General features: G+C 49.1%; 1 protein-coding gene across 1 annotated transcript; it reads left to right on the forward strand.

The window, feature by feature from the left end:
• The first annotated feature begins 14,182 nt into the window (after nt 1–14,182).
• On the forward strand, nt 14,183–55,645 carry LOC146202533 (uncharacterized). Its single transcript, XM_084588201.1, has 4 exons — nt 14,183–14,274; nt 30,708–30,939; nt 35,844–36,190; nt 53,042–55,645. Exons 1-4 carry the CDS (start codon nt 14,201–14,203, stop codon nt 53,295–53,297), a joined length of 909 nt encoding a protein of 302 aa, XP_084444327.1. The 5' UTR covers nt 14,183–14,200; the 3' UTR covers nt 53,298–55,645.
• The last annotated feature ends 16,077 nt before the right edge of the window (nt 55,646–71,722 follow it).

A 71,722-nucleotide genomic window follows, 5' to 3' on the forward strand; every position in this document is an offset into this window, starting at 1 on the left:
TTAGTGATGAGGCAATCGCATCCCATCCCGCACCTAACTGTAACAAACGCTTTGCGGAGGAAAAAAAAAAAAGAGGGGGGGGGGGGGGGGAAAGGAAAACGAACGACGTCGGGCTTCGTGTGCAATTGCTGCGCGTCCACTAGACGCGATGCCAACAAGGAGATAGCACGCTAGGAAAGAGTAAGACAGCGAGCAGCGAGGAAGAGTGGAGAAAAAAAAAAAAAATCGTGAAGGAAAGGAATGAGACCTCAGCCCTCTTTACCAATTCGAGGGTTGAGAACGCTGAGGCAGAAAACAAGAGCGCGCGTTTCCGCGCTATAAAAGGTTGTCGTCACCGTTCCGTTCCGCTTCTTCTCTTCAGCTCGCTTAGTGCAGGAGTATTTCTTTTCAGCGTTTCTCTGTGTGTATACCTTTTTATTTTTTCATTCTCTCTTTCTCAGCCCGGTACGGATGAATGCTTCGCATAGCGCGAATCGTCGATGAGTGTGTGCGTACCCAACAGCCGTCGTCTGACTCGTTTCTGTCGTCGTCTGCTTGTGCTGGCCTGCTGCGTCTATTACCACCACCCCCTCTCCCCCTCATCCTATAACTTCCCCCCTACCCCTCCAGTCTTTTTTCCCACCATCGGGTCTGGTGTTTGTCTCATTCTCTCCTAGCTGTGTTTCGTTTTCTTTCTTTTTTTTCTTCACCTGCTGTTTCGTTCTGTATATTCTTTCTTACTTGTCACAGTTTTGCTTTTGTTTTCTATTTTTTCCTTCCGAATTTTCGTTTTGCACCAGGCAGAGCCCAGAACAAAAAAAGCAAAAGCGTAAAGAAGTCAATTCGCTCCTCTCCCCGCCACTAGAGGGGGAATTGAACAAAGCAGAGGGGAACCATAGCGGGATGGATAAAAATCTTGTTAAAAAGAACATCATGAACAAGGACGAAAATTGACGAAGGGATGGAAGGAGGGAGGGCGAATATATATATATATATAGCTGGGAAAGGAGCAGCCAGCAGCGAGGAAGAAAGGAGCAGATACATGGAAGGAGCGTAACCTAAGCAAGGACGAGCTATATAGTGCCCATCTCTCTCCCCGCGTCTTTTTTTTTTCCTCTCCTGCATCTCTCCCCATCCCTGGGATGCCGAGAGAAGGGAATGAACAAGTTCGGTTCGTTTCCCTTGGAAGACGTCATTTTCTCTCCTCCCCGTTTCCGTTTCTTTGTTTCGCGCTTTTGCTTTGCCTTTCTCTCTCGACTTCTTGGGCGATTTGTTGTTCTTGCTTGATTCTTATAGCGCTTTGGTGTCCCTTCTTATTCTTGCCTAGGGTGTGCTGCTGCTTCTTTCGCGAGGTCTGTCGTTTGCTTTCTGTCGTCGTCTTGTTTGCAGAGAGAGCAGCGATGGTGGGAGACCCCATTTCGCCTCCTCTTCTTCCATCCCTTGGGTCTGTCCCCCTCCCCTCAAGTGGTCGTGCTAGAATGTGTATTTCATTTCGTACGGCTCTCGTTTCATTTATTATTTTCTTGCGTTAGCGTGTTCTCTGTGTAGTGCTTCTATTATGCTCACCCCCCACCTCCTTTCCTTTTAGTCTTCGCGATGAACGGTTTGTCTTTTCCTTGGTAGTTTTCTCCTTTTCGGCCTTCGCGCATTACTTGTTCGCTGGTTATTATATTGTGCGCGTGTACGCGCGCTTCACGCAGTGCCTTCGTGGTTGGCCGGCAAGTTCCGTCGGCACGTCATAATAAGGATGCCATTGAAAAAACAGGGCGAGGAGGGAGAAGAGGCCGCCGAGGAGGAGATTGGGGCGCCGCGAAAAAACAGACAAAATATTCATCTGCTCCGATGGGGAGGGGAAGTGCGGGGCGAAACCAGTGTGTACTGCTAGGGCGAAAATAACGCGTTCACGGTGTCGAGAATAATAACTGTACGATAGGAGAGACGGAAAAAAAAAAAGAAGGCAAAGTGTTTGGCGAAGCAAAAAATGACTGGTGGCACTGGCTTTAGTGAAGGACGCGGATATATGAACAAAAAATGGATGTCTTATCATTCTCTTTCTCTCTCTTTTTCGTGTCTATCTTTCGATTGATCCTGCGGGGAGATTTTGTGTGAATGGCTCTCTGATTGCGCAAACATAGTTCACGCCTGTCCGCAGATGAAGATCATTCCTCGCCGGTGTTTTCTTGTTTCTTGTTTTCCCTTTCTTTTTTTTTTTTTTCCCCACTTAGTGTTTTTGTTTCTCTGTGTCCCTGTCTCTCCCTGTTTTGATGGCGTGTCGTTTCCTGAAGTCTTTCATTTATCGTTGCATCTTGGTGATGTCGGCTTTGTGCCGTCTCAGGTGCTGGTAATCAAAGTTGTTGAGCAGGAAACACGGTGAGGTCGCCACGGCCTCTTCCCAGGTCACGATTCTAAATGTCTCATGTTCTGGTAGTTGCTTGTTGTCTACCTTTATGTGTACAGATCGCAGTTGTAGAGTGTTAGTATTCACAAAATATTGCCCGCAATACCCGTTTTCTGCCTATCCTTAAAAAGATTGACTGCGTAAGTGATTCTTTATGCGTGTCGCATACATTTCCTGGTGGGCCCGGTAGTGCATTTAGCCTCCGGCTTGTGGCACCTAGACGGCGGACTTTTTGTCTTGCGGGGAAAGAAGAATCTGTGACGGTGTATTTAACCGGACGTGTGCTGACGAGGTTGCTTAGGTATTAAGTCTAGCCGTGGCTGCGCAGGCAAGCCTTCTTCACTGTGCTCAGCGGAGCGTGTCTGCCACTGTGGAGCCCTTTCAATTGTCGCCCAACTTGGAGCGTTGTCAGGGGCCCACGTACTCGTGAGCCGCCCTGCTGTTCGGTTCCTTTTGCCTGAGTGGCCGCTTGTTACGAGGGCGTAGTGACAACCGCAACCTAAACGCACCGTGAAAACGCTAATGGAGACTTTTAGCCTAGCGGAAAGGTAGTCACGCGCAATGGCCTTCCCTTACCCGTGTCAATGCGCGTGCGTAACGGGCGTCTGGTAAAATGTTTACATAAGCGCTAATACGTGTCCGCTATGGTAAAAGTCTCGAATATTCGAGAGCTGTAGCTTACGAAGTCGAAAGGATAACACTCGCCGCCACGCAGTCGAACTTGTCAGGGTTAATTTCCTTTAGTTGCCACAAATCTACCCCCCCCCCCCCCACTCCCTCCCTTGAAAATAATAATAAAGGAGGAATAAAAAAAAAAGGAGGGCCAGCTTGAACAATTCGTTCTCGCGTCCGTGAACTTTTATGCATTCTGGTGCTGCAATCCAGGAAAACAGACGCGCCTTGTCAGTCTTCGAAATATCCGAATCGATAAAGAATCGCAAATGCGTGGGGAGGTTGACACGTTTACTTTGTGATTTCAGCCGGACCGCAGAACGCGAGAGCCTGAGGCATAATTGTTCGCTACTGAATGCACCTTTGTTGCGCTGAAAGCATGGTGCACTCACTCTGGAACGGGGGGCACTCGCTTTAGTGGATATCCCCATTTTGTCATCGCGGAATCGCTTTGCGTACGTACTCTGAAGGTGTACTGTTAGATCGGGATTTTTTTTTTTACTCAAATGACGATGGCTCAAGGCACTCCTGCATACGTACAGAGCGCGTATATGTTGAGCTGGGACTCTCAGTGAGGCTTTTGTTCAGCTGCAGTCTGCGTGGTAGTGATGTCGCCTGAGGTTTAATTTCGGATAATTCCCGTGAAGCCCGTTGTCGTCGTGAGGAGGTGGAGGTCGCGAGTTAAACTAGCGTGCCATCTAGCAGGAACATAAAGAGTGCCTGCATTCACCTTACAGGGAAGCAGACAGGAGGCGCTCTTTAACTATAAGTTTTCATAGCGCGCTAAAGTTGTTGCTTGCCCAGCGGGAGTGCGTTACGCGGCACTACAGCACTGCGGTCACTTCCACAAAAGCTCCCGAAGGTGACGGAGATGCTGCGAGTCGGTACAGCAGTCGTAGCAGCGTGTAAAGCCGAAAGCCGACAGCCGGAGAACCGGGACACCAAGCGGCACCAAGAGCGCGTAAAGCGTTCCATTGCTTGGCTGAGAAAAGTTTTCTGTAGATAGTTGGTGGCAGTAATGGCCGCATTAGCAGGCTTGTTTGTTTTCGGTTCAGGAAAAAAAAAAGAAGAAAAAAAAAAGAGAGTAAGAATATATACGACAGTAAGAATGTTTAAGCCGAAAGTTGTCGGAGTGTTTCCCGGTGTCGTTGCTGGAAGATCGGGGCTGTACATAAAAAAATGACCAGTTGTCACCCATACTTCCAGACGTACGAGTGAGAACGCAGAAATTGAAAGGGAAATGAAACTGTCGCGTTAAGGAATGCATCGGCTGTGCTGTATTTGTTTTGAAACGGTATATGGTCCGTAACCAATCGTGTCTACTGTTCAGGCAACCACGGTAAGGCCTCAACGCAAGCAGTGGGATAGTTCGCGTTTTGCGCGTGCGCACTACTGTCCTCGCAAGCGCGTCGAGTACAACGAAAGCCGTGTAATGGTGAGAGCGGGGTAAACGTTAGTCGCCGTTAGTAGCATGCGATTCAGGTCTTGGAATAGTCAGAGAGGGAGAGAGAGAGTACTTAGTCGGATACAGCTCAAGAGCGCACCGGCAAACGCCTGCCGATGGTTAGGATGTGTGACGATCTGGAAAATCTGGAATTGTCAGGGAAAATTTGCGTACCGGGAAAAAAAGGAATCATCACAGAATAGCGTCAAGAAGTTGACCAAGTCAGGGAAAACCGTTGACTGATATCGACGTAACGATTTGATATAAATCGGGATGATATAGCGAGTGCAAAGAACGATGTTTCTGCTGCATTCAATAAACAAGTTGCGACATCGTGTCCGCCTAGCTTGATTTTGTCGGTCTTTTTCTCATTGCCCGCGGAGAGAGTACTGGGCATGCCGGTTTGTTCAACCTCGGTTGCCGCACTCCTCACTATTCTGGCCTGATGCCGATCAGGAAACTAAGTTATATTCGCAAGTATTTTCCCCATCGAGGAGCCATAGCCAGCAATAGCAGGGTTAATATTTTCCTCTTTTACACCCTTACCCCTGAGAAGTAAAATAAGATAACCTCCATTACTAAAGGGGCGCACTGGGAGTAGGTTCAGGCAAATCCTGTTTTCACTGAAAATTTATTTTATAGCCTTCTGGGTATGGTGATGCTTTTTTCAGGCCGCTGAACATTAATTTATTGTTGACAAAACTACATTTTAAGATGAGTAATTTTTTTTTTCCTCCCCTTAGTTCAGGCTCGTGGCGTCAAGACCGAAGACTCCATGGATGCTCACTCCTTGGGAGTGAGTGAATGGCGGTGCCTTAAATTTAGGTCATCATGCTAAAACATAAATAAACAAAAATGCACTCGGCAAAGGGACTCGTAGCTACGATCCGTGTAATTAATACACGGCATTTCATCGCGATACAGGTCAACGTGAATTAGTTCTGTGGGCTTTTCAAACAGCGGGAAAAGAGCGAGCAGCCTTTTTTTTTTATATACATATAAGTGGTAGCTTCAAGCTGGTCCGCCTAGTTTTCTTGCTGTGATTTGCTTATGTACACTGCTCATTGCCATCAGTCGCTAAGTGTTTCTGCCTCTTCAGTGGTTGGATAATTTCGCTTAGAAATATCCAAGGAAAACATGGAAAAGTCAGGAATCTCGGAAAGAGCAAATCGCAAGACACATTGCAAAAGGAGGCACGTCACTCCAGCCAGTGAATTCGCGGTTTATCCTGTCAGTCCGCGGTTAACCCCTCCGGTGCTCACTGACACCCCTCGATGCGACACTAGCAGCTGCAAAGGAATTAAACGCTATGTCATCAGAATAGGTCGACGCCATTAGCTGGGAGGTGGTCCCCCTTTGACGGGCATCTAACGCTGCGCTCTTCCGGCCATAGCGTAAAATTGCGGCTGGACTATACTGAACTTGGCCCCCTGCGAAATTATTGGCTCGAAGAAGCGCATGTTTCACTTTTTTGACGTATGGACTGCTTGACGTCCATCCTGTCTGCTTCGCAAGACGTGCGCTGTCTGTTCTTCAATTTCATGCCGCAGCATTTTGAATAGCCAGCAGACGATACATCCCCCTGAGCAATGGAGCCTTCTTCGCGACGTCGTCGTCGTCATCATCATCATCATCATCATCATCATCATCAGCCTGACTATACCCACTGCAGGGCGAAGGCCTCTCTCATATATCTCGAATTAACCCGGTTCTGTGCTAGCTGCATCCACTTGACCTCTGCGAACTTCTTAACCTCATCCGCCCACCTAACTTTCTGCCGCCCCCTGCTACGCTTTCCTTCTCTTGGAATCCAGTTTGTTACCCTCAGCGACCATCGGTTATCCTCTCTTCTCATTACATGTCCCGCCCATGCCCATTTCTTCTTCTTAATTTCCACTAGAATGTCGGTAACTTGAGTTATTTCTCTGACCCACTCTGCACGCTTCCTATCTCTTAATATTACCCCTACCATTTTTCGTTCCATAGCCCTCTGTGCTGTCTTCAACTTAAGTAGAACCCTTTTCTTTTTAGCCTCCACGTTTCAGCCCCATAGATGAGCACTGCTCGTTATTCCAGAAATCTTCAGCTGGTCGAAAGAGATGGAGGTGGCTTGGACTGAGGCCGCTGCTTTCCACCCACTCGCGCAGCCTTGAAGACATCTCTTGTCAGAGAAAAGTCTGCCTCATTTTCTAACACATAACTGCCATCTGCGGATGCCATATCGGCCACTCTCTTCGTTTATCCAATCACCAAATTGTACTCATCTCTGTACAGCGGTGGAGAGACTAAGAGAGGCAGAGCACGTAGTTCCCCTTACGATCCCCTTGGCTTCTTCTCCTGAGTGGGGCCTTCGCCGGTGCTGGTTGTGTGTGGTTGTTGCTAGGACTGTGCAAGAGAGAACGCGCATCCGACAGGGCCCGTCTGTCGGCGGACGAGCGCTTCCTTCTTCGCGCAGTACAGTGCGGCGGAATGGCCTTTTCGTGTTCTCCAAAAGCCCGCGGACTCCGGAAGAAATTATCCACGCCAGCGCGCGCTCGCTCTCCTTTCGAGCCCCACCGTCGGTTTCCCGAACATCTGCGCAGCCCCACTTTCCCCACACTGCCTCTACGTCGTAGCCGACGCCGCTTATCACCCCTGTACCCTCCCTCCCTTATAACTGGCTCTCGCATACCTCTTGTCGGCGCATTTTATTACCCAGCCGCCTTTTCCTGTATGCATTTTTTTTTTTATTTCTCGCCCACCACTCCTTCGTTACCCGTGGCCGCTGTTGCGCGAGCTTAGTTTCTTTGTTTTTAACGCCGTCCGTTTTCATAACGGCGCATTCTCTCCCCAATCCAGCAGCTGCCGGCGTGCGCGCGAGCGCTAGGAATGGGTGCCGGCCCGTGCGACACGTATTTATAGGGAGCGCGAGCGAGCACTATTTCTGCGTCGAGGCCTTTCCTGCTCACTGGTGTTTTTTCTAACTTTCTTTTTTTGTCCCGTTCCTTCGTTCTTTTCGAAGACGTTTCAGCTTACGGTTGCAAGATTATATTTATTTCCGTCGATATGAATGCATATAAATATACTGGCCGCTAATGCGAGTCCAGAGATATTCCCCAAGTCTCTCTCGAGAGAGCGTGTACCGCTCGCCCGCCCATCCTTATTTCGGGTCCTCCCGCGCGTTTGCTTGCTTGATGGCTGCCCCAACGAGTGCCGCACGAGCGCCTCGGCGCGGAAAACTCACGGGACGGCTATGCTCGTTTCCGAACTGTTTTCATATATTTAGCGAACGCGCCGCCTCTAGCCGACGTGCGCTAATTGAGACGCATTACCGTCCGACGCTATATGCTGCCGTGTGCGCAAATGGCGCTGCTCGGATCTATATGTATGCATATTTGTGTGTATGCGTAGCGGGCGCCCAGTTATAAGAGTAACGCGCTTTACGCAGATGATTAGCGTTATGCTAATGTGCCAGAGCATTGCGGTCCCCGTTTGCGCGGCTCGTAATGCCCGCTTGCCGTTCTGTCACCTTCCGGTGATGCGATAAACGTGCACTTTTCCGGGCACTTGGGTGCTGATATGTGTTGTCTTTCGACGCTCGAAGATCAGGCTTTTGATGCGCACTCGACGGTTAGATTGGTGTCGGTGCGTGAGTAGGTTTGGCCGCTAGCCCGTCCTTCAGAATCGCAAGGTATGAAGAGCGCTAGGATGGGTTTCGTTATATTCTGGCACCGATATTTTGCACTCACATCGCAGCCATTTAGCATTCTCCTCCCCCTCCCCATTTTCCTTATCGTAAGCCTACTTTAAGATGTCGTGCTTGTTTCCTTCGGCGACTTGTTTCTCGGCTCGGGCCGGGAGTAACTGTATATCGCGCGACAGCAGTTTACTAAACACCTGCTGGGTGATATGAGGCAGAGTCACTCGAGCGTTAACGTTCGTATACCTGTTTCGGAGACCAAGGTTGAAGGAACGCGGTGACGTCTGACCTCCGGCAAGGGTCGTTGCTGGCAACTTGCAAGTCCGTGGTCATAGATAGGAGCTGTCTCGAGATCCGCGCTCGAACCCCGCCGGTGAAGTGCACCGGTTACGGCGCTCGAATTCTTTGGTTTGGTAAAACTTTATTTCCAACAGTAGGGGGTCCTGGAGGACACTCGGCTAGGCGCCAGGTGTAGAGGGCAGCTCCCACGACGGCACAGAGAGCCCGAAGCTCTCCGCCGCCCCGCGGGCCTCCTGGACAGCCCGAAGCTGATCATGTAGTGAAGCACTTTTTAAAACTTTGTCACAACGTTCCTTGTTCTTGGCGTAGGCGTCGCTCGATGCACAACCACACAGCATATGGTTTAAGTCTACACGGTCACTGCACCGTTCACACACATGTTGTCCGTCGTAGTCTGGGTCGATGTGCTTCATGCGCCAGGGGTTGGGGTATGAGTTCGTTTGGAACAAGCGTAACGTGACTGATTCGCTGCGGGTTAATTTCTTATCCGGGAGGGGAGATGCTCGTCTGCCTATATAAAAGTGCTTAGTGAGCTCGTTGTACGTGAATAATTGATCTCTGTACTCGATATGTGGAGTAGCAGGGGAAACCGGAGGGACGCGGTCGATGAGTCCTCGCGCCGCCTCGTGTCCGATCTCATTGAGATTCCGCAGGCCGCCCCCTAAGCTGTCCATGTGTGCCGGGAACCTTACGATGGAGTGATCGGTGATGTTACTTCCGCCTAAGATCCGTAGCGTCGTCTTGTCTATCCCGCCCTTGGCGAAAGCTCGAGTGGCTGCTCTCGCTCGACTTCTGTGCCCAAGGATGCGAGATCGAAGCCCGGCCGCGGCGGCCGTTTTTCGATGAAGGCGGAAAGTCAGGCGCCCGTGTGCTGTGCGATGTCAGTGCGCGTTAAGGAACTGCAGATGGTCGAACTTTTCGTCGAAGCCCTCCGTCGCTTATAGCCTGAGTCGAACCAAACCTAAACCAAATCAGCGTTCGAATCCGCGTCGCGGTCTCCATTTTCGCCCCCATGTTGGCAGCGGTCTTCATGAATGAGCCTGGGCATGGCCGTGCGGCTGCGTGTTTTTACCAGCTTTGTGTGGTGGGTATAACGCTTGTTGACACGAGCCCGTGTCGCCGCGACTCTAGGCTGTTCGCCGACTCATTCGTCGGGTCGAACGCGAGGGACGTTTCGACGGTGCATGGAGGAGGAATAATAACACGGCGCTCAGGGTGGGCGAGGGGGGAGACAGGAGAACCAGGCTTGCGCCGCTCGACTCCGGCGCCAGGAGGGCAAAGAAAGCAAATAAAATGTGACGACTAAAAAAGAATGAACAAAACGGGAGACACGCTAGAGCGAGCAACCGCGGCTCCCCAGCGCGGAGGGCTGAGGCTCGAGAGAGACCCCCTCCACACACACACACTCCGTGCTTGGTCAGGTCCTGAGCATGCCCGCATTTGCATAAGCGAACACGTGTTCCTCCCATTTGCTCGGACATTTGGCGCTGTCGGTGGGGCGAGCGGCCCCGCGTATAAAACACGCCTGCTTGTTCGCGATTGCCCGCTTTCTTTTCTCGTTTCTATCGATCCTTGCAGGCCGCCCTCTCCGCTCGCCTTCCGGCGTTGTTGTTGTTCGCCGCGGAGCCCCGCGTCGTAATTCTTCCGGCCGTCTTTCACCTCGTTGTCGCCTCTGCGCTGCTCGTGGCTCGGGCGCTCTTGCGAGCTCCAACGACGTCGGCCTCGACTTTGCCCACCCATGGTGTGGGAATGTGCGCGCCAACCTGTTGTCACGGATTGCCTTCCGATTTCTTTCTGCGGCATTTTTCCTCCAGTTCTGGCCCATTTCGGCAGCAAATAACTGATCTCGTAACTTCTCTTTGCTTGTATACGCAAAGCTTTTGCACCTTTCAGGTTCAGTAAGTATATCGCGTCCTAGCAGAGAATGTCTTGCTCGCCCTATTTATTCAATGCAAAGGCCCTGCTGTAATAACTGTACGGGTGGCATTCCTCAAATTAAGGCTACATGCGGCCTCAGGTCGAGTGCTCGGGCATCAACGAACCGGCCACGAGCGCAGGATGGCGGAAGCGTGGCTAGTCACGATACCATTGTGTTTGAGACACTAAAACAAAGACCACATCCACTACGAAATTCTGCCCGCGGGCAGTTTTCACCTTGAGCTCACATCGACAGCGATCGTTGGATCGATGGAGCCGGATTCGTAGCCCGTCTTTGAATGTAACTTCATTTGCAACAGGGACAGAATAGTCACTGGCGTTTTTCAGAGAAGATCAAGGTTTTTCAGTCTATGCATCAGACTTGGAAGAATTTGCTCAGAGCTTTGCGCCTCGAAATGGCGTTGCGCCCACGTAAGCCCTTCCCACTGTGGCAGAGATTGTCGACAAGTTTTGAGCACTCGCGTCGTACTGAGCACCTGAGGCCAGTTCGCGGTGCGCCGTGTCCGGACAGCTCCCCTCAGAGGCCGCCGCAAGGGCTTCCGTCCCGGACTCTTGACGCCAATACTTTTGCTGTCTCTCATCGCGGCAAGCGGAAGCGTCGCTCTCGCGGAGCGGATTAGGAGCGGCGCGGAAAGCGGAGGGAAAATTACGCTCGGGTGGGTCCTTGTTTGAACTGCGGAATGAGTGAGGAAAGGCCGTGGGCGAGCTGCTGAGCTGTGAGGGGAAGGAGTGTGAGGGAGAATAAGAAAGGGGTGCAAATGTTGGGCAAATGTGTGGGAAACGAGCAGCCTGGGGACGAAGAGGGGTAGACGCTCTTTTGCCGAAGCGCGGGTTGCGAAGGAAGGAGAGAGTAAAAGGACGAGGCGTGCACCCTCCTCTCGCCCGCTGAACCACTGCCGTCCTTCTGCCTCCTTCGCGAAACGATGCCCCATTGTTCGGGGCGCGCCGGCTTTGGCTAACGAACCTCCTTGCTGCGCTGTCGAGCGCCGATGCGGCCGAACAAACACACACCTATAAATCAACGCCGGGCCAAAAATGAAACCCGGAGGGAAGAAAAAAGACGACGAAAATAAAAGGGGGTGAGGACGAAGTGGTGGAAAGCGGTTGGAAAGAGGGGTGTAAATGGGCGAGAGGGATGCGGGCCAGCGTGGCCGCCGTAGTCGCCAATAAGGAGGCTGCGGAGGAGAAAGGGAGGGGGGAAGGGGATTCGCAGCGGCGGCGTCGAGGGGGCTACACCAAGTTCGTTAGCTTGAATGCGTCCAATCAATAATAATAACGCGCCAGCGCGTGGCATTCGCGGCGCTGGGAAAGCGGGCTGGTAGGCCTTGGGAAATTGGAAGGACATTGAGGGCGCACCTGACGCGTCTGCCCCCTCCTCGCTCTTATTCCCCCGCTACACTTTCATCTGCCTTCTTTCTTGCGCAGTTTGCCATGTCCCGTCCTCTTGTTATTCGACGTCTCGTTTTTCTGCGTGCGTGCGCGTCTCCACTTGCTTGTTTAGCCAGGTTTTGGCGTCCTTTCTTGAAGCCCGTCCGATAATAGCGTTCGTTATGTAGCATACGGTGCCGAGTACGGCGTCGTCGCGTCCGCTCCCCCTCCCCCTCCTTCTGCTTGCTGTGCGTGGCATTCCACTAGCTCTCTCTCTCGTCATGCTGCGGCGGCGCTCAATTTTTGGCCAATGGGATTTATTTTGGAAGAAGGAGCGCTGAATATTGGCCTGATTACGATCCCCTGCGCGTTGGGTGATCGGCGCAGCCAGGCCAAGGGAAGGGTTCGTTAGCGCGCGCCTGCGAAAGGCCCTCTCGCGGGAAAGGCAGGGATGATAAAGGCGTATTAGCGAACCCGGTGCGTGGCGCCTTTCCGTGCCGCTCGTTTCCATGTCGTCGCAGCCCGAGTCACTTGCACGCACTTAACGTCAGCAGCTTTTCAGCCATTTATTTGGCTGAAAGCGGTTCGATATGCGCGCGAAGGCGCTATCGAAACCTTCGAGCGAGCGTCTGCGAAGCTGGCCGTTTTTCGAAAATGCAGCTCGCACATTCCTGCTCGCGGAGTGCTACGCTGCTACCGGCAAAGTTTAGCTGATCGAAATGGGGCTGGTCTCCTACCTTACGCTCGGCTCTGCTGTTCATTCTTCCGTTTTTAGAAGCCCCCCCACTAGGCGAGCCAACACGGCTCGGTACCTATTTGTTACCCATAGGCTTTCTTGCGTCATCTTTATTTCCTTCGTGCTGCACACAGTTTGTCAAATTCATGTGATGAAAAAGGCCTGCAAATGGTTTCTTGGGCATCCTGCCGTCCTCTTATTTGTGACATTTTTTTTTTTTTTTTTTAAGCTGTTCCCTCTGAGGTGTCTCGTTTCGTCTTGGCGGTCGCTTCTTAAAAATTGCGTTACTAAATCTTAGCCGGATTGAGCTTCGGCCGCAATGCGCGCGAGTGAGAGCCGGCTTGTGCCGCACTCGCATGGTTGATCAATAACGTCGTTCAGGTGCACCCTCGGAGAACGTACGTCGCGACTTTCTCTTTTTATTACTATAGCTTTCGTACCATCTGCGTCGACGCTGGATGCCAGGCCGCCGTCGCCAGCCAGCTGCGTGGTGTGTGTGTGACGTCACGTTCGACCTTGGGAGCGCGCATGACCCCGTCAGCGGCCCATGTGTGCCTGCGCAGACTAAGCGGATTGTGCGTGTAATAATAATTCTAAATGTTAGTTATTTCGACTCGTTTCCGCGATAGCAGCGAGGGACGCGCGTGCGAGCAACGTCGTGCAGACAAGATGGCCGCTTTTCGCTGGGAAAGAATTACTTCCGGTCGCGGACGTGCAGATTTGCGGATCATACTGCCGCGGCACATTTTAAGCACCCACCAATTCACCACACTGTCCCCCGTACAGGCGTCGCGGCTGTAACGCCTGAAATACGCCGTTCCAGGCGCACTGTGAGTTTACGGCTACTGGAGAAGGATACACTGGGAACAAACTTTTTCCTCTTACAACTCCGCTTGTTATGCTCTGTCGAATTGGGAGACCCTGCATCGTCTGTGGAGGCTAGAAGCATATAGCGCCAGGTAACAAGGGGCCGAGTTCACGAAGCTATTCTCGCGCTGTAGCTCGTGTATTCACCGACCGGCTACATATCTATCGGTGCCATCGCGGACTATTGCTGTCCAGGCGCTGGCCTGGACCGGTATGATACATTGGTTCGTTTCATTCCATCCAGCTGTTGCGCCCATATTCATACGCCTCGTCGAGAGGCCACCCTATCCCGGTGTGGGTTTAACTCGGTAAGTGACGAGGGGTGAGAATACTACTGATAGAGTTTACACTATGCTGGCGCCGTGCCTGATACAAATGTTTACTAGCAGGTTCATTCTTGCGTCCTTTTATTGTTGGTTGCTTGCGCTTGTGACGACAGAACTGATGGCTGGCGTGAAGTTCGAGTCGGCGGATCAAATACCTGGCTCACCAGTGCCACAAGCGAAAAAAGAATGGAAGGAAGAAAATTAGTTGTTGAATAATATCTCTCTCAGTCCCAAGTATGAATCGCTTTTCTGCACGCATACCTGTCGCGAATTCAAAGCCCTGGTCCCTCTTACCTAACGCCTGGCGCGCTGTCTGCCTTCAGCGGCCGTGGCTACGGTGCGTGGTTTCATTAGAATGGCAATTATGAAGTCGAGGGGAAGCTGCCGACAAGCCCCTCAGCGGGGGCGCTGCGTCGCCTTTGTCATCGTTGACGCAGCTGTGTTGAGAGCGCGTGATAAGTAGACGCGCGCAGCTTTTCCTGGCGCCTATGTGATGCCCCAGCGTGGCATGGCGTCGTGTCAGCTCGAGCCAGCTGTGTACTGGTCTGACGCACCGAACTTCCACTGGTGAGCGCCGAGCCTTTCCGGTGTTTACGGGCGCTGCGTTTACGGGCGCTGCCCGCGTTTCTTCAGTGTTTCTCGTGCTCCCTCTTCCGTGTCTGTCGCGTTGAACGGACGACGGGGAATAAAACCCGCACGACCGGAGGTATCCTGTAACGTTCCGAATACCTACGCTGCTTTTATCGATGCTGATTGTTCAATTTATCTCCCTGTCACGATCTTGTGATGCGTTCGTTACCCCGTATTCAAAAGCGGCGTTGAAGCAATGGGGAGTTCGGAATTTGTTCATATTTTGTATGCAGTGCAGAGGCGCGAAGAGGTGACCACTGCCAGTGGTCGCCTTTTCCGCTGTTCTTCTGAAGATGAGTGACGACGCGCACTTTCGGTCGTCGTTGAAAGTTGCGCGTCGAACCTGTGCGGCCGGTTGGCTGCGGCCTTGTGACGTATGTATAAGTTTCGCGTGCTTCTTAGCTGTCTCGCCTGCTCGCTTGAGCCGAAGACGCGCGCCTGGATTTTTTTGCAGTACATTTGGCTTCATTGTTGCTGGCATTGCGCTCTGTCATGAAGCTGCGTCGCTGACATGAGGTGCTGTAGGTGCGTGTAGTAGTAGTAGTGTTGATATTTTGGATACAAAAATAGGAGTCTAGTATGTGCCCGATTAACCATTTGAGGTGCTTTTATACACAAATGTGTACGCTGCGAGTTCGGGTCTCTTTATGGCAAGTGTAGAAAAGCTAGCACCGGTTTCCTTGCTTCAGACGAATTCAGTATTGTTGGTACCGTAATTAGGGATAGCTTTATATATATATATATATATATATATATATATATATATATATATATATATATATATATATATATATATATATATATATATATATATTGTAAAGAAGAGGTTCCCATTAATTGGGCAGATCACCGAGAAGGAGGAAGAGAAAGTGATTTTGCGGACTAGCTGACTGCAAGTTAAGCCACCCCTGCTCCGGTCCTGCTCGCTACCAGTGCCCGCTACCAGTGCCTGGATCCCCGCTTAACACTTGGTGGAGGTCGCGGGATTTCTCTTCCATTTATTCGCTCTGGAGCTCCGCAGCCGCCGAATTCCTACCTCAATGACCGACTCCAGCTCTAACACCACCGGCCCTGCTACTTCGGCCCCTTCTATTCCATGCTCCGGGGTGCTTCGCCAGCGGGACCCGCCGGTCTTCAGCGGTACCGACGATCAGGACGTCGAGGACTGGCTTTCTTCGTATGAACGCGTAAGCACCCACAATAAGTGGGATGACGTCCTAAAACTTAACAACGTGATCTTCTACCTGACCCAAGTAGCAAAGTTATGGTTCACAAATCACGAGGCTGACATTCCAACTTGGGCCTCGTTCAAATCCCGATTTGTTGATGTCTTCGGTCGACCTGCGGTCCGCAAGCTTCGCGCCGAACACCGTTTGCGCGAGCGAAGGCAGCAGACAGGAGAAACCTTTACCAGCTACATCGAAGACGTTTTAGATTTGTGTCATCGTGTAAGCGCATCAATGACTGAAGCCGAGAAGATTCGCCACATCATGATGGGCATCCACGAAGGCGTATTCAACAAAGTTGTCACGATGTGTCAAAGCTACGACGAATTTCGTCGGCAACGCATCGTCCCTCGACAACCTGAAGCCACGATCGCGGCTATGTCTGACGCCCTTGTCAGCTCCACACTAATTCAAGAAATTAAAGACTTCGTAGGGGAAGAAGTTGCACGTCAATTATCGCTAATTTCAAGCGTTCCGCATTCCAGCTCACACCTGGCTCCGACCATACGCCAGGTTATTCAGGAACAAGTTGCCGACGCACTTCCGCCCTATCGACAACCTACTCCTCATTCCACACACACACACACACACACACACACACACATATATATATATATATATATATATATATATATATATATATATATATATATATATATATATATATATATATATATATGAAGGAAAGAAGCCAACAGTCGGCGAGGCCAAGGAAAGCGATGGGGATGGTACTTTGTCTTTTTTTTTAATGTTTACTTGGATAATCACAGAAATTAGTAATGTAATCTGTTTAGGGGAAAGATAATTAAACACAAAGTAGAAGAAAAAACAACGTGCCGATGGTGGAAACCGAACCCACGACCTCCGAATATCGCGTCCGGTGCTCTTCCAACTGAGCTACATCGGCCGCTGTCCCCCCTGCTACTTGCTTGGGTATTTATGTTGTCTGTATGCGAACCTTGAGAGTGTTCACCAGCGCCACCCTCAGCCATAGCGGCGGACGTGGAACGTCCCTTGTTACCGCCAGCGTCACGTAGAACGTGTTCAAGAGCGAGGGCGGAAGCTGTGCTAGAACCCTCTTACGCTACCTATGGCTTCAAGACTGCCAGAACCGAGACCCCCGTAAGCTACAAGCAGATCAATTGAGAGAAAATGAGGGTGCTCGTTATAATACATGAAGGAAAGAAGCCAACAGTCGGCGAGGGCAAGGAGGGCAAGGGCAAGGCTTTCCTTGGCCTCGCCGACTGTTGGCTTCTTTCCTTCATGTATTATAACGAGCACCCTCATTTCCCCTCAATATATATATATATATATATATATATATATATATATATATATATATATATATTTTTTTTTTTTTTTTTTTTCAGCGTTTCAGCTGTCACGCGCGTCATAGGATCGCCTAATCTCTCGATTACTCATCGTTTTGCAAATCCCGATATCTCGATGTCACAGTTTTCGCAACATTGTCACGCTTGGTCCGGTATTTTGTTCATTCCCGTAAAACACGGTTCGTGTTTTGCGTTTGTGAACTGGAATAACTTGCTTTTTGAGGTCTGCATAAGCTGTTAAAGAGGCGGCAGTATTGTTTTTAAAGAATAAATTGGATGGGCGACGGAACCCGAAAAGGTTAAAAGGAAAGGAGGAGGTGTACAGCGCCCTGCTCTTAAAGGGGCAGCGCCCGCTTGGCTCCCGCATAGGTGTTCTGCAGTTGTTGGCGGCCTCGGGAGTGCCGCGATTCGATCCGCGCGTCACACCAAAACTCGCACAACTGTTCCTGCGTCTCGACAGGTTTGTCAACATAGTTCTTTCTTAGTCGCTTCAGGCTCGACTTTTTCTATCGCGGTGCACCATTACCGACGTGGGAGGTCTCCGTTCTTGGAGTTTTTGCTTAACAGAGGGCGAACGTTTCATTTTTTATGTGTGCATCATAAACTAAAGTATACTGCCAGTGTCTTGGAGAACTATTGCAAGAAGGAGGTGCCGACAATATGTACAAAAGTAAAACTTGTTGCTGGGCTAGTCGTTTCATGATCGTACGGGAGAAAAGCGCGTTGTCCTCTCTCCTCTCTTCTGTTCGTCTTTTTTTTTGCGCTTACTTTTCTCCCGTACGAATATGTACAAAATTCAAGCCAAGTAACTGGAACTAGTAAATTATGCGCGACCGTCGATAAAAGCAACAGCTAGGATGGGGTCTCCACAGTGTTCAGTGCGCCTCGCGGCCTGTCTTGCAAACATACCAGAATCCTCGGAAGTTTTAAAACACTTAGCGAAATGTAAGTTGGATATTAATACTACAGGCTGGCCGGACGTTGCAGTGTGCAAATGTACCGTCTTTACCAAAAGTAACCAGGCTGCTGCGAAGGCTGCCGGAGCAAGCGCGCGGCCGTGTGGCGGCGTTGCGCTCGCTGTGGCTTATCGGTGCTCGTCAGCTCCGAGGGTAGAACAGCTGACGTAACTTCGCACCCTCACTCTCGCCCGTTGGATGATAAAAACTAGGCGCGTATGATGTGTGGGCTGCGGTTTCACGCGTGTAAAGCCTGGTTGTGTCCAGCGAGGGCGCTCAGTATAGCGACGGGGCTATTATCTCTTCTCGGCAACTGCGGAAAGCAGAAAAGCAGGTGATAGTAGACACGGTGAGCTCTTGTTCGTTTCTTGGACGAATATGTGCTAGATTTGCCAGACAATGCTGCTCTGAAATAAGGGTTCGGCGAACGAGAAAGCAGTCATATGCATATAATGGCTAAGCATGAGGAAGCTTTCATTATCGTTTGTTACCTATACCAAAACTTACCTACAAGCAAATGCAAGAATTTGTTACAATAAAACATTGATCTTATTTATACACAGCCTCCCCAAGGGACTAGCACAATTTTGCAAGCCTAAAAGAGAGATAAGGTGGCTTGGAAGGGTTCACAAGCTTTCCCATAACTTTGTACCGGAGTTACGGTCCGTAAAATTGCAGTACGCAAGGCACCTCGGAGAAAGCATGTTGAAATTTCAAGGTGCGTTCTTTCTGTACAGGCGCATCAAACACGCAGGAAAGCGCAATTCTGCTGGTGTGTTTCAGTAGCGGATTGCAGAACACAAGCACGTATAATTATATAGAGAGAAACGCGACATCTGCTTCAGGGCAGTTGCCAAGAAGAGCGAATAGCCCCGTCGCTATACTGAGCGCCCTCGCTGGGCATAACCAAGCTTCGCACACGTGAAACCGCAGCCCGCACATCATACGCGCCTAGTTTTTATCATCCAACGAGCGAGAGTGAGGGTGCGAAGTTACGTCAGCTGTTGTACCCTCGGAGCTGACGAGCACCGACAAGCCACAGGGAGCGCAACGCCGCCACACGGCCGCGCACTTGCTCCGCCAGCCTTCGCAGCAGCCTGGTTACTTTTGGCAAAGACTGTACCTTTACGACTAGTGTGTATTCCTGTCAAGCATGTTTCCGCCGCCTTTTAGTAAATAACCACAATATGCGACTGGCGTCGTGCCAGGTTGCACGACAACCAGGCCATGCGCTTACTGTGCCCGCAATTAGCATTCCACTGTATTTGATTTTATTGGTATGTGGTTTGGAAGGGCCACTGTTAGGTTATTGTGCAATTCGGAATCCTTAAGGTTGACCTCTCCCGTTCCCGACTCCTCTAGCTGAGCGCGCGTCGAGACGACCGATACCGCGGCGGGCGACGACTCAAGAGATAAACCAAGGTTTTCGTGTGGAGCCGAAGCAGGAGCGCGAGCAGCAGGACGTATTTTTAGGCAGTCGTCAAGGCGCACGTGCGCATCGCGCATGTGTCGCGCACATGCACGCGCCAGGAACGCGCGGGAGCGCGAGGTCCTGGCAAGGCGCGCCGACGATGGTTGGGTTTCGTTTGGCGCGCTTCAAAGGCGCCGTGCATGGCTTCATTCGGTGTAGCGATCCACGTTCCCCTCCTGGGCGCGCGCTTCCCCTCGCGAGTGCGGCTGTTTTTTTTTTTTTTCTTTTTTTTTTATTTTTTTTTTATTTTTTTTTTTATTTTTTCTGAGTCGCATTCTGTCGTTCCCTGGACGCATAGGCTCGGCTCGGCGTGGATCCCGCTGCTGAAGTTCTGTGACTTGAATCCGCGGGCAACGCCTGTGACGTCAGAGTCCGCACGAACCTGCACCGTGCACGCTGGCTCGACGAAGCTGGGAAGCTAAATAGGGCGCATATTGTCTGGCGCACTGGTCGCTCGAATATAAGTATATATGTGGGGCGTCATATATCGAGGCATAACGACTGGCGCGTGTCGGGAAGAGTGTGACGCCGCATGTGCTGGCGCGCAGCTGAATTTCGAAGCGCAAAGCTACGCGACGCAGTTCACAAACACACGGAACTAGAGAAAACAAAACGGCTATAAGCTATAAGCTGTTTTTTGGGGTGCCCAATTCAGTGAGGAAGTTCGTAGGTGCAGTTCTAACTGAGGACCTGTCATTCTAGACACGAACAATAAATGGTCTGACTTCGTTTCTTTTTAGTCATTGTATGGAACAACTTGCACGTAAATGCGCGTATGCAGAGCGAACAGCAATTGAAGAAGGTCTTCTGATTAGACTAACATTTAATTAAAAGGGAATAGTTTTTTTTTTTTTTTTTGAGTAAACAGTTTTATGAAAAATAATATATCTACTGGAGCACTAAGATCTTGACGAGAAGTAGCATGTATCTCTTGTTTGTAGTGGACGCTAGTTCACAAAATTCACTTCAATTCAGTTGATCACATGTTGAATTTAGTTATTTACATTTACCGTAGTTAAGAGACCTCAGAGTTTCAGCTGGGGCTACTTGGGAAGTGCCATTTAAATATTTTTCTAGTGCACTCAGAACATTTCATGGTATGCCAGCCAAATCTGTTTTGGTTTCGCTGAATTCACAAATACCCCTTTTGTTTCACCTGCAACTAAGATTGCTAGCAGTTGAGGCATAGTGGCACGTACAGAGGGCCCGTAGTATTTTGTCAGTGTAGCAGCACTTTTGCATCACTTTGTACTGTCTGCATCGGACTATACTGGCATTTGTGTGCGCTTAAACGAATACAGAAACGACGACAAAGAACAACCTTTCTGTATTCGTTTAAGCGCACCCAAATGCCAGCATGAACCACCACCACCAATCCCCGTTTCAAGCTTTGCTGCATCGGACATGCAATACAAAAAAAAAAAAAAAAAAAAAAAAAACGAGTGACGTGAAATATAGCTTTATGGCAAGGCATGCAGTAAGGACCTCTGGAAAAAGTTACACAGGATGACGTCGCCTTACTTCGTCGGTAAAATTTGACGTAAGGCATTTCTTCAGATTCACGATCTCTCTGCAGAAAGCCTTGCTGAAACTCTAGAAATTGAGATATCGGTGACACCATTGTCTTATACATTTGAGGAAACCCAGACTGAGTATCCCTGTGTTACAATGACGAAAAGCATTCGCATAATGCCCATTTACCCAGTAGTCATATAACGCAGGGAAATACCGGGCGTTTCAGCGAAAACTCAAATATTCCTCGAAATAAGGAGGTCAGAATAGAAAAAAAAAAAAAAAAAAATAAAAAAGTGTCTACAGGACCGAACTCTCAACTTCGGCGGACACAGTTTTCTGCAAAGCCCTAATGATTATGCTACTACTTAACTTACGCGCTCTAATTAACTTTTTAATTAACGCAGTCCGGTTGTTGGTGCCACTGGTGCTCCAGCTTGCAGCTCCGAAACCCAGCGCATTGGGCGCGCAGGATGACGCAGCGTCCGCTGCTGACGGGCCGCTGTGGCTACAGTGCCAAATTAAAACCCTGTGCTTTACCCGCCGGGGTGGCGCAGTGGTTACGGCGCTCGACTACTGTTCCCAAGGATGCGGGATCGAATCCCGGCCTCGGCGGCCGCTTTTCGATGGAGGCGAAAAGCAAAGCGCCCGTGTGCTGTGCGATGTCAGTGCACGTTAAAGAACCCCAGGTGGTCGAAATTTTCGGAGTCCTCCACTACGGCGTCTCTCATAGCCTGAGTTGATTTGGGACGTTAAACCCCACAAACCAAACCAAACCAAAACCCTGTGCTTTACCGCGCCCTGTCATGCACTCAAAAACAACGACCACGGTGCTTTTCTTCGCTGCAAGGTGCGAAGCGAAATATTGCACATGGCATGGGGCAGTTCGGATCGGGCGCCGCAGTCACCACAAGGCGTTATCAGCAGACGTCCCGTTTGCACCAAGGTTTCCGAGTGCTCAAAACGCTGTTTCGATCGTCATCATCATCAGTCGGACTATGCACGCTGCAGGGCGAAGGCAATTCTCATATACTCCAATTGGCTGAGGCCTGCGCTAGCTGCATCCAATTGACCCCTGCGAACTTGTTAACCTCATCCGTTCACCTGACTTTCTGCCGCGCACTGCTACGCTTTCCTTCCCTTGGAATCCAGTTTGTTACCCTATTCGACCATCGGTTATCCTCTCTTCGCACTACATGTCCGACCCACGCCCATTTCTTCTTCTTTATTTCGACCAGAATATCATTAACTCGAGTTATTTCTCTGACCCAGTGTGCACGCTTCCTATCTTAGTTTTACGCCTAAGATTTTCCCTTCATTAGCTCTCTGCGTTGTCCTCAACGGAAGCAGAACCCTATTAATTAGCCTCTATGTTTCAGCCCCATAAATGAGTACAGGTAAGGTGCAACCGGTAAAATGGTGGTCATAATCGGCGAGTACTTGCTAAATGTGCTCCATCCCAGTGTTATTGTCGTACTTATTTCCCTTTCATGGCCTGGATTTGTGGTTGCTACCTGTCCTAAGTAGGTATATTCCCCTACCACTTCCGGTGCTCCGCTACCTATTGTAAACTTTTCTTCCTTCCTGAGGCTGTTGAACATTATCTTAGTCTTCTGAATATTGATTTTTAGGCCTACCCCCCCCCCCCCCCCCTTTTTTTTTTCCAGTCTAGATCGTCAATCATTTTTTGTAATTCATCCCCTTAGTACTTAGCGAGGCAATGTCATCAGTGAATCGCAGATTATCGAGGTATTCTCCATCAGCACGTTTCCCTAACTGCTCCCATTCCAGGTCTCTGCATACTTCCCCTAAGCAAGCTGTGGATATTACTGGGGAGATCGTGTCTCCGTGCCCAACACCTTTCTTTATGGGAATTTCATTACTTTCTTTATGCATAATTATGATTGCTGTGCAGCCACTATAGATATCTTCCAGTGCAGTACTTTCACGTACGGCTCAACTACACCCTGATTTCGCAATGCCTGCACGACTGCCGAGGTTTGGACTGAGTCAAATGGTTTTTCGTAATCAATGAATGTTATGTATGCTATCTCAGTTTCGGTATCGTGCGGGTGTATAAAATGCGCCGGAATTCCTTGCGCTTCATTATCATCATCCTCTGCAGGGCGAAGGCCTCTTCCATATATACCTCCAATTAACCCGTTCATATATGCTAGCTGCACCCTAGACCCCCGCAGACTTCTGAATCTCATTCTTGCACCTAATTTTCATTCTTCCGTCCGTCCTCAGTTTCAGTACTACCCTTTTCGTTATCCTCCACGTTTGTGCACCATAGGAGAGTACCGGTCATGTACTGCTCCTAGGTGAGCACCGGTAAGATTCAGCTGTTACATACTTTCCTCTTGAGGTGTACCTAAAGCCTTGCATTGCAGGGCGCTTTAGAAAGTTAGTATATAGATATTTTTTTTTTGTCGTTTAATAAACTTGTGGCGTTGTCTTGTCCACGGCTTCAAACTCCCCATTGATGCTAACAACCGGAATGTGTTTATTTAAATGTTGATTAGAGAGGTTTAGCTATTTATCTGCATAATTAGAAGAGGGTTGCAATAAATTGTGACCGCTGAGGCTGACAGTTCGTTTGTACGAATGTTTTTTTTTTCTTTTTTTTTTTCTATTGTGAACCTTCTATTCTTTAGGCATTTTGAAAATGATCGCTGGGACCCCTAATATTAGTAAACAGGGAACTTCTTTTATGAAACTGACCGTTAAAAACCTCAGCAAATAAGCATAAAAAGGAGACTGGTAGCAGTAATTGGCTAATGACCGAGAACTTTTCGATAGTCATCTTCTAGCTAGACGGCATTCTAATGATATTCAACCCTGGTTTGTACAGCTTTCAGTACATCTTCAGTTGAAAATCGGTGGATACTTCAGAACCCAGCTATATATCATGGATGAAACCAATAGGGGACGCTTTCATATAGTTTCACGCTCTTATAGTTTCAAGCGCGTAAGCTAGAAAACCCTAAATGCTGACGTGAATTTCTCGCGAAAAAAAAAATTCATCAGGCCTGTTGCCATGGCCCAGACGATGCAGTTCTCATAACCTTCTGCGAGGTGTGTCGCCTAACCCCCGTTACGCATAAACACAAGAAATTGCAAAGTTCTTAATGTCATAGGTTCGTAATGCAAAACGTTTTGATGACAGTTCCATACACCCACCTATCCATTCATGTCATGGTCGTTCGTTGGTGGTGATATATCTTGGAAGATGGCAAAAATTCTCTTTCGAATTCTATTCATAAACTAAAAAAAGGTCAGCATTGCTCAAATCTGCAGCGCCTCATTTTGCTGAATGCCTACATCTTAAGCTGTTGTATAGGAGTTGCGTTGCATGAATTATCCATGACTAGAATTGCCACTGGGCTCATCCATATGACACGATGCTCATGGCATTAAATCTCCGGGCAGCGAGGATTTATTCATGGTTTTTGGCAAAACTTGCGCCGAATAGAGCTGCTGTACTTACCAAATCAGACAACCATCTGGGAAGTTGGCATCGAAATGTGCGCCAGATATGTGTCAATTTTAGCGAAGGATAAATAAACAAACAGTTGAGCTCGGGCGCCGTTTTTATAAGGGATTTGTAATTTCATGTTTATTGGCACATCGTTCTTTCAGACTTTGTTATTGTTTTCGTCAGCTTGCTTACTTCCACCTCCTGCGAATTATTTGCCAAAATGTTGATTCATGCTGATAAGCAGTTCCTGCGCTTCCTGGTGTTGTCCGTCCATCTTTATTTGCAGCCTTTCTTTGTGGTCCTGAGGTAAAACACCATCACCGTGATTTGTTCTCGACTAGCCCTGCAAGTTCTGCATGACGTGGCGCATACAATAAAGGTTGATTAAATTACCTCAACAATCTTGACAATAATTGAGTGGTTAAATTTAGTGCGAAACGTTCTGTGGTGATTACAGCTATTCTGCGAAGCGCCTGTCACCAACAGAGCACTCATTTGCATGTCAACAGTAGGAGCTGCTGAACGTGACGTGGAAGGAAATATTTTAGAGCATAAGCGTAGCTGCTTCTCCAATCACGAACCTCGCCTGGCTCCAAAAATTTGACCTTGAATTTTCGCGCTTTGCCGCGAAAAGATTCGACTTCATCGTCATATTAATAACCTCCGACAGGGAATCCAGCCGACGACACGTGTAGCTCCTATTATGTATGCTTCAAACCACAGTTTCAGCAATTATGACCGCCAGACGCCACGTGGGCATGTCAGTCTGCATCTGTTTTTAAATCCATAGCTTCTGAGGCATTCATCACACTATAGGGAACCCAAGCTCAAGTTTCGCCGCGCGTTGGCAGCGCCGCATTCTTGGCATGGTGGCGAAATGTGAAACGATGGGACGTCGCCGGAGCAGACGCTCCGCTAGCTTCCTGTGCACGTGCGGCGGTCGAGTTGCGCCTGGCGGTTATTTGGCGATACAAAAACGCTTCCGCTGATGCGAAACGGTGGTACTAAGTAGCATTGTGTCATGGGTAGCCACAATAGTAGGCGAAGCGCCAAAAGACGAGGCTCACGTGTGAAACTTTGCAGATTCCTTTGGAAGCGTCTCTGCAAGACCTCTTTCCAACCGCATGACAGTGTTCTGAGAAGTCTCGCGTTTTTTTGTGGAAACGAAAAGAGCCAACTTACCCCTTCTCCATAAACCCAGAAATGTCGACAGTTGACAAAGATGGCTTGAAGAGGCATCAAACGAGTAGGGTGGTTTAACACCATGCATACAAAGTGAAAGGGGTGGAGGATTATCCTGCTCTTCGCTCCCTGCGTGCCTTGCTTTGCCGATTTTCTGTGCTCTCTCCTTGCTTTGCGAGTGCTCTGAAAGCAACCAAATCAGCAAATATCCAGGGTGCGACGGCCGCGATCGACAATAATGTGTGAATGTGCCCTACGACCAAGAAAATATCTAGGAGCGAGGCTTTTTTTTTTTCTGGAAGGGGGGGGGGGGGGGGGGGGGGTGAAAACTTGCCATGCTGAGACGCTTTTACAGATTTCCGCAAATTGACCAACAATTGAACCAACATTATTATTATTCATAACGAAAATATGTCAGAAGTGTAATACAAGCACGATCCTAGTTATGGCTCGATTGACGCTACTCACACGGAGCACCCTATTCGCGTCACAGGTTTCGTGAAGGCAAACCAAATATAAATGAAGCACAACCATTGAATAAGAACCGGAATGAAAAGATTTTTAGTACAAGCTTGGATTTCACCTGCCTTCCGAGTCAGCGAGCCGCTTATGTCGCGTGCAGCGCGCGGAGCACGCATGCGCTTTTGAGACTGCTAGCGTTCGTGCCTTTAAAGAAACACCTCATTCGAACTATAACTTATTCTTCTACTGCAATATTTGCTTCAGTAACGTCGTAATAATAAAAACAAAACCGTATATAGATCTCATGCTACAGGCCAAAACGAGGATCAACAAGCGAGCAGCTTTATTTCAGAGTACTGATAATACTTTCACAGTTTTAAACATATTATGTACGACAATATAATTACATAGCAGGCTTACCTCGATATGCACTTCCTACGTTTTCGCTAACGTGGGACGCATTCACAATCAATATTCACTCATCGCCGGCTGCCGTCTGCTCTACAGTGCAGACGTGAATAAAAATTTTCTCGCCTATAATTACGTTTCCTCCATGAAAATGCGCGGCAGGTTGTCCAATTATCAAGACGCAATGCAGGCGACATGATGCGCGTGCGGGGACGCGTCAGGGCGCGTGCTCGTGCGAGAGAAAGCGCGCGGCGCACGCCGCGAAGGCAGCGAGCCGAGCTGGCGGCGCCCCAGTGTGTGTTTTTCTGCCACAAATGGTTTCTGCCCATCAGGAGCCGCAGCCCCTACATAGTTCCTAGAGGAAATATACCGGGATAACAAAGTAGAAATTACATGGAAAGGGATAAGAAGTACGGAAGCTGTCAAGGTATGCAAAGGATTAAGTCAAGGTTGTCCTCTATCACCGCTACTGTTCATGCTTTATATGATAAACCTGGAACGGAGGATACAAGAAAGTAACCTAGGTTTTAACTTGTCATATAGATTAGGTGGAAAGGCGGTAGAGCAGCGCCTCCCCGGTTTTATATATGCAGACGATATTGTGCTGCTAGAAGAGAGTCAGGAAGAATTGCAAACTCTAGTTCAGTATTGCGGAGACGAAGGGGACGTTATAGGCATCAGTTCTAGCGCAGTTAAGTTGGTCTAATGATTTTCAACGGCTCAACTGATCAGGGTCTTAAAATACAGGGCCATGAAATACCCAGAGTGGCAGAATATAAATATCTCGGGGTATGGATAAACGAAGGATTGGCATACATTGAAAAGCATGAGCAATCACTTAGGGCAAATGGGCGAAGAAATGCTGAGATAATGAAGCATAGGTCATTGTGGGGATACAACAGGTATCAGGTGTTGAGGGGTATTTGGAAAATAATTATGGTGCCCGGGCTTACTCTCGGAAATGCGGTTTTGTGCCTAAACGCAGAGATAACGTCGACATTAGGAATAAATCAGAGCGCCGTCGGACGATTAGCACTGGGTGCCCACGGCAAAGCCACAAATGAGGCGTTGCAGGGAGATATGGGCTGGGCATCTTTCGAAATACGGGAAGCTCAGAGTAAAATATTATATGAGGAACGCCTGAGGAAACTGGACAGTAACAGATGGGCAGCTAAAGCATTTAAATACCTATACCTAAAAAGCGTTGACTCAAAATGGAGGAAAAGAACTAGGAAACTAACCTGTAAGTATGCTGGTCACAAGGACGAAGAAATAAATCCATCCATCCATCCATCCATCCGGATGGGTGGATGGATGGATGGAAAATAGGAGCGTCCCCTTTGAAACGGGGTGGTAGCAGTAGCTATCATGCTGATTTTTCTCCATATATCTTAATTATTGATTTAGAATGGTTAACTCATTCTATTTATTAAATTTTTGTTCCTACGTTACTAACATTATGTCACTTCTCTGCTTTTAAGCCACCAATCTTCCAGTCGTTTTTTGCTAGTTTCCACCGCCGGTTTATTCACCCGGCCACTGTTATCTCTAAAACCCAGAGCTTCAGGAACAGTGATTGCGCCTGCATCAACTTCCGGATAGATACCATTACATTCGAATATAATATGGTCAATTGTTTCACTGGAGTTTCCACATATAGAACATGCGTCATCTCCATTGTTAAATTTCTTTTTGTAGCTGCGTGTTCTAAGGCGCCCTGATCTAGCTTGAAAAAGTAGGGCACTGCCTCTTGAGTTATCAAAGAAATCTTCCTTCCTGATCTGCATTTTCCACTTACGGTATAATTCCACACTCTGTTTCTTTTCCATCGGATTTATCTAATTTTTACCTTCTGTGTTTTTCACCTGTTGCTTAATGCTCTTTATTTCTCCGTCCTTGTGACTAGCATATTTACTAGTTAGTTTCCTAGTTCTTTTCCTCCATTGTGAGTCAACGCTTTTTAGGTATAGGTATTTAAATACTTTAGCTGCCCGTCTGTTACTGTCCAATTTCCTCAGGCGTTCCTCATATAATATTTTGCTCTGAGCTTCCCATACTTCAAAAGATGCCCAGCCCATATCTCCCTGTACCGCCTCATTTGTCCATTCGTCATCCATCCACCATCCGCAGCGCCGCCCAGCGATGCTTTGGGAGCCTATAGGCCCTACAGCCAAGTGTATACCTGCTGGCTTACAGTTGCAGCCTCTTGTAGCCAGCTGAATACATTTTTATGATTTGGTCTGTAGGTTTGGACGCGTTCTCTTCTTTGTAGACCAGTATAGAAAACTTTATGGCAGCTATAGTGCATAGTTTTAGATGCGTGTACTCTGCTATAGTAAGCTAGAACCGTTTGGAAGGCCTAAAGTATGTTGCTTTAGAGGCATTTACTTACCTGTGGGGGGCTACAACTGTACGACTGCAGGTCTGTAGCTGACAATTTTTTTTTTATAACTAGCTAAGGAAATTTTTCACGGTTCAGAACGGTATAGAATTTGCAGTAGCTGCTTATAGCTATTCTTATGGTACGTTGTAGACCACCATAAAATACCATAGGCGTCATAAGGTATTCCGTTGCCGTGCATAAACCATTTTGTAACGAAAATCACTCCGCTCTTCACTATAACAATAAAACAAGAAGAGTTCGAGTCACAGATTTGCAGAAACTAATTACCAATAGTGATTCAATGTGCTTCCCCATGCATATCTTTCAGGACCTCAGTATTGGCGCAACCTAATTCCAGGTATTAAAATTTGTAGGTCATTCCAGAAGTCCCGTCCGCATATAGAAGTAATGAAGTTGCAACTGTGGTATGTTCACTGGTATTTTTTTTAATACCGTTCCGTTATTTAGCGACTTTTGTTTTTGTAGTTTGTGTTTTTGGAGATTCTGATAAAAAAAAAAAAAGGGAGCATATGCATCCGTTCGATACCTGACGCTACAAATAACGCTGGGCGTCACACCACCGAATTGTTTAAAGGTTTTATGTTTAGCATATCCGCTCGTTTGACATGCGTGAATGAATTAGCGCTCATGCACACTCATCAAAAACTCGACCATAGCGCCACTTAATATTCGGGTGGCTTATATTCAAGCGACGTTTTTTGTTTGCTTGCTTGGCGTCATTAAATAACTTTTTCATTGCTTTCTGATCGCGCTTAGCGCAAAGGGATCAAACATTCTAGCGAAAGAAATCCGAAACAGATTTGACTGATGCTCGGCCTCGTCTCATTAAAAATGAGAGAGAGAGAGAGAGAGAGAGAGAGAGAGAGACAAAGAGATTAATATTTTCAGCATTCACATAAAATGAAGTATATTTGAATAAATATTTGATCGAAAATCATATCACTCAAGCTCTGCGACATGTGTCGGCGATGGCAGCTTTGCAAGCAAAGCCTCGTTTATACCAAAGATTTGCCGTCGAGAAAACTGGGCAGCTTGCCGTTTCCAACGCGATATGCGAATGTCCCTTCACAGCGCTACCGTATATAATCATGTCCTCATCAACTGAAATTGCGCAATTTTTCAATCACTGCAGTTTTAAAGCGGTATTTTTTTTTTCTTTTTTTCTGACGGGTCTCAGTACTTTGGAAGATAAATGGCCAGTGCAAGCGTTCGATTATGGTGGCTTCCGGAAAACGCGTCACCGCGTACATTTGTTAAAATTTCAAGTTGGGCTATTTGTGAACGGCTTGCTAAGAATATGATTCCAGTCACCGTATCCCCGCGAGTCGAGTGTTGTCACCTGTGGGCGGTTTTCGTTCTAGTGAAACAAGTGCTCCCCGTGGCGACGCCTGTCATTATCTGTGTAGCACTTTTTGCGAGGCGTGCGCCTCTACTAAAAGCAGCTCTTTAAGGACAGCGTCCGCTGTTACAGAATGGGCAGAGACTCACATTTCACAGGATTTGCCCTGTTCAACTTGTTAAGTATCGTGTCACCCTGGTGCCTGTGTTAACTGACTCGTTGGTGTTTGAGAGGTGTAAAAATTAAAAAAAAAAAAAACGAGAAAAGCACTCGTACACTACGCTGACTACTAAGGGACACGCAATCAGTCAGCAAAGAGTATGATGAGCCGGCTTTCCTCCCTATGTGCAGTCGACGCTTATCGCAGTGTTATTTTATGTCCTTTTCCTTTAGTGCTTTCTTTTTTAATGCGTTAATTTATTTGATAGCTGCTGTTAAAATACCTGCCGCCAGTCCGTTTTTTTTTTTTTTCTTGTCACATGACCTCTCATTAGCAGCTGCTAGACAAATATTTGCAGCACGCGCGCATCGGAAACACCTGCGACTTCATTTGGCTCTGCTTGGAGCTGCAGGTGCTGACATTGACGTTGGTTCGCAGGCGGGACCCGGTGGTGGCATGGCCGGAGCAGGCCGGCTGCAGCAGCGGCAGCAGCAGCAGCAGCAGCGGCAGCGGCAGCAGCAGCGTCATGTGGGGCGGCCAGCCTAGCGGCCCCGGGGCGGCCGGCCGCTGGGACGCCGCGGGCGGCGGCGCCGTGGTCGAGGCGCTCAAGGCGGCCGCCGCCGCCGGAGGCCCGGCGGGACCCCCTCCGCCGCCGCCGCCGCCGCAAGGGGTGCGTACAGTCGCCACCTTGAATCGCTTTGGACTGTGCTCTCTTTCCGGTACATGTGGCACGCTTCGAGCGTGGAACGTTCTTGGGGAAGCCTTCACGCAAGACGCATTGTTTTGGGCTAGTTGATTCCATGTACTTGGTAAGGAGCCAGGTTGAAGCGTTCATGGAATGTTTACAAACCTACTGAGGTGCTTACCGCACCCTTAAAATAAAAAATTAAGGGCATGGAAACGGCGCTCTCATTGGTGTTGTGCACTTAAAAAAGTATCGATACCAAATGTTTGTCCTCATGTTTCGTTTTACTTTTTTTTTTTTAATGCTGGAAAGGTGAAAATTTATGAACGCAATGACGCACCTTCATGGTGGACATTTCTGGTAAGTGCGCATACGCTACTCATCCTAGTATGTAGAGCGAAAAGGTGTAAAGTTGGCAAACCTGATGTCCAATGTCCCATTACATTCCTCCGACGCCATGCGCTTGACAGCTAGATGCTACGCTGTTTGTTTACGACAGTGAACGTGCGTCTTACTTGCGATCTTCCGACCCACTCCAACTTGCGCGTATCTGCTGTTCGAGCCACTCGAACGGTGTCCTTATCGACGCGGAGCTCGCTCCAGAAGAGAGGTGGCGCCCTTTTCATCGTAGTAGTTTTGGACACGCTATGCAGATTGCAGCAGCGAGAACTGATCTCAAGCACCATAAAACCCGTGGAATGAAGACTAAAAGTGATTCCATAAGGTGGTGCTCTGGCCTCGCATGTGAATATGAGCTGGATGGTCCAGCTACAATATATACTAATACGGATAGGCAACTTCATTGATGAAAACAACGAGAATAAAGATTTTTTTTTTTTTTTTTTTTTTTTTTTTTTTAAGTAGCGCACTTCGCTGAATCGTCATACCTAGCTGTCTCTTCACCGTGATCTCGGTAATGTCCTTGTTGAATTCTGGCGGTACTGCTACAATCATTCTGTTGAGGAGTGCGAAATATTATCCGGTGTTTAATTTTGTCAGATCGATTAAACCATGCGAAAGCTCTGTTCTAATTACCTGCCCCAGGACACGTGGACTGTCACCTTACTAGCTGGTGTGCTAATAGAGATTAAGGCGCACAAAACCCAAGGTCTCTACTCGCCTTTGGCGTCCGTATGCATTCTTTCGCACTAATATGCGAAAGTTTCGATTAGCGATCCGGATATGCTGCTCTTCTATCCGCTGACCGAATCGAACAGTGCAAGTACAAATTTTTGGAAGCGAATCGAATACGATCCGAAGTTTTCTAGTCGCAGCGTTTCACAACTGTGGCATCACTTAATTGGAATTGACAGTTAGCATGTGCGGTAACGCTGTTAGGCATTGCAAGAATGAGAGCCGGCGCAGCTGCTATGGCGCTAGCTGTCAGAAAACAACGTGGTGCAGCGTCACGCGGCACGTCATATCGTAGGGCCACGACGCAGTCAACGAGTGGCGACGAACGCGTCGGCGAAGAAGGCGAACGGCGGCCAGTGCAGTCACTGTACCATGGGAGACGTGGCACCTGCATGCGTGACACTGCTTGAGAAGGTCGAGGAACGGACAAAGCTGCTGCACTCGTGCGCTGCTGCGGTCGCTTCGCGGCGACCGCTGATTTGGTATAATTTAGTTAATTCGATCCAGTTAATTCGGATAATTTGAAGTGAGAGTGCAGCCCTGACCGACGCCCATGTAAATCTACGGCTTCGGGCGCTCGTTAATTAGGGCATGGGCGGGCTCGCACCGATTAATCCGGACGAAGTGGGTAAGATCACAAGATCACTTCATTCTCTCTACGGAGGGCCGCGTCGAACTACGATCGGCGCAGCCAGCGATCTGTGAAATAGACCTCCCGAATCTCTGAATTACATTAAACCACGTTTCCCGCGTTCTTTATGCATGCTATGGCGATCGGAAGCCCCCCCCCCTTTCTATTTCCGGAATACAGCTCAGTCGCATAGTTTCGGTTTCTTCAAAATTCTCGCCATCCCGCGGCTACGATCAGGCACGCTTTGGCCAGTTTTGCCCCTGAGAACTTTGCATGGCTGTTGTATCACTGGGCCTTTTTATTTCGGGATAGCGTCACGCGTTCGGACTCCTACGCATGTTTCCATCGCTTGCACCCATGTGCTCCTTCCAATACGCTCGAACTGGTCACGCGACGTTCACCGTCCGTGCAGTGAAGCATCCTCAAAACGCGGCGAAGCCTTTTGTAAGTTGGCGGTACTTTTACCTGCACTACGAATATAGGGCAATTTTTCGACGTTTCCAGCAGTTTGGTGAAAGCTAAGCACTTTGTGAAACAGAGAAAAATAATCGTTCTGTCTTGGGTTTCACGTACAATGATGAAAACAGTTTTCAGCAGTTTTTAGGGCCATACAGTAATTAAAAGTTTCGGTTAATTGTAAAATTGTTTTTTTTTTTTTTTGTTACTGAAGGCCGAATTAACACGATTTAACTGCACCAGAGCTCAGGAATTCTGCATTTCAGGCTGTTCGGGCATTGCACTAAAATGAAATGGATGACAAACATAAAAGCTTAAAAGCATAAATGGATGACAAACATAAACATTGGTAACGGATCCAAAACCCCTTCCAACCATAACTGATACACAAGACCAGCACATCGGTCTCCGCATTTATACCGACGCCGCCCTATATCATGACGATGTCACCCGCACCACGTTTGCAACCACCGCTTATTACCGGGAGGGTTCACAGCTGCACGCTACTAGCCACAGTGGTCGCAGGTACTGGTCCGCAACTGAACTCGAGTTAACGGCCATCGACGAGGCCCTTCAACACTGCACCAAAGGAAAAGGTCGTTTCATCCACATCTACACCGGCAGTCAGGAGGCTATCAAAATTCTCTGCAAGCCCGTTCTTACAAGACCGCAGTGCAACACTGCATCAAACAGCGCTGCCGCTACCCGCGAGAGACCTCACAAGTCTCGGTACGGATTCATCGGACACCGGGACATCACGCTAGTCACATCCGTACATCAGCGTATGCCAACAGAGGCACAGCATAACTTCAGCCTGGTGATGCCATCTGGTTTTTAAGATGGAAACGGTTTTTGTCAACAAACGGACATTCTTATTTATTAAATGACTACAGGCACCAAATTTTTGGAATTGAGCTTTATTCTTTGTTATGGTGCATGCGACATATTCTACACGAATCACCCTACGGACGCTGAATAATTTATAATCAAATTTCTTTTATCATCTGTTTCGGTTACGGTTTCAACATCCGAGAGATGGTTGTGGCATCAAAGTGAAGTCTAGGCCGCGGGAGGGAAGACAAAGAAACTGTTAAAATCATGCCTATGGCGTTTGAATTCACTAAGACGCTAAAGCCAGCCTGCCTCATTTACAGGAATTACAAAAAGTGAAGGAGTCGGTGATTATATCGCTGTTTCTTCATGCCGCGCTTGGCCTAGACTTGATTGTGACGTCGCAGCCATCTCTAGGCTGCTGAAAGCGAAACCGAAACTTTTGGGAAAATAAAATTCAATTACATAAATCATTTAGTGGTCGTAGACGAAAATTACGTTCTGATCCGTGTACAGGAATGTCCTATGCATCATTAAAGGGCCCACGAAAAACTGTTCATGAAAACTATAAAAAGCGCACGAGGATTAGGTATCCAATTAACCGTCACGTCAAACGCAAAAATGTTTAAGCTACCTTTTTATACTCGGGGACACTTTTTCTTGGCAATGGAGGCAAAGCTACGAAGCCGAAACTCATCTTCCTACATAGCTGAATATAGTCCCTAGTTGCATGAGCAGTTTCTGCCAAAAAAAAAAAAAAAAAGATTATACCGCTAGTTATTTACGGTATATTTTTTATCACGGAACCGATTTTCCGAAATGAAGCTGTTATGCGTAAAACACTTTTCTTCGTTCCACCGGATTTTCTCGTCTGGTACAGACAAGATGGCGACAGCCTACTGTTTGAATCGTTCCGGTTGTGGTTCGTCTTCCGCAAGGGTTGGAAGCGTTTTCACCAGACAAGATTCGAGTCAAGTTCAAGGGACGCTGGCTGTCGAAGCAAACGAAGGAAATAATCTGTAACGGCTATGCAGACCGAAAGCCGCGCAGTCGAACTACATGGCGGAGTGACACGTTTAAAGACGCCCCGCCTCCCTACCTTCGCGCCCATTGCCAAGAAAAAGTGTCCCCGAGTATAACTACAAGATATGCGCGATCAAAAATGATGCTCCCTCTCACCCCCCTCAGCTCAGCCCACGCCGACGAGCAAGGGAAAAAAAAAAAAAAAAAAAAAAAAAAAGAACAAGTCGCGATGGCATCCCATCATACCCCTCCAGCCCACGTAACTTGGCAACGTCCAATGAGCGGGCGTGCCCAGCAAGCCCATGTGATGTCACATGGGAGGTGTGCCCGCGGGGATGTTTCCCCAATCGGTCGCGAGGTGTCGCCAGGAACACTTTTAAAAAATTATTTGCAAGTTAAATGCTCCGCGCAAAGCTTCCAAATTGGACTCGAATACCCGTAAGGACAGTTACTATTGATTTCTTGCATTAGAATATTACCGTAAGTTGCATTTCAGGGCTCCTTTAACAAGAAAATAAAAATACCATCAAAATTTGGTGTACGTACTCTTTAATCGTCATTCTCCTTAATTATCATTCGGAGTAAAAAAAAAAATACTCGAATTTTTTTCTAAATGATATTTGTTGTAGATGAGAAAGGACGAAACTCAACACCGACGCACCGTTCATGACCAGTGGACTTACTGCGAAAGCCAATGAGTTCCCACCAAAGCCAGGGGTACCAACGGCGCCGCTGGGTGGAGGGACGAAATAAGCGTTCACAGTGATGGGCAGAGTTAGTAACCACATGACTGATTGCCCTTCTGTTCGCTCAGGTGGCGGGCTCCGCGGGCGGCCAGGGTGTGCCGGGTCCGGCGTGCGGCGGCGGCGGCGGCGGGCAGCCGTGTGGCGGCGGGGGCCCCCCATGCGTAGCTCCCCCGGGAGACGTGGGCCAGCAGCACCCGCTCTACCAGCAGCAGCAGAGCGCCTACGAGGACGCCCAGGGCCGCTGCTGCGCCGGGTGCGGGGCCAAGATCCTCGACCGGTACCTGCTGCACGCGCTGGACCGCTACTGGCACAACGGCTGCCTCAAGTGCTCCTGCTGCCAGGCCACGCTGGCCGACATCGGCGCCTCCTGCTTCGCCAAGGCCGGCATGATCCTCTGCCGCAACGACTACATCAGGTATGGCCTCTTCTGCGGGACTGCGAAGTATTGCTATTAAGTGCTTCGGTTTGAACGTAGTAATGCTTCACAACAAACCTGCCAAGGTAATTTGTTATTTAGGCTCCTTTATTTATACCTGAAATATTTATCCTAATCTCTGAGCGAAGTTCGTGAAATCCGGAATGTTAAACGCACGGACACCTATTTAGAATATCGCGCGTTTGGTGGAGTGCTTTTCCTGGCTGTTGACATGGGTGCAGACCGAGTCGGCGTAGCTCCAGTCACTGCCAGAGCAAGGATTGGTCCATAGACGTCCCTCAGGCTTTCCCAAAGTTTATCCATAGCGAAGTGCAGCGGCCCAGAAGGAGAAATTGGGCCAACTAGCGCAGATTTGAACTAGTCTCACTTGTTGATCGCCAACGGTAGATGTCTGTTTTATTATGGCCTCAGGACAAGCTTTTCCTTTTTTTTTTTTTTCTTGGCTCAAGTGCGGTGCTCTAGTTTAGAGTTCTAAATCAAAGTAGCCGCTATAAAATAAAAGAAAGAACTCGGCTATGTCAGCGTGGCACCTTCAAGCGGAATATGTGCAGTACGCTGTGTTATTTGGCTACACTTCATTCGTGTACTTTTATTTTTAACTTTGCGAATTGTCCCGCCGATCAGTATTATACTGGAAGTGGGTATTCGTTGAATTTTGCTGCCATTTTTGTTGCAACTTCTTTATCCAGCGATAGGAAATAAAGATGGAACATTCATGTGCGATTTCGGAATCTCCTTTCCAGTAGCACACCACTCTTGGACAGTGTCCCCACCAGCCGCGGTGCGTCGTTTCCTTTAACGGTGTCCTAGCGTCCGAATGCCATTCTCGGAAGGATAAGGGGTGCTGTTCTGCTCCATCCACACATAGCCCAAACATCACTCTATCGATGCTTGAGATACTCCTCAGGACCAAGACCCAATGCACCGTTGGCGGAAGTTCGTCACAGCTGGCATGTATGTAGACATTAACGTGCACTTGAACGTGGCAACTCAAGTAGTAGTAGTAGTAAAAGCATTTTATTTTAGAGCAGAAATCTTAGTTGCAAAGGTTGCAGCCCAAGAGAGAGAGAGAGAGAGAGCAGGCTGAGACTATTAAAACTATGCCTGGACGCCGCTTGTACGCCCCACGGCCTTCTGTAAAGTCTTCGTCGCGGCTTGTCCGTTCAGCTTCAGCCGCTAGGCCCATCTCGAATCCCCCTCATTAACGCGAGCCACCTCTTCAATTCCACTTTCTCCCCTGGGTGTGGTAATACTTTGAAAACTCAGGCCAGCATGTTTCCATCCGCGCATACTTGTGTAGCTGCGCGCATGCGAAATGGCCATTAAAGCGACACTGAACTGCGCTTTGCAGCTGCCTTCGCTGGCCGGGCTGTGTGAGGTGCCGCACACGTTTTTCTACTTGTCTCATTTTGTTTTTCTGCGCGTACGCGTGCGTGCGCTGTGGCGCGGCGGAAGGACGCTTGGCGCGCGCGCGCTGGCGCACTCGGGATAGCGAGAAAGAGAGAGAGAGAAAATGCAATCTCATTTTCCAGAGTGGCCCGACTTAATGCCTGCTAGCGCCGCGCACATGCGGTGAGCCGTTCGAAGGGCGCTGGAGGTATGCGAACGGAGCGTGCGGCGGCGGCAGGAAGAAACAAGGAAATGAAAGCGAGAAGGGTAAAGTTGAAGGCCTTCGCAGCGTAGTGGGCGAGGAGAAAAAGGCCCTCCTGCTGCGCCTTCACAATTCGTCTCGGGCGGTGCACGGCGGCCTGGGCTGTCGCGGAGAGTTATGTCTACGGCCCGGGCTCCCGGCGGCGGCCTCGATCCTAACGGACCGCGCGGCCGCCGCGGTCTCTTCTAGGTGCGCGCCGCGAAATGAGGTGAAATTCAGCGCCGCGGGGCGATTACGGGCGGAGCGTCCGCCTGGTTTGGTGCGCCGGGGGGAAACCATAACGCGCGCGGGATGCCCTCGCCGCAGTCCTCCCATAAAGGGAAATTGCGCCTGCTTTTGCCTGAAATATGCAGGCTCAACCGCAGAGCCGCAATAGTACTTAAGCGAACACAAGCAGTTAGCGTCTTTGTATTAGTATAGTGCGTCTGCGGTTCGTTCATCTTAGTTTTCTTTGTTTCGTTGCTTTTTTTTTTGTTTTGTTTTTACTTCGGCTTGAAACGACTTTTCCGAGAATTGTTTCTTCGTTCGCTTTTTCTGACTTCCGTCGCCCGTGTTCGCCGGAATAAAAGATGCGTGTGGAATTCTTCAGCGTCCGGTACCACTCGCAGCCGCCGTTTTGAACTTTTCGCAGTAACCACGTTTGACACGGTTTGCAATAATGGGGAGTTTTTGCTTAGCAGTGACTTATTGGGCAGTACCTGACCAGCTGGACGCCTGCTGAAGCTCTCTTCACGAGTTCATGAGCGCGACGCTAACTGCTCTTCCGTGCGGTATGGAGACAGAGCGGGACAAAACAGGCTGCCAGACACGGAAGATAATTGAATGGAACTGCGCATGTTATCAATAGATGCAGTCCCTCTTGCTTGCCCCCACTCGTTTGCTTTTTTTTTTTTTTTTTTCTTGCCTCACGCGTCCAATTTTACCGGCGGTCTATGGCCGCTTTTCTCTTCCTCTCTTTCTATGCTCCAGCTCACACGTTTGTCGCCGTTGTTCTTTCCGCCTGATGTGTCGTCGCATGTTCTTGTACTCTCTTTCTATCATTTCATTTCTCTTTAATCTCATTTCCTCGCGAACGCCCCCATCCTTCCTCGCCATTTTTTTTTTTCGTTCCGTGTGTGCGGCGCCCGCCAACTTGTCCGAGTGGCGTCGCCGACTGTCGCTCTCTCCCCCCCACCCCGAGGAGCAGGAGGGACTGGAGACAGGGCAAGATGAGACGCGCGGCCAATGGCGCGAGCGCGTCGCGTTGATTAAAATTGCCCCCCGAATGAAAATGCGTTCACGCGCGCGCTCGGAGAGAAGGGCGCGCGCGCTACGGGCGAGCGGGATTACGGCCGAGCTGCCGGCGTCGGCTGAGAAGCAACACCAAGAGGGGGCACTTCTCGACAGCCAAGCCTCTTCCCTTCGTTCGTCCTGCTGCTTTAATATGTATATCGCTGAGCGCGAAAGCGCCTGAATTTCTGCAACGAATTGCGGCTATTAGCTCGCACTTCTCCCTCCACCGCTCTCCCCTTCAAACGTTATCCTTGCTGGGGTTTTGTTTTTCTTGCGTCGTAAATTCTAGAGGTCATCCTTTTCGTGCGTGCATGCACGTTCTTCAGTTTCTCGGAGAAAGAGATGAAGAGGAGAGAGTTATGCGCCGTTAATAGGAGGGGCACTCGTGTTTCTCCCCCCCCCCCACCCCCTTTTTTTTTTGCGGTGTTATATTTTTAGTTAAGGCTTACCGCAGCGCAGCTTTAGTTTGCCTTGGCTTTATCAATGTTCGGTCGATTTGAGCGGTCTTACAGGCTCGGATCACTGAAATGAAGGCTTTACCAAAGGGGTGCGTGTACTTGACTGCTTCAGATACCTTATTTTCTGTGCTTGCTTCAGTTCTTTGGCTGAATTTTCTTCGTTTCATCGTAGACTATCCTCGCCGCGGTGAATCGTTTGCGAAGAGCAATTCGTGGTGACATATCGCCGTGAGAAAGCGAAAGTAGCCTGTTTTGCACACTTTCCTTTTAGTTGTTTTGCAGTACATGTCACTTTTTCCTTGCCCTATGATTTATGATGCTAGCTGTTCTTAGTTCGGCACTCAAAAATATGGCCTCCATTTCGCCCGCACAAAGACTTGCTCGGCAATGCACGCTGATTGGCCTGCACGCAGCACCTTCATTGCGTGACAGCATTTCATTCGTATCAGGCAGTGTGTGTAGCGTGTCAGCGGACCGAAAGGGGAACACTAGCGCAATTAACAGCAGAATAAGGGTACTGCAGTGTTCAAATGTTGGCCGCACACCGCATTGAATGCAGCGCCTGTCTGTGATGAGTGCTGCTGAAGTGTCATGGAGGAAACAGAGCAACCCAAAGCTCAACATTGGGAGCTTAAGCGCCCAGCCCACCTCGGGGGCAGGGACAAGCTGCGTAAGGCGAAAACGCTGATAGGTGTCAAAGCGGCGAGAAGGAACAGACCTGGATGAGTGGATCCTGGAGTTCCAGCCGCCGAGGCGCGGAAGAAGCGAGGCGAGGAGGCGGCTACAAAATTGACAAGTCAGCGCAGCGCAGTCGAAACGGAGCCCGTAAGCATGCGCTTTCACCAAACAGTTCCTGGACAAATGATCCGGCTACAGCTGCACTGCCGCCACTTGTGGTTCGAGAACAATAGCACTACTGTGGCTCTTCCCCATCATTGGATACTCTCGCGGGAGTTTCCCGACCTCGGTTTCTCGATGCTCCGACGACGCCAACGCTGTACCGTCCGCGATAGTACACTTGTAACCGCTCTGTGGGCCCAAAAAACTAACAGCTCTTCAGCAATTGGCCAGTAAGCCAAGGCGCGTTTTACCGGGCCCTTAGAAACCTCTGCAGCTTGGGAAGGAACACCTGCGGTTTCTTCCAGACTCTGTCATGGCGGCTCTAACATTGTCCGCTGTAATCGGCCATCCTACCAGCTTTGCACATTTTAGAACGGCTAGCTCGACGGACCTCTTAAGAGGCTGGAATTTCTTAGCAATCGTAACGTCTTCTCAGTCCATCGATATGAGTGCCGAATTATGCGTTTGTGCGTGTGCGCATGTGATTTGAAATCTGCGTGACCCGGGCTTTGTAACAATATTAGTTGGAATCGCTTGGAGGACAACAAACATTTGAAGACTTTTTTTTTTTTTTTTTTTTTTTTACGCGTCTTATGGCGACGGCGTCAAAAATAGGCGGAACAAATCTCATTTCATAGTACATTGCTGCATTCGGCAGCGCCAATAGCATCTGTAGAGGTGCAACGTCCTATCTAGTGTACAACTCTCCCAGAGGTATCGTTAGTCCGGCAACTCCTGCCCCGCTCCTCCTCCTCGGGGAAACGAAGTGGCCTCGCCACTATTGGCGCCGTAATGCGAAACGGACATGCAGTGGGATTGCGGTAGCTATTTGGGACCTAGTCTCGGGCCACATACGTCACGACGAGGGATCCGGTGCAATGAACACGCGCGGTCCTCTTGCCGGACGGCGAGCAGAAGGAGCCCCCGCTCTGGCGAACGGCCATATCGAGCGCGAGTGAAAAGGACGCGGTACAAAGCGAGCAGCAGCAGCGCATCATGACCGTTCTAAAGGCCCCACCGGGCGGCGGCGAACTTCTTATAGAGATGCAAATACGGGGAGAAAATAATAGAGAGGAGGAGGAGCGGATGGCTGCTACACAGACACACGCGCCAAGATTGCGTGCCCGTGTGCGTGTCTGTGTACGCCTGAGCGTGGAACACACGAAAGTTGGGTCTCAGCTCCCCCTTTATTTATTTATTTTTTTCTGTTAGTCCCGAAATGGCAGCGCCGAGGGCTTTTCTCCACGGCCCAGCATCCGTCTTTCCGAGCGGACTGGCTGGCTGCTGCCTTGTTGCTTGCGCAGTGTGTACCACTACCTCGCGGAATGTAGGACTTGATTTGTTGTGCTCGTGTCGTGTTCAGACGCCGTTTCCAATAGGCATTCGGATGTATGCCTGCCGGGGGTACAGGATGGCGCACAAGTTTCTGTTCCTCTGTCTCGTGTTTCAACGAAGCCGGCTCGTTGCCCTTATGTTAGCCGTTTTCCTGTTTCTTTCTTTTTTTTTTTTAATGTGATGGCTATTATTCTACTCTCCGCGCAAGAATGAATGGTTTAGAAAAGTGTCTCAGATTGTATTGTTCCCGCTATGGCGCTTTGGAACAGATTCAGTGCACTATTGCTGCCGAGATAAAGTAAAGAGGCTGGGTGCGACTGACTAATTTTTCTGGCCGTTGGATTTTACATCCTTGGCGGTCGAACGGAGCAAACCCAGCGGGGCATTAGGCGTGGAGCATTTGGTAAGGATCTTGTGACATATCCGTTTGCTTTCGCGCACTACTCGGGTCGCTGAAGTATTGGCGTAAAAAAAAATGACTTTTTAGACTGAGCCATATTTCCTTGAAATCTGCGCTGTCTCTAGCCTGAGAAACACAAGCGCTGTTCTTTCACAGCGCTTGCGGTACAAAATGAGGCTTTTAATGGCAGGTTGATTCTCGGTAGTCTGGCTGCTGTGCTCTAACCAGCTGGCAACACGCCCCCGCGACTAAAATGCTAGTTCCCAATGGGACTAATTTTCGTTTTCACGGCAAGACTCAAGGCACCGCTGGCGCGTTTGCAGTCTGTCCTGCCAGGCAGCTCTTTGTCTCGCATATAGCTTTAGTGCTAACGTCAACGACGGCCTGACGCAGTTGCCACAGGTTGCGGCGGCCCGCGTCATGTACGGCTCAAGAATCCTCGTTCCTGCGCTGCCTTCGGTGTCCGTGTGCGTTTTTCGATGAGTCGTTCTCGCGCCACACCAGCACTGTGCTCACCGCGAGACTGGGCCCGGTTGTCGCAGCTGGTCTGCGACGACTGCAGCGCACCTCTTGTATGGCCATTACCATGCCTGCGGGACTGCCGAGCGCTCCTTGTAGGGCGACCGGGGCGTTTCCGCGGAACCGCGGCCAATTAGAACTGTAACAAGACACGACGCGCACCATGAGCCGCCATGGGAAAATCTACGGGCGTTTTACGACCGCGGGGCGATGCTACGGGCCTGCATGGCACAGCGTTGTCTCTGTATTCATAGCTTGGTGGGAAGCCACTTCGAACAGAAAGGAGGCGTGGATCGGGTTGGGGGGGCGGGGGGTACAGAGACGAGCGGCCCGCGGGCTTCTCCGTGCGTCCGTCGTACCTCGGCCTCTCTCCGGTTGGTTTGTTTTGCTTCGTGCGCTGCTGCTGCTGCTGATGGAAGGGGCCAGCTGATGACAGACACCGGCCGGATTGCCCCTCAGCCTTCCCTCGCCGAGCACTTTCGGCAAAAAAACGGGCCTTCTCGGAAGAGAACATTTCGTGCGCTTCCTGGCTCTGGTTCCTGCCGCCGACTCGTTAAGCGTCCGAGGGAAAGAGGGAAAAAGAGGGTGATGGCACAGGATGCAGGGCCGACGCTCATTTGCGGACGTTGTGTCGCGACCACGGTGCAAGAAAGAGAGTCGTAGCGGCCACGTCTTTACTCTCGCGGCTGGCACTGGACCGTAGAATAGATATATATCCTGCACTTTGGCGCGGAGACAACTGGACGCCGTTCGCGTGCCAAGGCAGAAGTATAGCCGATTCGCTCGCAAAATAGTTCGTACCGGTTTAGCCTTGCACGACGTCTTTGTCCCGTTGCGTAGCACGCCGATATATGGCGGTGTTGCTGCTAAGCAACAAGTCAGGTAGTTGGAGTAACAAGGCTTCGTATTGCGAAATTTTAACCCTCCGAGGTTTGTTCGTGTCCTTATTCGTCAAAGCAACGCCGCCTTGTGAGGAACGAGTTTGTGACGAAAAAAAGAAAAAAAAAAAAAAGGTCGAACGTTGCGCGCTTAATTGCGCCGGCTCCGGTGCGTCGGGCTTCAGTGTTCGGTGACATTTTGATCGCTGCCTCCCCGACGTCTAACGACGACGCTCTCCTCGACTTCCACAGTAATGACGACATCCGAGCTCCCGTCGTGGAAATAGCCTAGTACAGCGTCCACTGCGCATGCCCGCGGCGGTTGTGGGACAGGAACCCTCAGTATTTGGGTTTTACAGCACGCTTCGTAGTTACGTGCCTGTAGATCGCTTACGGGAGACGGTATTGCGGTCGGCCTTTGATAATACTAGTAATGCAAAGGGGCAAACGATGGCTATACATTTGTGCGCTCGGTCTGAGACGGAGAGGTCTGCTTGGAGGTGCACTTATGATCGTCCCGCGAGTATGACAGACCGGCCAGACGCGACCATCGTGCCACTGTCAAGAGGCAGCACGAAAAGGAAGAATGTTTATTTAGGTTCACTTCCCTTCGTTTCCTTTATGCTTTTTTTTTTTTTTGGGGGGGGGGGGGGGGGTGAGGCGCGTGTTTTAAGGCTTAAGCGGACTCTCGTGTGCAAATCAGGGAGGCAACGAATCCCACTTGTATTCGCCGGCGCGCGATCTCGTCTTCTGAACACGTGCGACGGTAAAGTGAACGCGACGGTACAGTGCACCAACTTCCGGTTTTGGCCTTCAGACTTGTTTGCGGTAACCACTCAAATAATGCGGAAATTTATGCACTATACCGTGGTGCATACGAAGAACACAAGACGGCACGTGCCGCTAGCGACTGTAATGGGCGCTTCAAAAGAAGCACTGAGGCCAGACTGAAGCTGCTATGCCGTCGTCACGTTGTGACATCGCGCACCACTTGATGGGCGCTTAATAAATAAAACTCATAATAATTAAATAGCATATGGTTCGAACCCACTGGGAAGCGCGCAGCTCAGCTTCCCTGCCCGTTGCATTAAATCAATTAGGCCATCGCTGCAGTCTGACGCTGCGCGTGTTACAAAGCCACTTTCCCGCGCTGCGCGTCGTCTTCTTCATCAACTCCCATTTGCGGAAAACCGGCCGCCCCCGCTTCGCGCACAACGCAGCCCAACCGAAGAGTGGGACCCAATATGCCTCCGTAGAGAGCAGCGTCTCTAGCCTGAAAGGAGAGCAGCTCAATGACTACAAAGAAAGAAAAAAAAAAAAAAAAACACTATACGGTTTTCTCAATAGCAAGTTTAAGCTAAAGGTATATAGCTTTCCTTTTTAGTCATATGGATGTGGTCAAATGGATGCTAACGAATATTTGCCCCCTCATTCCGCCTGCCTTGTGAGTTTGGGGAAGGGGCGGGAGGAGCAGGGCAGTCATTCAAGGTGCTAATGGCTTTTGAGATTGCTCTACGTTGCTGCTGAGGGGTAGAGCCGGGGGTGGAGAGCAGAGCTTGCCGTCTGCGCCCCCGGCCTAGATCCGCATCCTTCTGCTAATGCACACCTATTGGCAGCAAGTGCCAACCAGCTAATCTTTACTCTGCCAATGGTTGCTTTTTTTCTGCCATTCTATATCCGCCAGCGTTCTCTGGCGCCTCCATGCTTGAACTTACAACATTCTTTGTACCTCGGTGCGGATATAATATGATCGGAGGCGAAGAAAAGCCGCCGCAGCGACAAGCACACGGCCACGCGCGTGGATTCTCCCGCGGCCATACGACCGTATACATACGGTAATGTCCGCCTTTATACAGAAAGGAGGGATTGCCGATTTTAGGAAGGAAAGAAGAGGGGGGTGTACATGCGCCAATATTTGATACTGCGCGCACGTCGTCGCCGCCGCTTTTTGTTCGTGAATGGGGCGGCGCCACAGACTCCTTCCGGGCCGACATTCGTGTTTTGCGGCCCGCGATCGAATTAGCATACGCGCATTCGTGTTTCATTCGCCGTCGTCGCGGCTGTTGGCGGCGCGCTTTTCTCTCCGGGCGCCTCCGCTCTCAATCAGACACGCGACGCCGGACCCGTCCTGATTTGCATAGATTCGATACACCGCGATACAAATTAGATTTCAATTGCGTGCGATCGGCTGTGTAACGGGCTTCGATCGGCCGCCGCCTTTGCGGATGTCGCTGTGCGCTCTCCTTAGCGCGAGAGCAGCCAAGTTCTTGAAAAACGCCTCGCCCGCTGGAGTTTCGATCGTTTTCTTGCCGCCTGGTTGGGATCCCTCCAGAATCTTAGAGACTGGTTATGGGGACTGATACAGGCGGCTCATCCTTAAACTGTTCTGGCATATCTATGTAGGGATTTCGAATATCAATACCATCGCTAAAATGCGGGATGCGACGAGTCCTATGCGAATATTTATTTCAGTTGCATGGTTGCGCGGTGTTTCGGGCGGACGGGTTCAATGTGTTTTAAGCAGCATATGGAGGAGGAGAAAGTAACCGCGTGTTCACGCGTCATAGTCTCGTGGCTGATAGCTACGTGACCATATAAGGGACTTCGCTCTTGGTCCCTCAAGTCTAGCTGCATTCATTTCTCGTGGCAACGAATTTGTTTGCGAATTTCTGCGCATTTTAGCGTAGCAACGTCCAACGCGTGTTCACCGCCAACTTTTGCTACCATTTTTCGAAGCTTCCGGAAGCCTCCCTTTTGTGCCGCGCGCGAGTTTTCATTATTCCATGGCGGTTCAAGCTGACACTGCCGCTCAGTCGTGGCGACTTGAAGCGTACCTGAAAACGGAGCCAATAATAACATTTTCAAGTCAGTATACCAGCAGGCAACGTTCCTGTCGACAGTTATGTTCTATGCCTCTCTCTTTGTCAGTGAAGCATCACGCGTCTTTTTTTGGCAGTACTGGTGCGTAGGTGTTGCGCTGCCACGCGGCAGGCACCTGAGATAGCACTGTCGCGATACGCTAAAACACTTGTAGCGCCATTTTAATCTGATGCCAACGTTTCAAAGTTTACTGAACGCGGCGACAATGCGACAAATTCTTCGCTCCTTGCATGCAATATGCACGGCACAGGATGCTAAGACAAGTGCAGCCGTCATCCTCCAACTGGAGGCTGCGCAGTTTTTTTTTTTTTTCTCGCTTTTTTTTTTCTTCTTCCCGTTTACTACAACCTTTGCACCCGGACGCCAAGAGGACCGCAGTGTAGCGAGCGTATAATAAAAACTGACACTTGCTCAGCGACCAGTACATGTACCAGATGTGCTCTAGACGCGCGGCAAAGGGCTCCACACGCAGGCGGCAGTTTGCGTAACATAACGGGATGTTGCGCTCAGCTTTTGCGGTTGCGAGACAGGACGGCGCGGCAGAGGAGTGGCTCTATGCGGTGCAGGGCGCGCATTCCGATGGTCGTCATGCCTGCGTTATGTATGCAAGGATGACTGGAAACTAGCGCTGTTGCTAAGTCCCGGTAGCAGGGGACGGAACGATGAGGCTTTCGGGAAGGAACCTCATATTATCGAAGTGACATTTTCAAAACGCAGCGCCGGCTGTAGGCATTGTGTTTTGCAGAGGAGGGCTTACGAGCCGGTTGTAGTTGTGTGCTAGTTGCTGCACAGCTCTGCCGAACATATGTTCCATCCCACGTGGCCGGTTGTGCGTTTCCGATATTGATCGGATGTTAAGGGGAATCCCCCAAGGTGGAGTAGATTTATAATAAGCGAGCCATTACTCATTGACATCCACCCAAGCGCAGCCATGCGGCTACAAAGGAAAACTGTATGGCTTTTTCATAAACTTTGTAGTTAAAGAAAAATTCGTCCTGATCCGGGGATCGAACCCGGGACCACCGCCCTTCCGGGACAGTCGCTCTACAAACTGAGCTAACCAGCACGGTCAGCAGAGCAGATGGTATACGGCGAGAGCGAATTGATCAATAACTTGAAGTGGGAACGATGTTGATCGAATGTTGAGAGGATCGAATCCCCCAAGGTGGAGTAGATTTGTAATAAGGGAGTAATTACTCACTGACATCACCCAAACGCATGTCTGTGTGTTAACCCCATCAGAGATCTGCAGAAACTCGCTCACTACTATTTGTATATTAGTCCTCCGGTGCAATAGGCAGAAACGGAAATGTTAAACAGGCAGTAAGAGATGCGCAGATGTGCAGATTTCATTAGGATGCGTCTTGGTAGGCAATGAGCGAAATTCGACGATATCTTGGATGCCACATTTTCTAGCTCAGCAGACTGCAACGTCAAAGTAATGCGCGTAATGCTGTGTCATTAGGTGCAGAAATAACCCTATAATGATGGGGTTGCGTTCTACGCTGCCCTAACATCTCTCCACGAGAAACTTGTCGCTAGCAGTTTATGATGGAGCCTTCACTCTATGGGAACAACTAGGAAGGTCTGAAAGCTCAGGGTTCCTGCTTCTGTGGGCAGAATAATCGAAATTTCCGCTGTTGGTGGCGTAGAAAAGCTAGTCATTAGCGTCACGTGACGTGAAGTCGCGAAATGGGGAGCGGGTGATCGCGCACAGGGAATAATTCTCGGCCGGAGGCACGCCATCATCGAGGAGGAGGGAAGTGCTGCTCGATACGAGCGGGACTTTTTACGGTATTTCTTCACTATGTCACCTCTTTGCTGCCGGAGGAAACGTCCGGCTTACGTGGCATCGTTAGCGCAGTTGAGCATGGACGATACTTGAAGCTGCGCGTCGTGACTAGTGGCGCAAGAGAACGCGGCCAGTAGCGTTGCTACGGCTGGCGCCCAGTGGCGGCTGATATTGGACCCGCACAAACATGGTCCATCAACACTCGCTGGAGGAGGCGGGAATGCCTGTACACCACCAGTCAGGCGCGCGCTTTACCGGCGTGGCGGTGGCGCGCGCGCGAGCATGTTGCCGAGGGAAGATGGCGACGACCGGCGCAGGTGCAGAAGAACAGGGAGGTGTGTGAAAGAGGCAGAAAAGGAAGAGAGGAAAAAAAAAAAGCGGGGAGGGACAAAATTTAGGAGTGCCCGAGGGGGACCTCGAACGCAACCCATATTACTCGGGGCCCGCGTATCTTGCCCGAGGTCTTGCTTGTGTGTGTGCCGCGTATTATTTGCTCCGAACCTGCGTGTGTGTGCGTGTGTGTGTGTGTCCGTGCGTGCGTTCGTGCGTGCGTTCGTGCGCATACACGCCAGCTTTTTTTCTTTTTCTTGTGCCTCGTCGCTCGGCGATAGGATCCCGGCAGCGAGCGGTGGCACTACTAGTCCGTCTGTCTGTCTCTTTCTCATATAGAGATATACATCAATATATATATATCACCGGCCGAACGCCGCCGCGCCGCCGCCTCCCCCCATCCCGTCGGCCGCCCCCGATCACCGAAATTGGTTTCCTCCTCTCTCTCGTCGGCAGCTCCTCCCGCGCGCGGACGGAAAACAGCGACATGACAGAGCGCGCGCGCGCGCGAGCGCGGTGGGGAGGGAAGATTGTGTGGCGCGCGGCTGCCGAAGTGGGGGAGGCGAAATCTCATATCGAGGGGCAGCCGCCTATATGTATAATGGTAATAACAACAACAGCGGCGTTGGCGGCGAGGCACGGTGGCAGAGCTTCATTCCGTGTTACCCGATCTCATTTTACAACTGGGAGCCTCGAGGAGCGCGGCGCGGCCAACTATCGTCGCTTCCGCTGCTCTGGGCGCCACAAAGGAAATGCAGAGGCGAGAGGAAATCTTTGCTGCTGCCGAAGGCGAGGAGGGGGGCCGCAACATGGCGGCAGGGGCCTGAGCCGCGGTGCCGGAGAACAACACGGCCGCCACCACCTATGTAGAAGTTTCCCCGCGGCTCCTCCGCTGGACGTCGGAAATTTGGACGCGCCTGTATCTCTCTGCCGCCTCAGGAGAGGAAAGATTGGTCGATCCTGGGAGCTGCCGCACGTCATTGTGTGGCCCCGAAAGTGCGCCAGCACACCTTTCGGTCCTCGCTGCATTCAGGATGAGGCCTCCTCGGGAAAAGGGTGCCCCGGAATGAGTCGCTCCTGCGCCTCTCTCTTTGCGGAGGGGACCTTCGCTTCTTTCTCCTGCGGTCCCCATCCTTCCCTCTGAGGTCTTTTACACGTGGAGATGAGTGGTCGTTTTGCGGCGGAGGCGGAATTGAAGTTCTGTGACAGGTGCGCGGCCGCGCGCCTGGTTTGAGGAGGATAATGTTTGGGTAATGAGCGACGCACAGGGACGCAATTTCGCCTTTGCGGAGAAAAATGTCGCAGCGAGTCTGCCCGACGCTTCTTGACCGCTCTATTGTCCGCGATAAATTGATCAGGGTGATTGATGCTCCGCGGCACTGGCGCCAAAGCAGGTCGGCCCGGTTTCATTTCCGACTCTTCGGTAGTCATTTCGTGCTCTTCGGGGCACGCCAGATGAACGCTTCTTGCTCCGAGGATGCGTGCAAGGGGACTTTTGCGAGAGCTCTTTTATTTACTTATTTATCTATTTTCTAAGCGCTGGCTGCCTAACAATTCATGATCCAACAAAACTGTCACAACCGCCTAACGGCCTTTTGGTTCACGTGATAGGAGGGGTCGGAAAAAAAATCGTACAAATCACTGCCAGAGGCGGCGTTAATGTTCGCTTCTTTTCCGTGCCAAGTTTGACGAAGTGCGCGGAAGTCTGCATGCGATGTGTGACATGCATGCTCTACTGCCTGCTTTTGCAAAATGGCGCCGCGACTAACAGTGTTCTTGCGGAAAATCGGGAGGGAATGCCTGCGTTCCAATCTTTAGTAGCTTGTCTATGTCAGCGTCAACTGCCTTCAAAGCCGCGCTGCGAAGCGTTTTCCCCGCCTCCCCTTAAACGAGGACATGTTTCCGACTCTCAAATAGTGGCGATAAAACTCTCGTCTAGAGAGACGCTGTAGCTGGACCGGAGCGCGGTATACCGACTCGAGCTGCTCGTCGGGTGTCCACATTAGCTCGTTCCTAACGATATGTGCGCTTGAAATGACAATCGCATGCTGCCACTGACGTGAAATGGAGCAGCTAGAGTAAGTTCTTGCAATTATAAGAGAGACCGAAACAGCGAAGCGCGCAAACAGAAACCGGCGCGACGTGCTCGAGGTGCTTTTTTTTATTATATATATTTAAGTGTCGCTTTATTTTCGATGCACAGCCGGTTAATCTGTGCCTGGTGTGTAGATTGAACCGAAACAGGGGCCTGCGTGGCACCTTCCGGCCCGTGATGGACACGCACCTCCCAGTGACATCCTATACCCCGGCCCACCGTGACTACGACGATAGTCTCGCGCACACGTCGCGTGTAAGGACGCGTCGCTACCTAGCTTTGGCCAAATAAGACTTGTTGTTGTTGGTTTTTCGTTTTCCTCCTCCACCGCGTTGTGTTGGGACTCGTGTGATCCTCTCAGGGCCGTAAGCGGCCGTGAAAAAAGACAGCTGTCGCACCTGCAGCCGTAACCCGAACTTCGTCAGCTCCCGTTGGGCGCCGCCTGGCTGTCTGGGCCTGGATTGAACGGAGCAGAACGTGGGATCGCCGCGAATTCCCAGGGGCGCTTCGATTAGCGTTCGCGACCGTTGTATGTCAGCCGGAAGAACTGGCGGCATGAGGACAGGATGCAAGAGCTCGTGGGCGCGGAATATAGACGTACGGTAAATTAAATGTACGAAAGTCATCTTGTAGCGTAATATATGTTATTCTTAACACTTTGAAAAGAAAAGTAAAGCCGAAAACGCCAACCTGCTGCTTAAAATTATGACTTGACGAGCAAAAGCCTACCATAACAGAAGATGGCGCCAACGGCGCCGAACAAAGCGTAGTCGGCAAGGAGCGTTTTTTCCTGTGATTCGGAGGCGCCGGCGGGACAGGTCTCGTCGCTTGCACGCCAATTTTCGTCGAAAAACCAGCACATTTTTATTTTATAGTTATATTCACAGTATTTATTTTCCCATCCTCGTGGCCTTGCTCGGTCGACAATAACACTAGGAAAAATCATCCAAGCAATCGCACACCGTGCTGGACTTGAGCAACAGGCGCACCATATCGACCAGCGGACAAAGGTAGAATTGGCCGCCAAAAAAAAAAAAAAAAAAGGCCATCTGCCGGACTCGCAGAGCGAACCAGTAACGGGTGGTTTGTAATGAGCAACTGTGTGCCAATCGCCTCTCTCCTTTGCAGCCTGTGGGACAGTTCGTTAGCTAGCGTCCTTTTTTGTGTCCTGTATGTTGTGTTGTGGCCACAGCGAGCACTGGTGCGATTATTATGCAATTATTAGGCATTCAAAGCCTTCGCATTGTTACTGGTCTCGTGGTAGCCGGCGCCTGGGTATTCGTTAGTTCGTTAGGCCGACGCGTCATGCAAGAAGCTTCATTGCGGTCTGTGCCTCATATAAGTAGTAGCCAATCGGCTTTCCCTTGTGCTTCTCATTCAGTGCCACCTGAGTTGCCTGAAGCCGCCAGGCTAGCTCTGCGGTCCGCGTCTTTGGCGTTTATCACTCACAGCTTCGGTAGTGTCATTTATACAGGGGAACCCAACACTAGCCAGGCCCATGGAAATAGGGGCCCTAGCGATATGGGCACTCGCACCCATGACTATTAGAATACGGGTATTCCCTGCGGAGCATGCCAGGCTTTCGTTCATTGATTGCAAAGTCGTGACTGCCAAGGAGAGAAATGCAAAAAAAAAAAAAAAAAAAAGTTATAATATGCACAAATCAATGGTTTTCGTATACATGTATCATTACTTCTGCGCGCAACTTATAATGCGCGTGTAATAACCCACACAGGCGCAGCGAGCGAGGAGTGCCTTTTTTTTTTTTTTTTTTTTTTGACGTGCAGAGCCGTTTGGGCGAAAGGAAATGTCTGTTATAATGCTCAAAAATTTAATACATTTCCCGTTTTATTTACTTCCGCATGAACAAGAACCATCAGCAAATAAAAAAAAAAAAAACTTTAACAGAGCGTATCGCTGCTCTGTTACCGCTTTTCTGCACCGAAAATATTAAGCTGACTGAACCTCGCCATCCGAGTCTTGTCTCTAGCGGCCAAAAGACGCGTACCCACGAAGCTTAGTAGTTCCATAGATTTGGAAATGTTAAAATTATTTACTCAGTAATGTTATGTGGCGTAAGAATATTCACGCTGCAAAAGCTGCGTGCTCCTTCGTTTGGCGTGAACGACAGACGCAGTGTAGTGGAAACAGCGAATCGGCTGTGAACTTCTACGGTCGCCACCATGTTTCCGAAGCGTGAGATGGCTTGGGGTGCATTCGCTGCCCTCGCTAGGAGTGCCTTTTGGCTCTGCCATTGAAGAGGCGCTGCTTTTCCGCAAGCGCAGTTAGACGCCCTAAACTTGCGTGCTCGTGCAGACGTTCACTGTTGTGCGGACAGCATTTGCCAGATGGTAAAGAGGTATCTGTTTCGTGTTCGCAGGTTGTTCGGCACGTCGGGTGCCTGCTCGGGCTGTGGCCAGATGATCCCGGCCAACGACTACGTGATGCGGGCCGCGCAGAACGTCTACCACGTCAAGTGTTTCGCCTGCGTCAAGTGCCACAGTCAGCTGGTGCCTGGCGACCGGTACAACCTCGTCAACGGGAACGTGCTCTGTGAGCAGGACTGCCTCAAGATGCTCAAGGGCTCCCCGGCCACAGTGCGCAAGGGCAAGGTGCGCGCCGCCATCAAGGTCTGATGACGACGCCGCCGCCCGCCACCGAGCGTGCGCGCACCGCCTCCTCCTCCCCCACCTCCCGACCCCGCCGCATCCTCTCCCACCCCAGAGGGAGGCAGCAACAATCAGTGGCGGCGAAGGCACCCTCCCGGTCCGCCGCCGCAGCCCGTGGCCGCCCATCATTGGTCACCAGAGGAGAGTTCTGTCCTTTGGCCGTCGGATTACGACGAGGCGGCAGTGACCAGTAGTTCGAGTCCGTTCGCCATCCATCAGGACCACTGGTTCGACACGCAGAGGCAGACCGACCCTGTCGCTGAAAGAGGCACAACGCGATGGCGGAGGAAAATCTGAAGCGGCTTGCGAACTGGGGAAGAAATTCGGCAACATCGACCCCACGGTATTATCGACGAGGACATCTCCGGAGGCCGCCACCGCGGGCTGCTGTGGAACCGCGGAAGGTTCGAGGATCGTAGCCGCAGATCCGGGCGCTTGGGCAGCAGCCGCCGTTAGTGAAGGGTTCCGGACGCTCCGCACCCCCGCCGCGACGCCCGCCGGGAGCCTTTGTCACGCGCTGAGCCCGTGGCCGAGAGACTGCGTCTCCTCGGCGTGGCTTGCAATAAGAATGCCAGCAGCGTGCTCTGGACGCCAGCGCATCGGGGAGTAGGAGGAGGAGAACCACTGCGAGACGCGGGAGTGCAGTTTTTGAAAAGCAGCTGGAAGCACTCCTTCATCAGACATCTGCGAGACATTCTGAGCTTATTGTTTCATGCTTTTTCTCCTTCTTTCCGCCTTTTTTTTTTTTTTCGTTCTGTGGTGTGGGAACGAAAAGACGATGCCTCTTGTTCCGCCTGTGCTCCTTTATTTTTTTTTTTTTTTTTGTACATATGCCTTTACTTCGATTGTAAGATCTAAGATCTGATCTGTGCTTGTGATGTCAGTCCAGCAGTGATGGAGGAAAACAGAGAAGCCACTCCACTTTTTCTTACATGGCAGCAGCTCTATTCTTTGTCTAACAAAGAAATAAGTTTGTGACAAGTTCGCACAATCCGACACCTAGACTGCTATGCAAATACAAAATAAAAAAGCGGAACGTTGAGTTTTTGGTTGTACAGGATTAATCGGCGAGAAAAGACGGTCGGAGTGCAACGCTTGTGGACATTAAGTGGCACTTAAACGCTTCAGACACACTGGACGACACTCGCTTTTCACATATTTCAGATAAGTTTTTGACTTCAGTGAGGCAAATCAACGCCATACCATGCCTTCCTAACGTACCACGTTTTTCATTTTAGTGTTCCTGCTGAAGCCAGCTAATTTCACTCGCGCTTCATGGGAGTTGGACAAAGAGCCTATAGTTACGCCTGTTGTGCATCCCAGCGCGTTTTTGTTGAGCTTTTTCTTTTCTTTAACATGCTTGCATGATTGTGGTTCCCAGTGCGAGCGAACAACGCTCGCGCAATCAGCTCGAGGTTCGTGGCGAATCTCTCATTTTCCTTGCGCAGCTAGATGAGAATCATTGTGAGATCTAATGCGAAGCAAGTTGCGGCATTTTGTTCAATTTACAAATTCTTCTTTCAGGCGTCCTCGTAAAACAAACCCGTGTCCTCTAAGGACGGCTTGTTGCCACTCAGTTTCGTAAGATAAAGGCGCCACCGTTAAGTAGAGAGGGTGCGTCTGCATTGAAACGCAAACTCGCTTCCTTTAATGCATTTAGTTTCTCTCTCTGACTTAAATACTGTATAGCACCGTGATGTTTCCACGCGTGATTTCTCCCAAGGTCCCTTGTCCAAACTTTTGGAGGCATTCTGGCGAAATGTTGCTCGGCCTGGCCGAGCTCGCGGCCAGAATAGGTCGCAGGTGTCCTCCCGTACTGTATACGACAGAAACAATAATTAAGTCGCGCTCTTTCAAAAAGGGCAACATACACATAACACACTCGCGTACCAAACCCATCTCGCAGCAGAGGCAAGAAAAGCAATATGGCCGAAACAACAGCTCTCGCATCTTGTGAATACTGTGTGTGTGGAAGTGCAAGAAACAAAAAAGGAGTACCGCGATTCTTTGCTTTCTCTTTTGCTACCATCGCTGTTGTTTTTCTTGTTATGATTTCCTTCTTGGCGCGAGGCAATGCTTTTTTTTTCTCTCTCCTTTCTTCCTTACGATTGTGGAGCTCCTCGGATCGTATAAGTTCGCTGTTCTCTTGCCGACTGGACTGTGGAAGAAAGAAGGACGAATGTGATGAAAGCAGCGATTCATGTGTGCTTATCCAACCCCTTGGAAGTCTTCTGAGATGTTTAGTTTCTTTTTGTACTTTTAACTTGTTAGTTCTTATCCCTGTTACCTTTTTTTTTTTTTTTTTTTTGCTTCGACTCAACGGACTGGACTTTCCTCAGCTCCTAGAGGACACATTGAAAAGCGACTTCCTCCTCCTCCCCCCACCTCCCTCCGCATCATTGTTTAAAGACCACAGTCACTTTACTTCTTTGTCCAATGAATTTTGAATGACTTGTCTCTCATCGCTACTTTGAATCTGCTTTTTGATGTCTCAGTGTGTCCTTTATTTAAGAAGAGGCAGCCACCTTTTTTTTTTTCCTCCCCTCCTTTTTTTTTTACTTTATTTGGCATTTGTGATGTCATTATATAAATATATATATAAACATTTTATTTGAAATAAAAGGTTCGACTGCTGTGTAAAACGTCCCTGTCTTCGCATCTGGCCAAACCAGCCGTCACAGCTGCACCAGGGGAAGCTGTGGAAGTGATGCAGTTGCGACAGCGGTTCAGAATGAACATGTGCATCTTGCGACTGAATGGCACCTGGATTCGACCTGTTGTAATATTACCACGGGTCTATGGCTTCCATGCAAGTGAATGGCCGCCAACGAAGGTTTCATTTCTGCAAGTTCATCATTATTTGGAAGCCTGTTAACAGTGTATCTTCACCATTAAGCTCGATCATCTCCTTAAGATAAAACGCAGCCGTGGAGATATGGTAGTGCAGTGAAATTAATCTGACGCACATGCTTCATTCAGATGAGACAAAGACCAGTGTTACGTCCTCTTCTGCCCATGAATGCTACTAGAAGTAATAGATGTTGTAGCTTGTATAGGCTCGGGCCACTCGGGCAAACCCTCGGGAACCTCAATCCCGAGTGCACTGCAAAAGCGCGAATACGGGAATACGGTGGGTGCGCTAGGCGCCTCTTGCGGAGCAGGAAGTGTCCCCCAGCATCGTCCCAGCGCGAGAGGTTAGAGTTCTCTCGTTACGTCGATCTCCATTCCCTCTAGGCGCACTCGCTGTGCACGTCTCTTGGCTAGCTGTCATTGACAGAACAGAAGGGTTACTTCTGGGCTATTGAGTTTAGGTTTTTGCGTCTGCCGTTTCGTTCACACCTGCGCTGATGTTTAGGTATCCGTTCCAAGGTTCGTACTACGCTATCGCCTCTAGTGTGTTTCTGTAATGGCTTACTGTTGGCATAGGAGTGGCCTCGGTAGAAGCAGGGCATAGCACCTAGTCAAAGCATCCGCAGTGCTTGAGGTGCCTTAGGTTTCGCGACCCAGACAGCGGAGCGGCGGCGCCTGAAAGCAGACTTGAAAGGTACATGGTGAGCGAGACGAGCTCATCGAGTTGGCAATGGAGGCAAACACTCAAGCCAGAGTTTGAGCTGGCGCAGTTTTCGAGAAGCAAAGAAGCCGCGTACCCAAAACGTCCTCTTCTTGCTAAGCACTTATGAGTCATTCCAGCAATCAGTGGGAACAACCAAAGAAACTTCAGCGCTGCCAGTTTCGTAATGTAGGAGTGCAGCACATGCCTCATGATAATAACTCAGAATGACAATTCTATTAATGCGCTGTGCCTCAATATATTCCACAAATTTGTCTCAACTTTTTATTTAAATGTGTCGAACTTCCTACCCTAAAAAATTATTTCTGTATCGTCGCTTCAGCTGCAAATATAACAGACCGGGCCATGTGCGGATTTTAAGTCTGAGCACAGGCCTCGGGCTGTTCCAACGTCGGGCCCAGCCGGGCATGTTGTTCTGGCACGGGGCCGGGCGCGGACTCGTAATTTTGACCCGCGCACATCTCGAAATTGCAGGGCCACGCTTGTTCAGAAAGAATGCTTTGGGATTCACTGTGTTACGGGCAAGTTTCGGGAGGTTCAAATTTGGCAATTTTGTGTACACTGGAGGAGGTTTCATATCAGGAACCAGGTTTCAATGTAGTCTTCAAAAGTGGTGTTGGCTGTCTTGTTCCAGGTGAAATCACAGATGAACTAGTACATGCACCTTTGATCTTTTCTGGTGCAATCCATCTTGTTTGATCACGGTTCATGCTTATCACTACGGTTATTGACCTAGTACCGGCTAATTTGACGGGGTGTAAAATGGGCGGCATTTAAGTGGAATGGAGGTTTAATGCATGATGAGCCTGGAGTGGCCTCCCTCCGCATGACTTGCCAATAAAATTGCTTTTAGTCTCAGCATTTGAGATTCGTAACTGCAGATTAGTAATAGGAATGAAGCTGAAAACACAAAACTGAGGAGTGCGTAGCAGGTTCCTGCTGTCACTGATTGTTCTATACTGGATACACGTTCCCCATAGCGCTTCTATAATTTTTTTTTTGTCTCAGTTGCCATCATGCGCGCTCGAAGAGTTAATCTAAGGCAGTGACTACCTGCCATTATCCCGTTGACAAAAATATATACGTCTCGTTAGGCTTATGAAAGGCTGAAGCGCTAAAGCAAACTTCATTCGAAATTTCACCATTTCTCGCGCGGGTTTTCGTGATTGACTCGACGCTACGCGAGGTCACCAGCGCATCACTACAAGACTGTACGATAGTCGAGGCTGAGGAAGCGGCCGTTGCTCTAGCGGTAGCGGAGGGCTATCGATCTAAACGGTCTCTAACAATCCTTACAAACAGCATGCCGCAACTATCTTCGTGGCAGAATCGGGCACAGAGCGCTCCGCATACTCCGCTCTGGGGGCCACATAACACGACAACCAAACGAAAAACCAATCAAGCATACGATAGTTTGGACGCCGGCACACGCGGGAGTAACAGGGAACCAAGAGGCGGACAGGATAGCTCGAGGGTACGCTTATTACCGAGCATCCAACGTAGGCGACCTCGAGGGGAACGAACCTGTACCCCAAGATTATTCGGCGATACTAAGCTATTACAAGGGCTGCAGAAAGCGGTACCCACCACCACACAACTCCCATAGCAGAGAGGACTCAGTCGCGTGGAGGCAGATACAAACGGGCTCGTACCCGAACCTACACGTACTCAACAAAATGTATCCCACACAGTACACTGACAAATGCCCTTGGTGCCAAGAACCACCCAGGCTGTACCATATAACGTGGAAATGCCAGAGGATAAGCGTGGTACCCGATATAAAAAACCCGAGTGCGGAGCAATGGGAGGGAGTGCTCTCCAGTGATCGCCGAGTCGACCAAGAAGGTCTGTTTCGGCGAGCACAACTGGCAGCAGCATCCAGCGGAGCCCTGGACTAAGGGCAACCGACCTTTGTCTTAGATGGACGAAGCCATCTGAAAACCGCAGAAGACAAGCCAATCTAGAGCTAAATAAAGTTTTTCACTCACTCACTCACTCACTCACTCACTCACTCACTCACTCACTCACTCACTCACTCACTCACTCACTCACTCACTCACTCACTCACTCGTGATTCTGAGGAAATGATATATAGCGAGAGCTTGGCACATCCTTCGCTGCCAGTGAAAACATCGGCAGAGTAGAAACACTCGCTTGAAAGGGTGTCGCAGAACGAATAGAGGATCGCCAAGGTTCTCAATGGGAGTCGAGGGACCGAGATTGTCAACTATGTCAGGGCTTAACTTTAAACCTTTATTTCGTAAGCATTAATAAGCTCATGCCGCATAAACGCGTCCGCGGAAAGCGTGTACAGAAAGTGTCAGCCCGCTATCCCAAAATTGTCTTTGGACCCCCAAAATTTGACCGAAATTAGTGTCCAGCCTAATTTGAGTAACTCGAGTGGTGACTTCCAAATTTAGCTGCGCCATTCCCAAAATTTTGCTCTCCGTGGTTGCAAAGTTGGCTTCGTCTGAATTTGACCAAAATTGGTGTCCAACCTAATTTGATTACGACCCACTAAGTGGTGCCTTCCAAATTTAGATGCACAAAATATGGCATGCCGACATATTTTCCGAACGCGGCAGGCTACGTGCACCCTTGCAGTTTCTGTCGACTAAGGTACGAACGCGCGAGCTGTAATTGCCTGTTGATTCCCGCACACTCCACGGGTCTTAATAGCTCAGAGTTGCTTATAGTATGGCACTTCATGGAGTCGGGCGTCTCGAAGCAGCATGTGGGCTATGATAGCTGCCGTAGTGTTTTTGTTTCTTTTCGGTCAAGAGCTTTGGCTTTGTCATCATTATCTTATGGACTAAGACAGTGTTAGCGTTCTTCCGTGATTCTGGTAATCATGAGGTCATGAGATACTCCGCATACAGGGCGGCCAGTTTTTCTTCTCAAGCTGGCGCAAGTGCGTCAGGTTAGGGAGCTTGGTTTTGCAAAGTCTCATAGGAAACAACGACATACTAAACACCATGCGCAGAACAAAGGCACTGACACCTTACGGTAGTTAATTTCTAGTAATGCAAAACGTAACGTTGAAAGTCTTAGGAAGTGGTAGCAAATAAACAGCCGCCGTAAAAAAAAAAAAAAACAGCCAAGACTGAATTGCAATGTGAGGTCAGGATAAACAAAGCTGGCGAAAAAAAAATGTCAACTCTAAAGTTCTAAAGCATGCTGTGATTGATATTCAAAGTTGAGCGGCGTATTTCTGGTGCTAAGAATCAATTGGTGCATCTAGACCGGAGCCTGCTGCAGTTTCGTGCAACGTGCACACCAACTGAGCTACAGAAGCAGAGCTTTGACATGTTAGCAAACCCAATTCAAGGCGAGGCAGTCAAGAGGCACCAACTTCGTTGACTTGCTCAGCGCATTTCACGTCGTCTGTGGCAATATAGGCCGAATGTCATGGGATTTAAAGCCCCAAAGCGACTCCGTCTATGAAGACGCTGAGGTGGAGAGCTCCGGATAATTCAGACAACTTGGTGTTCTTTCAGTACAGTTCAGGCGTTCAGTCGTGTCCGACTCTTCGGGACCCTATGGATCATATCACGCCACGCTTTCCGGTCTCTATCTTCCTAACATCACATAACTTCATCTGCAGCCCCTCGAGGATGCCATCTAACCATCGCGTACGCTGCCTACCCCTTCTCCGGTGACCCTCAACCTTTCCCAACATCAAATCTTTCTCCAGCGACTCCTCTCTTCTCATCAGATGGCCAAAGTAGCTGAGCTTTAACTTTAGAATTTGACCCTCCAATGAGCAGCCAGGGTTTATGGTCGACAATATGGACTGATTTGATCTTCTGGCAGTCCAAGGAACTCTCAAGAGTCTTCGCCAGCACCACAATTCAAACGCGTCAATTCTTCGGCGGTCAGCCTTTTTCACAGTTCAACTCTCGCATCCATACATCACAACTGGAAATACCATAGCACGAGTTATACGGATCTTGGTTGGCAGACTAATTTTTCTGCTCTTTACTAGGCAGTCAAGGCTAACCATTGCGCTCTTTCCCAGAAGCAGGCGTCTCCTAATTTCATGGCTGCAGTCTCCTTCCGAGGTAATCTTGGAGCCCAAGAAGAGAAAATCTGCCACAGCTTCCACTTCTTGTCCCTTGATGCTCCAGGACTTGATAGGGCAAGACGCCATGATCTTTGTCTTTTTAACGTTCAGTTTAAGCCCAAACTTCTCCCTCTCTTCTTGTACGCGCATCAGAAGTCTCTTGAGTTCTACTTCACTTTCTGCCATTAAAGTGGTATCATCCGCATATCTAAGGTTGTTGATACGTTTTCCAGCAATCTTCACTCCAGCTGAAGACTCGTCCAGACCGGACTTCCTCATGATGCACTCTGCATATAGGTTAAATAGGCAGGGCGACAGTATGCAGCCTTGCCTCACTCCTTTCTCAATCGGAAACCAATCAGTAAGACCATGCCAAGTTCTGACTGTGGCCTCTTGTCCTTCATACAGGTTCCTGAGGAGACAGATGAGGTGAATTGGAACTCCCATCTCTTGGAGAGCTTGCCACAATCTGCTGGGATCTACGCAGTCAAACGCTTTCGCATAATCAATAAAGCAGAAGTAGATGGGTTTTTGGAACTCTCTTGCTTTTTCCATGATCCAGCGAAGGTTGGCAATTTGGTCTCTAGTTCCTCTACCCTTGCGAAACCCAGCTTGCACGTCCGGAAGCTCCCGATCCACATACCGCTGCAGCCTACCTTGGAGGATTTTCAACATCACCTTGCTAGCATGCGAAATAAGCGCGATCGTGCGGTAGTTGGAACAATCTTTGGCACTGCCTCTCTTTGGAATGGGGATGTAAACTGACCTCCTCCAATCCTGTGGCCACTGCAGGGTCGTCCAAATCTTCTGACATAATGTATGCAGAATGTTAACAGCGTCATGGTTGAGGTTTTGAAGCAACTCAGCTGGAATGCCATCAATTCCGCTAGCTTTGTTCTTAGCAAGGCTGGTTAAGGCCCATTCAACTTCACTCCTCAGGATGCCCGGCTCGAGATCAGTAATCACAACCGTCTTATATTGGGTTTGCACATCCGGATGCTTCTTGTACAGTTCATCTGTGTATTCCTGCCACCTCTTCTTTATCTCTGAGGATTCAGTGAGGTCCCTGCCTCGTTTGTCCTTTATCACGCCCAGCTTAGCACAAAAGCTTCCTTTGATATCTTTGATTGTCTTATACAGAACTCTTGTGTTCCTTAATTGGCTGTTGTCCTCAACTGCTTGGCACTGTATGTTCAGGAAGGCATTATTATCTCTTCTTGCTATTTTCTGAAAATCCGCATTGAGAACCTTGTATCTTTCTCTTTCCCCCATAACTTTTGCCATCCTCCTTTCCTCAGCTATTTGCAAAGCCTGTTCAGATAACCAGTTTGCTTTCTTGCATTTCTTTTGCTTTGGAACTACCTTAGTAGCAACTTCTTGTATTATATCACGAACATCAGTCCGTATCTCTTCGGGCTCTCTGTCTTCTAGATCTAATTCTTGAAATCGATTCCTCACTTCCACAGCATATTCTAATGGAATTTGATCCAGATAATACCGGAAAGGCCTTCTAGTTTTCTGCGTTTTCCTCAATCGAAGCTTAATTTTGGCAACAAGAAGCTGATGATCGGTGCTACAATCGGCCCCAGGCCTTGTTTTTACTGCTTGTATAGCGCTTCTCCATCTCTGCCGGCAAAGAATATAATCGATCTGATTCCTGTACAGACCGTCCGGTGAAGTCCATGTGCACAGGCGCCTCTTGTGCTGTGGAAAATGAGTATTCGCTATGGTGAGGTTGTTTTCTTGACAAAACTCTATTAGCCTCTGCCCAGCTTCATTTGGCTCGCCAAGACCGAACTTGCCTATAATTCCGGATATTTATTCACTCCCGACCTTAGCATTCCAGTCTCCTATGAGAAAAACGACGTCTGATGATGGGGTGCGGTCTAAAAGGCATTGTAGGTCCGCATAGAATCTCTCAACGTCAGCTTCTTCAGCAGTAGTGGTCGGTGCATAGACTTGGATAACTGTTATGTTGAAAGGGTGACCTTGGATACGAAGTGAAACCATTCGTTCGTTTTTGGGGTTGTACTCCAGCACTGCTTTGCCCATTCTTCTGTTTACTATGAGAGCGACCCCATTCCTTCTCTTGGATTCGTGCCCACAATAAAAGACATAATGGACGCCGGAGTTAAATTCTCCCACTCCGGTCCACTTGAGCTCGCTGATACCCAAGATATCAATGTTCAATCTGTCCATTTTTCGCTTGACGACATCCAGTTTACCTTGCGTCATAGATCTTACATTCCATGCTGCTATGTAATATATCTCCTTGCAACATCGGACTTTCCGGTCGCTTCCCGACACATCCACAACTGAGCGTCCTTTTGGCTTTAGCCCAGCCGCTTCATTCGTCCTGGAGCTACTAGGAATCGCCCTTTGTTCATCCCCAGTAACATGTGGGACGCCTTCCAACCTGGGGGGCTCATCTTCCGGCGCCATATCATTAATGGTATTGTGACTGGCCATAAGGTTTTCTTGGCAGGAAATACTGGAGTGGGTTGCCATTACCTTCTCCAGTGAATCACATTTTGTCAGAACTCTCTGCCGTGACCTGTCTATCTTGGGTGGCCCTACACAGCAGAGCTCACGACTTCATCGAGTTTCGCAAGCCCTTCCGCCACGACAAGGCAGTGATCTATGAAGGGGTACGATCGCTTAGCCCATCGAAATAAGCAATGTTATAAACTATCAGGGGTGGTAGTAAAGATGAGGCCTAATATATTGGGACCACGGGGGAGTTGGGTAAATACTTAAAATAGGTTGAAGTCTAAAGATAAGTTTATGAAGCTTGTTGAAGCAGAACAATGGGATGAGAGCTCTTCCGAGTTAATTTGCGGAAAATTAAAATCGCCTAGTAAGTGAGTGACGTCAGGCTGGAAGAGCTCAAATACCCTTGTAATACTTTCACGCAGTTTATCTGAAAAAGAGTGGTCGCAGTTTGGTGCTCGGTAACAATTGCCAATCAATTGTTTTGTGGAAGATGCAATGCAGGCCGTCCAGATTATTTCAAGTTCGTAACCGGTATTGATAGCAAATGATGTAAGCGATTTTTTAATGCCTAAGAGGACACCTCCCCCTCGCCTATGGTGTATATATTGAAGAAAGAACTTCGCAGTCGTCGATATCGGAAGGTAACCATGTTTCTGTAAAAGATTATATCGGAATCACTGTCTTAAAGAACCTCGCAGTCGTCGATATCAGAATGTAACCATGTTCCTAAAAAAGTATTATATCGGAATCACCGTCTTCAAGGAAAGATGAAACTAGGGCATACCTTGATAGGACACCACGAAAGATACTGCACGGAAGTTTCGCTGAAGTTAACTGCCGCCTCGGGCAGCGGTGTGCATGGTGAGTTGTCTCAGGCAGCGTCTCCAGTACTGTAGTAATTTCAAATGACAGTCCGTGAATAAACGAAAGATGGAGCATTGCATACATGCTGTAATGTGCTGATCGAGATACGCGCAAAAAAAATTAAAAAAAAAAAACTACTCTGTGAGGGGAAAACAAATATCTGCTCTAACTAAGAGTGCCAGTGGCGGTAGTCAGTGCGCAAGAATTCACTGCGTGGAATGCACATTTTCACACTTGCTAAAAAATTAATCGTGTCATCTCCACAGTCAAACTTGTTTGCTCTACTACGTTCAAGGGAGCGGGCGAAAGGTGCATCTGCCGTTGGTGCTATGCTAAGGCGCTCATCATTTGTTAGGTTCCTGACAGTTCCCATTACCTGTGCACTGACTGCTTACATCTGACTAAATGTGTGGTTTCTTTGTTCTTTTTTTTTTTTTTTCCATAACAGCTGCAGCCGGTGCGCGTCATTGTAGCAGTAAAGCTTGCCAACTTCGATAACTCTAGTTCGGTGAAGTGCTTTATTGCCGAATGAATGGGTCTCATAGCTCAAAATAAGCTTATAAAGGCCCAGACCGAGGTGTATATTAAATTAATAAATTAACGTTATGCTAACGCACAACTCAACCGCCTAGGAAAGCATCCCGCAGCAGCAGTTCACCGTTCTATATCCCACTCTCTTCGTCATGCGGGCGCGTCCGAGAGGTGGCGCCACGGTATGTCCTCGCGCCCAATACAAGTTAATATCGGGAGTATTCGTAAGAATTCATTGGAATGGATTTAAATTGGGCGTCGTTTCCGTGATGAACTGTACTACTGCTTTTGTTTTGGCAGAAATAAAGGTGCAAGAAGCTCCTCTCAACGCTTTTGCTCTGCATGTGCTTCACGCATGTACAAAGCGTAGCCCTGAAGGAGCCATGAGACGCGCTGCTTGCCATTGCTTGTTATCGTCCGCCGGCGAACATTCCAAAATGCTTCCTGATTAAATTAGAAGACTGCATTCAATGCTTTAGTTCTGCTGATCATTCTTTTTTCGGTAACTTCACTACAAACATTGTCTGTCCGATGAATGGTGCTGTTGCGGATAGGTTATATTTCCTGCCTTCAACTGGTACAAAAAAAAATAAAAAAAAAAAGTTTCGACTAGAATAGAATTTGTTATGGGCCCCTTCGGTGAAATCGTGCATCGGTCGCATAGCGGCTGAGGCTTTTATGACTGTTTTTGTCCCCATGCGTCATTATTCAAAGCTTTTTTGACCCTTACGTTCTGGTTTGTTGCTTTTCATCGCCCGTTCTAAATTCAGTTTCAGCTTACTCAAAAGACGATCCGAGTACGAAGTTGTTGCAGGTTATTCGAACTAATCAGACAAAACTAAGCTCTTTAATTAATGGCTTCGATAATCGCTCCTTTGTGCGTCCACTTTGGTCGGAGCAGCTTTTGAATCATTCTGCAGTAAAAAAAAAAAAAAAAAAAAAAGAACGTGAAAGATATGTACAAAGAACAGTTGCCAAACCATGTCGGCAAAACTACAACTGGCTTAACGCAGATGTAATGCGTGCATCTGCTGTCGGAAACGCTATAAACGTTCGCCGAAAGATCGAACATTGCGCGTGGATTTTAGAGTTTCAAGGAACAAAGTGGTCGCTCTAGATATAGTCGCTAGAGGGCAGTACTTCTGTCACTGTTTTTGTTCTGTTGTTGCAGGAAGGAAGCTTTCTTTGATAACTCAAGAGGCAGTGCCCTACTTCTTGAAGCTAGATCAGGCTGCCTTAGAACACGCAGCTACAAAAAGAAATTTAACAATGAAGATGACGCATGGGCTGTATGTGGTAACTACAGTGAAATAATTGACCATATTATACTCGAATGTAATGGCATCCATCCGGAAGTCGATGCAGGCGCACTCACTGTTCCTGAAGCTCTGGGGTTTAGAGATGTCAGTGGCCGGGTGAATAAACCGGCGGTGGAAGCTAGCAAAAAACGACTGGAAGATTGGTGGCTTAAAAACAGAAAAGTGACATAGTTTTAATAATGTAGAAATAAAAATTCAATAAATAGAATTATGGTATAGTTAACCAAAACAATAATTAAGATATAAGGAGAAAAATGAGCATGATAGCTACTGCTACCACCCCGTTCCAAAGGGGACGCTCCTATATTCCATCCATCCATCCATCCATCCATCCATCCATCCATCCATCCATCCATCCATCCATCCATCCATCCATCCATCCATCCATCCATCCATCCATCCATCCATCCATCCATCCATCCATCCATCCATCCATCCATCCATCCATCCATCCATCCATCCATCCATCCATCCATCCATCCATCCATCCATCCATCCATCCATCCATCCATCCATCCATCCATCCATCCATCCATCCATCCATCCATCCATCCATCCATCCATCCATCCATCCATCCATCCATCCATCCATCCATCCATCCATCCATCCATCCATCCATCCATCCATCCATCCATCCATCCATCCATCCATCCATCCATCCATCCATCCATCCATCCATCCATCCATCCATCCATCCATCCATCCATCCATCCATCCATCCATCCGTCCATCCGTCCGTCCGTCCATCCGTCCGTCCGTCCGTCCGTCCGTCCGTCCGTCCGTCCGTCCGTCCGTCCGTCCGTCCATCCATCCATCCATCCATCCATCCATCCATCCATCCATTTCGGGCAACGCACAAAAAGCTCGGAAAAAACACGATCCTTAATAACCGGCTTCAAAGAAAAAAAAAAAAAGAAGAAAAAAAAAAAAGGACGACAACTTTTCTCTTACTGATTTCTTTTCGATTTCTCTCCTGTACTTGCAGATAGCTTCGATCAATGTTTCGCACCTTCTTCGGAAACTTCTTCCTCTGAAGGGACGCCAGACTGTGTGCATTAAAAGAAACTGTATCTGCTTCCGCCTTTCTGCCCAAGGTATTGCTGTCTGATCGGCGCCAAATCATATTTAGCTTCCATCAACACAAGCCACCTGGCATGGAAGGCTTATCGGTTCCTTTGCTACGAGAACACCTTTAGGCGCTTTCAGTCCTCCTCCTGTTCATACTTTCTGGCCTCTTAGATAGTGATCCTTTCCCAGAAAAATTAAAAACGGCACTTGTGCAGCCCCTTCATAAAAGAGGGCAAACAGATCGAACGGTAAACTAGAGGTAAATTTCAATTCTGCTTATACTGGCTCAGATAGTAAAAGGCTGCTTTTAGAAACTATCCGTTCGATGGTCAAAAAGTTTTCGATTATGTCCAGCCGCCAGATTGGCTTTGTCGCAGGGTTGTGTTTCGAAGAATTTGCTTATAGTGTTGCCGCGTGTCTGGTTACTATAGTAAAGTATCTTACGATTTTACCGCGATATTCTGTTAAACTCTAGTTCCTAGGGTTACGATGTCGTTAGAGACTATCCCTCTGGTTGTTCGCAAATAGCTTTATTAAAAAGCAAATAATATTTTAGTAGCAGATTGGCCATTAATACTAGTGTTCCGAAGGGTTATAATTTATTTGGTTTTAGTTTCAATGTACGTTTTAATGACTTTAGATCTGCTCTATATAACTGCACTGTCTCTCAATACGATGAGGGCACTGCCCTTTTCGTGAATCATTTGCCTTACAACCAGGCAACTACAATATTTCAAAGTGATGTATATATAGTGAAGAACTGGTTTTCAATTAATTAGCTTATAAGTAATGTGATGTGTAGGGTAACTGGGGTTTAAAATCCCAAATCAACTCAGGGTATGAGAGGCACCTTAGTGGAGTGCTTCGGAAATTTCGACCACCTGGGGTTCTTTAATGCGCACTGACACCGCACAGTACAGAGTTGCCTTGCGCTTCGTCTCCATCGAAAAGCTGCCACCGCGGCCAGAATCTAACTCGCGTCCTCGGGATCAAAAAACAAGCGTCGTAACCACTAAGTCATTGCACTGGGTTTAATAGTTAATCCTTCAAAAATTAAACCCATCAGCTTCAGAAATCGTTTAGCGACAACACTAACTGATTTCAATTTTTTCTACATTGTAGTCAGTGTCCGCCGTATTCTGGCTCGGCCGTTGAATATGATTCTTGAATAAAATACGTGGAATTCTTTGACTCGGGTATGTCTCAAAAAAAAAAAAAAAAAAAAAAAAAAAAAAAAGTTTAGCGCGTTTTTTTTTTTTTCAGTTTTTCTTGGCCTAGTTTCCTACAACTAATGCTCTACGGCCTCTATCCATCCACACAATAATTGTGTTTGAATTCCAGTTGCTGGCTTGGAGTGCTATCTAGTTGCTTCATCATTGCAGAAGCCGTGTAATCTTGTCAGAATATATATATATATATATATATATATATATATATATATATATATATATATATATATATATATATATATATATATATATATATATATATATATATATATATATATATATATATATATATCGTTTAAGAAGCGGTTAGGACGCAAAGTTATGTTTGTTTGGGACAGAAATGTGAATTTTCATGGCGCGGGTGGTGAAGTGTTGTGTCCCCTAGGAATGTGTAGTGCTTCAGTGTCCCTGGGTGGAACGGTATTCGCAGCGGAGTTTGCAGTGCTTTCGCGATGTACGCATGACATAATTCTAGGTATTGACTTTTTGAGAATGTGTGGCGCTACGGTCGACTGCCGCTCTGGGGAACTCTGCGTCGATGGTTCCCTTCCTTCTGGACTCTTAGAGAAGCCACACGTCCGTGAGGATGTGTTCTGTGTAACAGAGGATACCAATGTGCCAGCCTTGTCTATGGTGTGCGTCCCAGTCTTGTGCCCCAGCCGTGCTTCCGACACCTTCGACGGTACAGTGGCACCGCTTCATTCTAACTGTGCAAAGAAATACATTCTGGTTCCTCATTGCCCACTGTCGGTGGTCAAGGGCTGCTCACGGCTGTGGGCCATTAATTGTTCTTCGCAACCAGTAGTTTTGCCTGTGAATATGAAGATTGCGACCTGTAGCCAAGACGACGCCCCGTCGGTGGCTTTGGTTACTGATGCACCTGGCGAAAGTGCTGCCGCTCCAGCCCCTGACTCGCAACTACATCGGATGATCAGCCGCTCTCTAACCAGGGACCAGCGTGACGCTTTGGAGGCCTTACTGGTCAAGTATTCTTCCATATTTGATTTTTCCGAGCCTAGCGGCTCACGGTGCATTCCCGTGACACGTACCCGGCATCGCATTGACACAGGCTACTCACACCCAATTCGACAGAAGCCGTACAGAGTGTCACCAACAGAACGCCAGGTCATCAGTGAGCAGGTTCGGGATATGCTGGAAAAGGGTGTTATTCAAGAGTCATGCAGTCCCTGGGCCGCCCCTGTAATTCTGGTGAAGAAGAAAGATGGTACATGGCGCTTTTGCGTCGACTATCGCCGTCTGAATGCTGCAACAAAGAAGGATGTGTATCCCCTTCCGCGGATCGATGACGCCATAGGTTGTCTGTTCTCAGCATCATATTTTTCATCCGTCGATCTGCGATCGGGATATTGGCAGATCCCTATGCACCCTGACGACAAGGAAAAAACGGCATTTATCACACCCGATGGCCTGTTTGAATTTAATGTAATGCCTTTCGGGCTCTGCAATGCTCCTGCAACTTTCGAGAGATTTATGGACGCTATCCTACGGGGACTAAAATGGCAAATATGTATGTGCTACCTCGATGATGTCGTCATTTTTGGCCGGACATTCGAAGAGCACAACGAACGCCTCGCTCTCGTGCTTGACTGCTTCAAAAACGCCGGTCTAGTACTTAATTCGAAGAAGTGTCGCTTCGGTGAGCGTCAGATTTTGGTACTAGGACACCTCGTCGATCGTGAAGGCGTCAGACCTGACCCTCAAAAGACCGCGGCCGTTGCATCGTTTCCAACACCTCAGAACGTGAAGGAACTCCGAAGTTTCCTAGGACTGTGCTCATATTTCCGCCGCTTCATTCCCCGTTTTGCTGACATTGCTAACCCGCTTACGTGCCTTCTCCACAAAGACGCTCCCTTCGAGTGGACATCAGAGTGTGACTCTTCTTTTTGCCAGCTCAAGTTTTTACTAACGTCACATCCGATTCTCCGGCATTTCAACCCTTCTGCTCCAACGGAACTGCACACAGACGCCAGTGGTGTTGGCATTGGTGCTGTGCTGATTCAGCGTTACGGCGACAAGGAACATGTTATTGCTTACGCCAGTCGTTCCTTAAGCAAACCTGAACGCAATTACACAATTACTGAGCAAGAATGCCTCGCGGTAGTTTTCGCCGTTCAGCGATTTCGCTGTTATCTATACGGGCGGCCCTTCACAGTGGTCACTGATCATCATTCCCTGTGCTGGCTGATAAACCTCCGTGACCCATCTGGCCGTCTTGCACGGTGGGCAATTCGTTTACAAGAGTTTGATTATACAGTTTCGTACAAGAGTGGACGCCGGCACGCTGACGCGGACTGTCTCTCACGTTTACCGCTTCCCACAACGGAATGTGACGCCGACAATTTTGATCATTACATCGCTGCGGTTTTACCTCCATTCCCCGATACCCGTACATTCCGCACTGAGCAGAGGAAAGATGAGAATCTCCAACCATTCTTTACCGCTGCAAGGGACCCTACAGCTTCCACTCCCTATTGTATACGGAGTGGTCTTTTGTACAAAAAGGACTATTCTCCCACTGGTCTCCGCTACCTTCTGGTGGTGCCCGTCAGCCTACGCTCCTCTGTTTTGCGCGTTATGCAGGACGACCCCACTTCGGGACACCTGGGATCTGCGCGGACGGTCTATCGCATCCAAGAACGTTTCTACTGGCCCCGGATGCGTGAAACCACTGAGAAGTATGTGGCTAGCTGTGCTCAATGTGCGAGTCACAAACGCCCCGCCGGCACTCTTCCTGGTCTTCTTCATCCAGTGACGCCTCCAAGATCCCCTTTTGAGAAAGTCGGGGTAGACCTCTTGGGACCCTTTCCCAAGTCTCATTCCTGCAACCGCTGGATCGTCATCTGCACTGATTACCACACTCGTTACTGTGAGACGGCAGCCCTTCCATCGGTTACTGCACACCAAGTCTCCCTGTTCCTGCTGCACTTTGTTATACTGCGCCATGGGCCTCCCCGTGTGTTGATCAGCGACCGAGGGCGTCAGTTCACCGCTGATGTTGTCGAAGAACTCCTTCGTTTGCGCCAAACGCATTTCCGACATGCTACCCCGTATCATCCGCAAACAAATGGGTTGACCGAGCGAACCAACCGGACACTCACCAACATGCTTTCAATGTACGTCGCCGCCGACCACAAGGACTGGGACACTGTGCTACCATTTATAACATACGCATACAACACCGCCCAACGGGAAACAACAAGTTACAGTCCATTCTTTCTCCTCTATGCCCGGT

This window comes from Amblyomma maculatum, chromosome 1 (genome assembly GCF_055883805.1).
Source record: "Amblyomma maculatum isolate TAMU_Amacu chromosome 1, ASM5588380v1, whole genome shotgun sequence".
Taxonomy (NCBI): Eukaryota; Metazoa; Arthropoda; class Arachnida; order Ixodida; family Ixodidae; genus Amblyomma; species Amblyomma maculatum.

Excerpts from the sequence above, each read along its gene's own strand:
- LOC146202533 (XM_084588201.1), top strand. The coding sequence starts at position 14,201 with ATGCCCCAGCGTGGCATGGCGTCGTGTCAGCTCGAGCCAGCTGTGTAC. Across the intron at positions 14,275-30,707 it reads GACGCACCGAACTTCCACTG|GCGGGACCCGGTGGTGGCAT; the intron begins GTGAGCGCCGAG and ends GTTGGTTCGCAG. Across the intron at positions 30,940-35,843 it reads CGCCGCCGCCGCCGCAAGGG|GTGGCGGGCTCCGCGGGCGG; the intron begins GTGCGTACAGTC and ends CTGTTCGCTCAG.